Source organism: Acanthopagrus latus, chromosome 17 (assembly GCF_904848185.1).
Source record: "Acanthopagrus latus isolate v.2019 chromosome 17, fAcaLat1.1, whole genome shotgun sequence".
Classification (NCBI taxonomy): Eukaryota; Metazoa; Chordata; class Actinopteri; order Spariformes; family Sparidae; genus Acanthopagrus; species Acanthopagrus latus.
The window spans coordinates 9,259,094-9,331,182 of NC_051055.1; the positions used below are offsets into that span (position 1 = coordinate 9,259,094).

Consider the following 72,089-nt stretch of genomic DNA (forward strand, 5'->3'; position numbering starts at 1 on the left):
CATTTACTTATACAAAACCTTGAGGAAATCCCTACCAATCCTCAGGGCTCACGTTCAGCAGCGCCCAAAACACAAAGGCTATGCAAATCTGCCCAGCCTGCGTTTATCTACCCTCGGTTTCCGTTTGCACCACGGGAACCAGCATTGTGCCGTGCGTGGCGATTATCGCATGTAATTTACATAGAATACGCACAGGAAACAGTGCACTGATCTCTAACAAAGCAGGAAAGAGTCTCTATCGGCTCAGCAGCTATCTGACGGCACAGCAAAATTACAGGTTTAGCTGTGGGGTATTAAACCTACAAGGTGTTTTTTATTTCTGGTGTGCAGGGAACACTATCTCCTCCAAATGTTGCTTGTTTATCTGCCTTGTTTGTTTTATAACCCAACTCTAGCAGCCCCTATTCCGAGGGAAGCTGCATCTTCAGCCGGGCTAATCTGCCCTCTGCCTGTGTTTCCTTTGTCACTGAATCCGTGTATCAACACAGCGAGGTGCAGCCAGATCGAGGAGGTGTGTAATTGCACAAAGACACTCATGCTAATATAGCCGGGAGAGTGAGTGTGTGTGACTGACTCAGCCGACATGAGACATGTTGTGAGTGTGAGGAATGGAATTCATAACACTGCAGCATGGCGTCATCCATACAAAGGCTGGTACTGTAAGTACTCTATCGGAAACTTGAGACATGAGGGCGAGATGAGAGATCAGATTCCTGACGCAGACGCTTCTACCTGCAGGGCTGCCTAAAGAAAGACCCGCAACTTGCCCCTTACCTCTGACTCCGGGTCAGCGAGGGGGCATTAGAGACAATGACTCACTCTCAGCTCTCAGTAAAACTAAATGTTAAGGCTGCAGTGTGCACTAATTGAAGTCAGACCTGAAATAGCAGCACACAAAGCACGGAAATTGACAAAGCGAAACATGGTGTGCAACAAAAGAGACTGAAGGACTAAGATGATGGAGATGCTGCTTGGCTTGTGAAAAAGGTGCAGAGATCGTCTGTCGGGCTCTTCACAAACATTTATTTTGTGTTTTGTTTTTTGTTTTTTTGCACTAAACAGCATCGTTTTTCAATGACCTCAGAAAATCACACCAAGAAATGTTCAGGCAACAAACCTGTTGACACCGATGAAGCTGAAGTGACACTCCATAATGCAAAGACATTAAAATGCCAATTTGTATGTTGAAAACACAGCATTTAAAGCCCACATGCATCAGATTTCTGCTCTGGTGACGGATGAAAATGACACTGAAGTCGTAGTTCATTTTTATTTATAGACTCTGCATTTTCAAGATTCACCGTCACGTCCCCATCACAAACATCAGTGTCATTTCTTTTAAATGCACAGAGCAGAACAGGCGCAGTATTCTCTTGTCGGCAGATCTGAGAAAAAGGACAGCTTGCCGTTTGTGCATCATCTGAATGGTTGTTTTAATTATTGGTGGGTTCAGTGTGGCCAGTCAGGAGGCTATATCAAGAAGAACAGACACCCATCTGATTTTATTCCAAGAAGACAGGCAAAAGTACACGGCCGTCGTTAATATAACACTGATTCTTTCAGAACGGGCCCTCCGAAGGCCAGTCACAAGCCTAGCATGGGTTCCTTTCAATACAATAGGCACCCTTACAGGCTTATCCTCGCCGTCATCTTCATCAATATAACAATCTCCAGCAGTATGATGCGGCTCAGTCATCAGTTTTAAGTATGACACCAGTGACTTTTCTTTTGCTCTTAACATTTTTTTGTAAACATGAAAGCAGGCCAGTTGCACAACCCCAAAATATGTACCCAAAGTGAGCCAAGAATTATGTAAATGTCACTCCTAAGTTTAACCAACAAAAAGAAATCCTCTTACACTGTGTTAGGAGTTGATACGGGAGTGATTGCTTTAATTCGCCGCAAAGCAAACGCTACAGACTTAAGTTTAATACATGTTGAGTTCGGTGCACCACCATGACAAATGAACACACAACCACAAATGTATGACTGTTAACAACTGCTTTGGGGTTTATTTTACAATTGAGAAATAAATGAAACAAACTAATCGGTGCTAAAAACTTTTTGTTTTTTTTTTTACAATATTGTCGATAAAACATTGAAATGTATAGTCATTGTGCATCGCTTATTTATTTTCCACACCATGTCATGCATCAAATTGGATGCAAGTATAATTAAAATCATTTCTGTAAACCAAGCCAAAGAAGCTAAATTTGTATTTTCTTTAAAAAAGGACATTTTGTAGCTCTACAGCATATATCTATATACACCATCTGTTTTTATTTTTTATCATTTTTGTATATAAAATGACAATATAAAAGTTAGAGAATGCACACACCTTAAGATACAAAGAATGTTGAGCCGTTTCAAATGGTAAGATATGTCTTATGGAGTACTGACATTTCACTGTAATCATTTACATGTAACGGACTGTTCTCTTTACAGTTGAATAAAGCGACACAATTTATAAAGAGAAAGTTGTAACAAACCATACAACTGGAAAAATTGCTATAAGGTGATACTTCACAACAAGGAAAAGTTTTTTGAGCAAACTTGCATACTGACGGCCATTCATTTTTCACTGATTGACTCGTAACCAGAAGCAGCATTTCAGTTTTTCCAAATGTTCACGTGATCTTTTTTCTAATACACTGACAGTTTTATGAGCAGGCCATTCATCATCAAAAACATTGCAGTGACAGGAACCCAAAAAGGAGCGAGGGGGGGAGGGGGAATGATAATCCTTGATCTTTTAAAAATCAATCTGGTTTTGACAAATGCAAGATATTTCAAAACATGTTCTCTTTACAAATTCAAAAATCAACCGTCTAAGGTGCTACTTCAGTCTTTCAGGGTATTCTTTCATTCTTTTGGTGTATACATTTAATTTTCATCTTCTTCATATCAAGTATTATACAGTTGTCTCTTCCACCAATTCTCTTTCCACTCACCACTTTAACCATTGAAGCAGTAGTTGTATTTTTGCCATGAAAAGATTAAAATCTTGTGTTTAACCTTGATTCACTAAAATACATGCACAGATCAGACAAATAGCATATAAATATATTACAAAATAAGTGTAAAAAAGCTTGGCAAAACAAAAACAAATCAACATGAAAAGACATGGTCCAGTCAGGCAGTTATCACAACAAAAAAAAAAAAAAATTATAAGACCGATTTTTTTCTGGCGGCTCAGTTCGGCCCAGTGCAGTAACTGTGAACAATGTCATTTTAGTGCAATGAAATTCTAATCAGTTCCACAGCTGTCAGTCTCTACCCTCAGCTCGAGACCCCGCTTACACCTTCTCTATCTTGTCTAGCTTCTCCAGTTTCTCCAAAGCAGTGACAAACACCAGGTGGTCCTCTGGAGACTTGCCATGGGTCTTGCTGAGGTGCAGTTTGACTGCGTGTTTGCTGACGAATGTCCGATTGCAAAGTCTGCACTGGTACACAGAGCCTGTGTCGTCCTCTGGCGTGGTCAAGGCTGACAGGGGGCTGCCGAATGTCATTTTGTCTGTGATCACCTTTGAGGCAGCCTGCTGCTCCCGTAGGTGCTCAGCTGACAGTTTGGACAGGTCCTTCAAGCTGAAGCCCAGGTGAGACTCCAGGTGGCCGATGTAGGAGGAGGGAGTCCTGAACTGGGAGGCACAGTCACCACAGAGGAACACGGGCTGGCACGAGTCCATGTTCTTGAGAAACTTGGTGCCCCCAGTCCGTCTCAGCTGGTACTTGACATTTGCCAGCCAGTGGGATATGGTGGTCATAGAGAGGCCTGTGAACTTACAGATGTGGACCCTTTCCTGGGGGCCCAGGTCAGTCATGGCGTAGCGGCCCTCTGAAGTCTCCCTCAGACTGGAGGCGAACTGTGCCTGGAGGATGAGGAGGTGCTGGGGATTCCAGTTGGATTGCCTCCCTTTCCTCTTCTGCACGGGTGAGAGGTCCTCTAGGGCGTCCTCGAATGCACTGCCGTCGGCGTCCGACTTTTCTGAGATGGAGGATGGAGTTGAAGATTTGGGCGTCAGTCTTCCGGTAAGGTTCTTTACCATATCTGAAATGTCCATCAGAGCATTCTCTCTCAGAGGAGAGGAGACTGAGTCAGGGAGGGAAATGAGGGGTTTGTTACCATTTACACTATTGTTGTTCAAGAGCACTCTGCTGCTGCTGTTGTTGTTGTTATTGTTGCTGTTAGTAGTGGACTTGTGTTTGCTCAGGTCTATGGGCTGGTCACTGTTTTCATATAACGGATAGTGGTTGATGGGCTCAGCTGGCTTGCCCTGAGGAGTTGGGTTGAAAGCTGGCTTATCCATCATGCTGTTGCTGATTTTGTAAAGCATAGATAGTGGGTCTGCAGCTGGGCTAACTGGTTTGGAGGCCTTACCCAGGTGAGTGTTCATGATTGACTGGAGTGCACTGAGAGGGTTGATGAAAGGACTTTCCGGTGAGTGATCGGTGATGATACCGAGACTGTTGCCATTAGTTACCGGGGATTGGCAAGCCTCAGAGCCGTTCTTTGAATGGTTGTTGTGGCCATCTACTAGGCTCTCTTTGGGCTCCTTCTTGCAGATGAGCTCTGAGTCTACACTGCCTGGACTGCTACTTCTCATACCCGAGGGTTTACCTACAGAAAGGTCATTCGGAGATGCTAACTGCTCTCGCTGCTCTCTCAGTGCAGGAGAGGGGGATTTGACTAATGACTGGGCCCGGCATCGGTCCAGGCTCACCATCTTCTCCTCTTTCTCTTTCTTCACTGTGGCAGCTTTCCCCGTCACTTTCTCCACAAGCTCCTCCATGGCAGTGACATTGCTCCTGAGTGGGGTTGGGGAGGAAGGGCTGCGTGGCGAGTGGATGACTGAGTTGGGGTCATTAACCAGGCCTCTTAGCCCACTGTTAAACATTGGCTGCATGTGGACACTCTGGACCATTGGGGGTATAACAGTAGTGGAGCTCTTCATGGCACCCTGCAGCTGGTAGGCTGCATGAATGCTAGGGTAGCCACCCCATGTGGGTGTGCCTGTCTGGGCCTTGCTGATGGCACTTGATACCGTGTTCTCAAGGGATTTAAGAATATCCAAACCCTCTTTCGGAGCCTCCTCCAGATCTTCTTCTCTAAGGTATTTATATGATGTGGTGTCAGTCTCAGATTTCTCACCTGAGTCATCTTTCTCCTCCTTGATTTTTCTCTCCAGTGGCTCACTGCCCTCAATCTTTTCATCCTCACCTCCTTCCCTCTTCTCCTCTGAGCCAGAGGACAGGGCTGGGGACACTGGCTGGGACTTAATGCTAGTGGGAACAGGGAGTCTGGTGGTGGTCGGTGGCAGTGGGATCGACTGAATCTTCTCTTCCACCACTGGGTCAAAAACCAGCTGCTTGCCCTTCTTGGAGGCAGAATTTGTAACCTTCAAAAAGTGACCTGTGACCATCATGTGGGCAGTCAGCTGTTGCAGTGTATCATGTGAGCTTCCACACTCCATGCATTTGAGGATCTGGGCTTTACGAGCTTCAAACTGCCATGTGTAGCTGGCACCGTTCTGGTAGCCATAACGGTTGTTTGGCGTAACATAAGGGTTAGCTGCAGATTTTGTATCTTTGCCAACATCCCCGAGGGATACACTGCCCCCACCACTCCCAGCATGGATAGAGTCTGGGGAGCACGGGGAGACTATAGCATCTTGGATAGCTCGCTTTTTAGCTGAACTGGGCAGCAGTTTAGTGGCCAGGGCTGGCACTGGTTCTTTGAGAGGCACTTTCTGGTAATGCTTGGTCTTGATCATATGAACGCTGAGATCTTGCAGAGACTCAAATGAGTGGCCACAGTACATGCACTTCAGTACCTTCTGGGCATCCTCCTTCCCCTCCATCTCCATCAGGGAACGCTTGCGTGGTTTGGACCAGCGCTTTCCATGCTCCTCCTCTTTGTCTTTGTTGTCATCTCGATAGTGGCCCGTCTCATTCATGTGGACTGTCAAACCTACCAGTGTGTCATAAGCAGCGCTGCAGTCTTTGCAGCGAAACTTGCTTGCACCAGTGAAAACAGAGCCATACAGCTTGTTGTTCTGCCGGTAGAGCTGCACTGTGCTGAAGAGGCTGGGCTCTGGTAAAAGGTGGTAGGGTGTCTGCTGAAGAGTTTTGGCAAGCGCTGCCTGGTGCCAGTCATAGGCCACACCACCACCGTTACTAGCAGCACCACCGCTGTTCCCACCACTGCTGGTTGCACTGTGGCTGCTAACAGAGCAAGCTGCTGTGCCATTAGTATTGCCACTCCCGCTGCCTGTGTGGTTGACAGTGGTGGTGGAGCTCCTGCCATTATGGTGGCTGCTAGCCATGTTGACCACACTGCTCTTGTTTGTGGTTGTAGTTGTGGAGACAGAAGCAGTGGAGGTGGGCTCCGGAGTGGTGAGGGCACTGCTGACACTGCCAGCTGCAGCAGGCTTGGATTTCATGATGTCCATTGTGATACTGGACCAAGAGGCATCTGAGATGAGGTTTGCATAGACGGCTTTCATCTGTGCCAGGCTATCCTGGAAATTGAGGCCGTTGTTGGGGCGGAAGGGCAAAGTTGTGCCGTCCCTCTCCTGACCGTCCCTGGAAGAGGTGCTCTTGAAGTCCGGAAGTCGGTCGCTGGCATCGCTGAGTGGAGACCCATATCCAGCGTCAGGGTTAGTGCCATTGCTGAGTGGTGAGTCTCTGTAACTAGGTGGCTGGCCTCCATCTGCGTCTTCCTCTTCCTCGTTGCACAGGAACTCAGTGTCCTGGCCGTCTAATGAGAGGCCGTCATCCTGCAGGTGCTCTTCCTCATCTTGAGCGCCTGCCTTAAGCTCGTCCTCGGGCATATATGCTGGAGAGAAAGAGAGCAAGAGAGAAAGACAAAACAGAGAAGGGAAGAAGAGAGGAAAAAGAGGTCAGCTCAGTGAAATTAAAGATTTACAGCACACTAACAGGACCACTGTCAAAATAACATGGAATGAATACTCGATGATGGGAAATGTAGGCTTTTATTCTCATCCAATGTGAATGTGTGTATGTGTCTGTATGCATGCATGCATGAGTTGGTGTGTATTTTACACACATGTGGCTCTGAAAGCCAGTGGTGAAAAAAGCCTCCAAGGGAAAAATAAATCACTGAGCTTCTGACAGTTGTCCTTTTCCTTCCCAACTCCCTATTCCTCCACACATGCCTCATGTTCCCCAGGAAATGACTGGCTGTTTGGCCTTGTTAGCCAGCTGCACGCTTGCATGTTCAATTCCCCCCTTTCTCTTTCAGTCTGTCTTCCCCAAGCTTAACTGCCTCTCACTCATCCAGTCGGTGAAGTTCAGCTCCTCACATGTTCAGGTTATGCAAGCGATCAGATAGGGAAGGAAACAAAACACTAATCTGGGGATATCGCAGCTTTTCCTAACACACTGTGATGAGCCGAAGTTCATTTTCATTTGAGCTAATTAGCACGAGCTTGATTGAGAATGCCTCAACGATTGTTGAGGGAAAGGGCCTGGGGAAGAGAGTTGAAGGCTTTGCAAAATGCACGACTGTTGTTTGATCTAAAATGGCATGGACAATGCTCAACACAAAAGACAGTTTGTTTTTTCTTTTTTAAGAAAAGCTAACACTAGATCAAAGATCGAGGTGTGGGGAAAGAGAAAAAAAACGAGGAGATGTAACAGGTTTACCAGTAAAATGTATAAATGCAAATGAGATAGAGGGCTAGACTGTGTGTGTATGTGTGTGTGTGTGTGTGTGTGTGTGTGTGTGTGTGTGTCTGTGGATGGGGCTTGCTAGGGAAGACACAGCGTGCATCAGTAAGTAGGAGAGACAGGAGGTGGTTAGAGGGAGAAGAAGTGAATGATGTGGGGGAGAAAGAAAAAGTGAGCAGGAGGTGGTGGGTTTTGGTGGGCGGGGAGACGGGTCGAAAGAGAAGAGAGAGACAGAGAGAGACAGAGAGAGGGTGAGGGAGGCAGGGAGACAGGAAAGACGGCCCCCTAGCTCCTTCCTTTATCTCCTTCCTGCATGGTGAGATGTGTGTCCTAGATGCCAGTATCAGTCTCTCCTGATGAAACAGATGTGCTGTCAGCTTCAAACGGCACGCTAACCTGTCATATCATAATCTAAGTGGACATAATACCTGATATATATACACTGGCACCATTTACTGCTGCCTGAGAGGAGATGGGTGGAGGAGGTGGGGGAGGTGAGCAGCTGCACCGTCGACTGTGACTGTGCGATGATGTGCATGTGTGTGCGTGAGAGCGCCTCGGTAAGTGCCTGCATGCTCGCGGATGCGCGTTTGTCCGCATGCTCACCTTGCCCGCGCCCGTGCGTGTACGGTACGCACTCTGCGGCTCATGCATGTTTGCTCTTACAGTGCAAACCTGAACCCACCGACCATAATATTGCCTATAAGTCTGAGTTTGCCGTGCGTGTACTGATACACCCTTCTCCAAATGAGCAACATACTCCCCTAACGCTTGACAGGATTTCAGTGAAATGAGAGCACTACAGGAGAACCTGGCTGCGCTTCAATCCCACTGACAGACTGAGACCGAGACAGTTTCTAAAACTCCTGAAAATCCCTAACACAGCAGATTAGCATTATGTGCTGTACTCTCTACAACACATCTGCAGAGTGTCTTCTGTTACAGTGCCTTCCCCCTCGCTAACCTGCTTCCAGAACAGGAGGCTATCAATACATATCCGCCACTTAATATACAAAGCTTCCTGCAGAACGGCTATCCATTCTTTGCAAGCCCACACCAACTGTGCAAACATACAGTAGGAATTACCTATGTGCGTCCCTCTCAGTAGCTGCAGCAAAAAAAATAGCTAAACCCCAATAATTGGCAGTGCTTAATACACACACACACACACACACACACACACACAGGCAGACAGCAGGAATGAGAAGCAGCAGATCAGAAATATCCCTGGGTGAGTGACAAAACACAGACTGCAGCAGGGAGGGGCTTCGAACAATGAGCAGGTCGCCAGGGAACCCTTTGACGATCCCTGTCAATCAATGCCTGTCCTGCCATGTTGTCATGGAAACAACAAAGAGGGAGATATCAAAAGCACACAGACAAAAGACTGGCAGAGACAGACATCTGTAAAAATCACAGGCAGCAAGTGGACGGTTTTCGCAAACCATAAATGTACAATACCAGTGATGAAACGTGGCACACGGCAGTCTGAAATAAATGATCTCTCCATCTGTTTTGAGACGGCGCATCTATTCTGACAGGATGCTAAAAATCTGAGGCATGAGAGGAAGGAAGAATATTAAGAGCTACACATCAACTCTATCTGTCCAATCACAGCAACTTGAATATGTGTGATTTTGACTAGCGACTAGATTAAGCTCCTTCCCTTGTCCTGGACGCACATATGCCGCGCAACACCAGCAGCAAGGGGCGGGCTGGGGAAGGGGCAGGGCTGGCGTGCCGTCCCTGGCGGTTTGGTTTGCCGAGCGGGTGATGGCTGTGAGCAGGGCCATCTGCACGGGCGCCAAAGCGCCTGTCACTTTTGCTCGGGGACGTGCCGCCATCAAGGAGACAGGCGGCAGCGTGGCCAGGATAGCACTGCAGACTCACTGTCAGAAGCTGCAGCGATCAAGCCCACCACCAGCCACGCCAGATCACCAACAACACCCAGCGAGGAAGCAGGAATTAGCATCTTAGTGCATCTCCCAATACCTACACATATGCTTATCACACAGTTAATAAAAAGGGATATGAAATATGTTAAGCACCAGAAAGGGTTTGTAGTAGCCCCTTTGGATGTTATAATGGCCTTTTTAAAAATGCATGACGCACAAATGGATTGACAGACACACTTTGCGGTGCTGTAAAGTAGCTGTTATCAAAGGTTCCATGTCTCAGGCTACCAGATATACTTTGGGCAAGAGACCCATTTACTCTTGAACTCTCATCTCCCTGTGATTAGAGATAAGAGCCCAAGAGTGTGTGTTTTGCTCTCATCGGCCTTATTTATTATTATTCTTATTTAAATGAGAGAGTTCCTGAAGGACTGCGCAAACTAAAGTACCCATGAAGCACCCTCGCTTGTGATTTGTGCCCGGAAGTAAAAAGATTAAAGAATGCAATGCGTCATTACAGACTTGCACCCTGTGATCTGCTTTGTGCAGGTTTAACACCAGCTCTCAGAGCTCTCAGAGTGTGCGCCGAGTCCTGTTTTGCAGAACACACACAGTCGGTTTGATGTGATGTTTTCCTGATGAAAAGACTGTGGTGAACGCCCTGCGTCCTGCCTCGACACAACACTGGGCCTCACAACGGGACACCGCGATCGACCTAAGCGCCGATCATCTCAAAAACATCCCCCCCCCCCCACACACACACACGCGGCTCCACTTTTTTTGTATGACTTGATTTTTGCACAAGATACAAAATGAAATATGACCAACAGACACGTCAGCGTTCTGGCACGGAGCAGAGCAGAAACATATCACTCCTTTTCAAAACTTTGCTATCTTTCTCCGCCCTGCCCATTCTTTTTTTTTTTTTTTTCTTTTTTTTTTTGCCTTCTCCCTTTTCTTTGCTGAGAGTCTGCTGGTTGTTAAATCAATAAAACTCTCTGTCAGGCTCGCGGAGCTTCACCATTTGGCCGCTGTCAAAGCCAAACAAACCAGATAAGAAAGGCAGAAAGGCGATGAAACGAAAGAGAGAGGGAGAGAGGAAAAAGAAGGGGATGAAACCAGTCAGCTTCCCCCCCGCCCCCCCCCCCTCGCCACCACCTCCACCACCAGCCCCATTTCTCCAACACCCCTCTTTCTATTTATTTACACACATTTCTTTATTTATTTGATGTGAGTTTGGGAAGAGGGGGCAATCACGGCAGTCATTTGCGGCACTAATGTCCAATCACGGGCCCCTTCACTCATGTGATTTAGGCAGTGCTGGAGTGGGTTCGCAGCCGAGAATGCTGGGGAGGGTAGACGGTGGGTGCGGAGGGGGGGCAGAGGCCGTTTAGGCCGGCCCCTAATAGGAAACTGGCAGTCTTATTCCTTCCCCAGATTCTGTTTGTCACCCCGCTCTCCATTACGTGCCTCTCAACCCTGATGGCTTTGGACAGGAGCTGATCAAAAAGCCATCGCTTGACCTACACGCCGTGGCAGAACGAGACTTGCGCCCTGCACAGGGAGAAGGGGGAGAAAGGGAGATGAGATGGAAGAGAAGGGGGGAGGGGGGGGGGTGTATGTTCTGAGAGGAGAAAGAGTGCGGCGGCGAGGAGGGAGGATGGAGGAGGGATGAGGAGGGGAGGAGTGGGTGATAGCTCTCGGACCGGGACAAGAGGGCTGTAAATAAAATGACATTATTATTTCCTCTGTCCCGTCATGTAGAAAAGCCAATTATGGTAATGCTGCTGCCGGCGTGTCAGAGGGAATGCTGGGATGTGCTTCCCGTGAAGCGGCTAACATGAGAGCAATGCCCTGATCAGGAACACAGGCCTCAGTTTGACAAGAGACTGTACAGATAGGGGGGAAGAAAAGAGAGGGAGGAACAAGAGATATGAAGCTAACAACAAAGCTGCATCTGGGCCTTGTTTTCTTAACAGATAAATATTGAGCTATCTGCTGGAGGAAAGATCTCTTTTGAAAAATCAACCCATTACAGCTGACAAAATGAAGTTTTGCGGATCTGGAGTCTGAATGGGGCGCAGTTTACTCTCACAATTTACTCTTTATTATCCTGATCGTATTTCACTCTCTCTGCCACAGTCCTATATTCATAAGCTGCGCTGAGTTGCGGAGATCCCTCTCTATTTTGTGGAAAAATCAACAAAGCAACAGAAGAGAGCGCCCGCGAGGAGGCGTGTCGCGCCGATCCTTAATAAGTGCGGCTCCCTGATATGAGAATGATTGAGAAGCCCGAACCTGAGAGACGCTATCAGCCTGAAAAGTTCAGGAGTTCGTGAATTATACTCTGTCACACCTCAAAATTTGACGAGATGAATTATGCAAAGATGGCGGTGAAAGAGCCGGATATTGAGGGTGAAGGCGATCATTTACTTTAGGAGCTAATTCGTTCCCGTCTCATCTCAGGCTTCTCCCGGTATCCCGTTCTTAAAATTCCTCCTACGCCTGATAGGGGGGCTCTCCTTAAAATAATTCCTCAGCTACCTTTTCTCTTTTCACTCCCCCTCTTTCTCTTTGCCTCCCACCCTCCTCCTCCTCCTCCTCCCTCCTCCTCCTCTCTCCAGCCTTGCTCACATGCCCACATGGGCCCCTCCCAAGCGGAATAATGGGAGCATATGGCCTAGGCAGCACCTACAGGGCCTTAAATAACTGCTGCAGCATTCCAGCTCGCTGTACCAATTTATCTCTCACCCCCACCTCCACCCCGTTTCAAAAACACTTGGAGCCTGAGTTGAGCTCAGCAGACAGCAGCGGATGGGACGTGTTGTTCTTCAGACACACAGCAACATAATGGACTGACGCAGAAAGTGGTGTGAATGTGAATAAGTGCTGTGCAAACAGGATTAGCGGTGAAATTCTGTATTATTGGCAGATATTCAGCGAGTCAAGCGGCAGCCGTTGCGGTGATCGTTTGCGCTGGTGGCTCCGTGCAAACACTTCACGTCATGTTGATTTACAGTAGGCCGGTAGCATTATGTAAAGTCGACGCGCTGATCTGTCGAAGAGCAGTTTGTTAGTGTGTTTTGCACTGCAAGCAGGACGGCAATGTCGGATTACCTGCCAGTCTGTCCCTCTAAAACTTTGGTCCATGCTGTATGTGCACAGCTGCTGGCCAGAGGAAGAGGGGAGGAACTCTTCCCGGGCTTTGAGAGACCGGTCTGTTCCCAAAGGGGTTCAAGATCTCTGTCTTAACAGCAAACATTTTGAGGGAGATCGGGACCACGACAAAATACTGACTCTGCAATTTATCACATCACTTCACATTCAGAATGCCAGATTCCCTGATAATGTTACATTCAGATGTCACTCAAACATTAAACCCTTTCCCAACGTGGAAGTGCTCCCGTCGCTCATTTCGTTTTGTTGTTTTTCCTTTTCCGGCTCTGATAATTAAACTATTAATTTAATCATTAACTTCCTGTAATTGGGCCAAAAGTATCGAACCTTCCCAAATTTTGTTAATCGAGCTGAACCCTGGGCCGAGACCACCCCTTTCGGTTGAACCGAGGTGACTTCATACTGATTTTCAGGCGTAGTCTGGCCTTTTGTTTGCCAGTTTGGAGCTAGTTTACACTGGAAGGATGACAATGGACACGCTCAAGCTGCAGTCAGTGTGTTAGTGATAGGACACTTAGCTAAGTCTCTGCACTTTTTTGTTTATCCCGACTGATGCCTTGCATTGTATCAAGTATCACAGAATTGCTGCATTGTGACACCATCTTTGTCTTGGGCACCCTATCGCCACAGAAGACCTACAAGCTCACGCTACAAGCTCCCTTGAATAACAGCATCAGCTAAATAGCAGCGCACTATGGATTGATGCGAACAGGATTACTGTTCTGTAAAGTGAGGTGGGGTCAGAGGTCAGACAGGTAGGCAGTGCTAAGCTGGTCCAGGTCATGTTCTCATGTAAATATGTCAATATGCCCCACAGACATCCTTCTATCTGACCTCCACAGGATGATGCATGGATTGATGGTAGGTCCATGTATTTGTGCATATGATTGGGCAGGTGTGAGATCCGAAAATGCGTGTGGGTAGGTTTCGAAAGTGTGTGTGTGTGCGTGTGTGTGTGTGTGGTTAAGTGCGAGAGAGAGCGAGTGTGAAAGGTGCTGCTGTTTTATTTATAGAGCAAGCGCTATTTATACCCAACTCAAAGATCAGTTCAGAGAAGCAGCTTGTGGGCCACAGCCAAGATCACTCTCCATTACTGTGCATGCACAAAACTCTCTCTCTCACACACACACACACACACACACACACACACCAAAGCCCGGGCTGCAAGTGCTTACCATCTCCGCTTTTTACACATGCACGCAGCTACAACACAGGGAGACATTTACAGTATATCCAGCCGTGTGTTAGTTGGTGAAGGGGCAGAAGGAGGGTGGGGTGGTGGTGGTATGGGGGGTGGTACACTGACTGACTGAGTGTTCTTCATGGAGTACAGCAGGCTTTAACATGCTGGGGGATCAATACAGTGAACCAGCGCCAATCGATTGCAATTCATCTGGCTTTTTTTTTCCTGTTTTTTTTTTTTTTTTTTTATTTTCAATTTCATTCTCACCCACTCGCACTCCACACTGAGCTGCTGCCTCGCGAGGCAATACATAAATAAACATACACACATATGCATACATGTGAACGCATCAACACAATAACACACACACACACACACACACACACACACACACACCTGAGTGGCTGGAACGATTGCGCCCTCCGCACAAACGCGGGGTTCAATAAACCCGTATGGAATTTATTTATTTTTATTGAGCATATCAGCCCATCCTGGTCTTCTCTGCATAACAAGGCCTGTATAATTAAACCATAAATTTCAGTGGGCTCCTTTAATTACCACAGACAATGTCAGGAGGCAGCAGAGTAAACAAATGGCTTTGAAGTGAGCGAGGGGGGAAAAAAAAGTGCTTCGACACAGCGATGGAGAAACTGTTCATTTTGGTGGGGATGTTGTTGCACTTGAAAAGGATAAAATGTTCAAAAGAGTGTATGTGAGCGGGGAGTACAGTATGTTGTTTTTTTTTTGTTTATCCCCCCCTCCCGCCGTTTCTAAGAATGCTTTTGAGGGATGCAGGTTAGCTGTGGAGTGAAGGGAAGAATAATCAGTGTATCGCTGCGAGCATGACGATGTGCAAATATGTATATTTGGATGAGCGTGACACGTCTGCGACAACTAATAAAGTATGTCAGGAAGTGTGTGAGTGTGTGTGTGTGTGTGTGTGTGTGTGTGTGCTTAAGCATTTGTTTTTCCTGAACAAACAGACGGCGCAGGAGGTGCCTTTGTGTCTGTACGTAATTTATTGGGAGCCAGAGGTTCTTGTCCCACTTGACCATGACTGGAAACGTCTGCACGGTCTTATATTGTATATGTGTGTGTGTGTGTGGTTGCGCGTACGCTTTAGGTCAATGTCAACACACAGACCTGTTTCCCAGCAGCTTAGCTAATTACACAAGAGCCCTGAAGGCCACTTAGAACAGGTTAGCTAATTAACAAACAGGCTGATTGCAGATTAATTGAGAGGTGTTCCTAATCTTCACCCCTAAACGCAATGACAAATGCTAACTGGCGCTAATTAGGCCGGTATGGAGAGCCGGGAGTGGAGGTTGTATTTACAGTTAGCGCGGCTCGTATGGACGTGTGGCTTATATCCAGCTGCCTCTCACAGACCTGCCGACAGGTTAGGGAAATAAAACTTAAGGGAAACTACGAGTACAGTTTCTCCAGCTGGCTTTTTCCACAGTCTAAACAGTGCAAGTGTGTGTTTCATACTTGTTCTTTTAATTAGGTTTGTGAGTTAGCTCTTTAGTAAGTGTTTGAATTTTTATCATTATTATCCATTCTGTTAGCAAACGGCAGCGAATACTTTTCTATTTATCGCCTGCAATTTTAGCTGTCATATTTGTTTGCTTTTACCTTAATTTACACTACTTGTTATGTTAACATAATAATTATTGCGCTTGCTTGTGCACTGTAATTACTATTATGTTTTTTCTTCACAGTCTTGGCTCTGGGCTCTACATCCCATCGGCAGCAAACACTTCTCCCCCGTCTGAGCTCCGAGTTACCTGTGATTAAAATGTTCCCCCCTTCCTTTGAAAGCGGCCTCTCATATGTTCACGTTAAGACTATAATGCTTTGCAGTTGACCTTTCCATGGTGTGTGTGTGTGTGTGTGTGTGTGTGTATAGGATCTGGGTGCATTCATGTGTGCTCCAACATGAATGGCGTGCGTAGGTCATGAAACCTGAAACGGTCGCGACACAATGGGCCACGGTGGATTACAGCGCCAAAGTGAAGAGAAATAGGCCCCTCAGCAGGGATCTGAACCAGCACCCATCTGTGGGACCGTCACCTGCCAACAGAAAATGGTCCCCCCCTCCCCCTCCCAACCCTCAAATCCCCCTCCACGCACACACACAAACTGAATCTCGCAATTTTCACTAAAAGTACTCCCCAAGGCCCGACTTCTTCCAACTTCCATCTGCCTGGATAAATTTATCATACAGCTCCCCTGTCTATCACACACACACCTGTGCCTTTTAAGCTGCCCAGTCCACCCCCCCCAACTCCCAAACACACACACTCAAATTCCACCTGGCCTCCTTCAACCTCTGACCCCACCCTCACCCTATAGACTCCCTCCCTCCTATAATCCTTCCCTCCAATCCATCGACTCCTTCGCTTCCTTCGGTCTTCTGCACCACCTGCGCTTTTAAATCCCCACATCAGGATGGACCACTTCACCTGAACACACGCCACCAATAAACACAAACACACACACGTGCACGCACACACACACAAATCCTCACCCGAATCCCAGGGAACACACACGCACACAAATATACACAAGTATGTACAAACACACACACACACACACACACACACACACACTGTCCCTGACAAGACAACAGCCAGCAGCAGCTGCTTCCATCTCCTAGCAACGGCCAGCCTGATAGATGACCCAACGATGGATAATTACCGTAAATCACCGCGGCTCACACACTGAAGGAGAGAGAGGGGCGAGAGAGCTTGAGAAGCAGCGGGGGAAAGAAAGAGAGCGAGAGAGTAGGGACTGAAAGGGATCAGAAATAGAGGGCTGGGACTGGTCATGTGTGCACTAATGCACCTTGATGAGCTCGAATTCATCGGCCTCTTACGGCACACACACACACACACACACACACAAAATGCATCGCTCACACTCCGGCACTCCCGTACGTATGCTTGAATGTGTCATAAAAGTACACATCTGCATACGTGCACATGTGTCTGCATGTATTCTCAGGAGGTATACACTCTCTGCGCTGTCGAGACTGTAATTTGAAACCACAGGCCCCGCCTTCCTACAGGGGAGCTTGTCCGTCACAGGTTAACCTCTTTTACACACACAGACACGAATCAAAGGCCAAACAAGGCCGTGGGGTGGGTCCCAACACTCCCGTGTAAAGAGGGCGAATGGCACACTGAACACGAAACCCGACGCCTGACAGAACAGAGTTCTGGTCAGTGTGATCAATCTTTAGATGTAGCTGCACCTGAACGTTCCCCCCGATATTACTTCCTTTCCAGTTTTCAAAAAACGATTTTAATAACTAGCCTGTAATCTCTGAACCCTCCGGTGGCGATGATGAAACACATTTGCATAAAGTCACGCCGGCCTGGCCCGCGCGCACAACCCCTCCGTTTCTACGCATTCTAAATTTAGCGAGATGACAAACTACCTCCAGAAGTTTCAAATAATTGCACTCTGGACAAAGTTTACTCCAAATTATCAACAGATCGCCGATATGCACACGCAGCTGCTCCGTTTACTTCCCCTTCATTTTCTGCTCTCCCAGACATGCAATCTGTCCCTCTCTTTCTTTCCTCGCTCACCCCCCTCCCTCGCTCCCTCCCTCCCTCCCTGCGCGAGTCCTGGCTGCTGCAGACATTTGATCTGGCTGCCTTGTGATAGATTGACAGGTAATGAGGAGGTTGAAGGGGCGTTGGAGACGGGAGCAGGTGTTCAGCACAGTCTTTTTGGCCAGCACTAAGCTGCCATGTCCTTCACTGCTGCACCGCACCACTCCGCTTCCTCCCCTCTCTCGCTCATTCTTTCCCTCCGTCTTTCCTTCCTCCTTTTCCACCATCCCCCCTTTCTCTCTTCCTGAGAGGAGAGGACTGTGCAATCCATCACGCGGTGACACGGTCGGACATAGACTGTCTTTATATGGGGAAAAACGCACGGGCCGTGGAAATAAATAGAGAAACGAACATCGAGTCCCATGCTGGCGGCAGCAAACTAGGCCTCGGACTGATCAGTCAAACTGCGTCGGGGAGAGGATGAGACTGATTTGGAGCATCCTGCGTAGAAGAGACCGATATCGCTTTTTTAAGATGCTGATACTTGTACTGATATGACTTCTAAACATGTTTCCCCCTCAACCTGCACTCGTATGAAAGCCTCTGAAGCAACATTTCATCCATCATATAATTCCAAAAGTCTCTCTGAAGCCAAACTAATGACGTTCTTTTAGATTTAGCAGCTCTACGAGGCAGGGAGTGCTGGTTTCCTTGCAGGATTTACACACTTAAGGTGGTGAGTAAATCCTCCCACACCACACTGAGGAGCATTTTCCGGTCAGCCACCTGAAACAGAAACGCTACTAACGTTTTCACATTCACCTGCTGCAGGCGAGGCAGCATTCCTCACTACATCACATCAGAGGCGGGCAGCCTTCTCTGGCCAAACTCCAACGAGGAGCCGATAACAGGAAACGTACTGTACAGTATATATATCAGTCTGACGCTATCTGAGTCACTCTACACTTTGACCTGCTTCAATCCTGCTGACATAGCGGAGCACCGCCGCGCATCATACCTCACAAACTAAGGAGGAGGAGAGAGCAGAGAGGAGGATGATGAGTGGGAAGACGGAGCGAGAAATCTGAGGACGAGGAGAAATAAGGACGAGCTGAATCAACGAGGTGCTGCCGGTGGACCTGAATGTTTTCAAATGTGCAGCAAAGATCATTCGGTTCGGTTCTGAGTGAGAGCGAGTCGTCACTCTGCTGCATTTAGGTTTTTCGTTTTCGGTGGCGAATCACAGCGCAGACAATGGAGCGAAATATCTTTTTAAACTGTAATTCATGACAGGTTTGACCCTGAATGGCTGGGGTTAGGGGTCGAGCTCGCTGCAGTCGGCGTGGATCTGAGTTTACATCCAAACTAATTTCCATCGTACTGGGAAACTTCCTCACTGCAGAATATACATCTACTACTAATATACTAGCTTTCCAGCGAGGGTGGAGCTCGTGTTTTCGTCACAAGAGCCAGCGGACAGAGACAGTGGTGGTACGGGGGGGAGGTGGGGGAACAAGGCCCCGAGCCTATAAATCCACCCCTCCAGTTTATTGCCCAACATTAAAGGACATGTCACCCTCCTAAATCAGCGGGCCGCGAGGAGACAGCAGGGCTAAAACAGGGAGCATTTACATGTTCTCAACATTCCTGAGAGGTGAACAAACCGCTCGACCGGCTTCCTCCCGTTCTATCAACATCACGGCTCTAACTACGTGAGATTACACACTGCGTGATGGATGCCATCGGCCTGCTGTCACGACGGACCTCTCCAGAGCAAAGCGAGAGTTCGGATGCGAAAGAGAAATGTACGTGTGCCGTTATCTCGGTTCTGTTTCTAATGGGTTTAAACGCTGAAACCCAGCACCTGGTCAGGCGTCCGACCGCCTTTCTTACTTATTCATAGCTACAAAAAAAAAACAGCCTCACCTGGACAGCCTCGCAGACAGTTTAATTATTTAAAATAACACTAGATAAGAGTGTGTAGAATTAAAGAGGAAGCCACCGAGCTTAAAATTAGCCTTTCCCAATTGTCACCCTACTCAAAGAGAACCTGTTTTCTGAAAAAAAAAAAAAGTGAAAAAAAAAAAAAAAAAAAAACGTCATTGACGCGCAATCACATTCAAACACACTCGCCTGTCAGTTTATAACTCTCCTACTCTCGCACACACGCGATGACACACTCGCGCACACACACCGTCCAAAACGTCGTCCGACACACAAATAGACACCCACACAGACACACTTTTTAAGCCCTCGCCTGGCATCAGCTGTCACACAACCTGTCTCGGAGAACTAAGCAGAGACAGACGCTGTCAACTTAGAGTGCCTCAAATGCCCACATCCAGCCAGGCAGAGGAGAAATCAAGCCTGTCTCCCAGTATAATTTGCGCTAATCCTTCATGGGAGATAGTAAAGTCTATGGCATATCTGCCTAATAGCATCAGTCACCGGCAGGTTCTAATCTCATATTTAGACCCATTTCCATCACGGACTGACGACAAAAGCACCAGCACAAAGTGTGATTACCTTCTTATTTTTTTACATTTCTGCATGACTTGACTCCTGATAATGGCGGTGAGGGTGGCGGCGGGGAGGTGGAGGAGGGGTTCGGTGGTGGTGGATGTGGGTGGGAGGGGGGATTTTAAAAACACGAGAGGCAAAAAAACTTTGAGGTTCTTTTTCTTCGTGGAGGGAAGAAGAAAGTCATTTCAGGCGACTACAGACGACAGGTGAGACAGAGAGAAAAAGGGGGAGTGAAGTAAGTGGCGAACTGTATCAGGAGAGGGAAAAGTGTGGTGGTAAAGAGAGTGAAAACCTTTCAGTCAAGAGCCGGCGCACACACACACACACACACACACACACACACACTCTCGCCCCGCATTCGACGCGTCCTCACGCATGCACACCCTAATACGCTCTCGCACACACACACACACACACACACACACACACACACACACTCGCCTTTTCAAAGCGTTTTACAACCTGTGGTGTTTGTCCTGCTCTGCTGGCTGCTTTACCACGTGCATTTGAATGCCGACTGGAGTGCATCCCTCTCTTTCAGGCAGCGCCATAAAAGACGACACACACAATGAGGGCTCTTTTCAGCCGAGCGGGGCTGCCTGGGGGTAGGGAAGCACCTCCAAAACCGCCACAGCACTTCAACTCTCGGGGGCACAATGAGGTGCTGAGCCTTGATGAATAATAAGAGATTATTCATAAAGATGACAAACAGAACAGAAACAAACTATACAAAGTGTGCGCGTGAAGAAAAAAAAAAGAGTCCCTTTTTAGTCGCAGCTTTTCGCGGCTGCGAGAGTGTGTGTTGTCTGTCTTTTGCGTGTGTGAGTGTGTCTCCAAGAGTGACCTGGTGAGAGGAGGGAGACAAAAAGAAGGGGAGGCAGTGCAAGGATCCTAATGAAGCCGTAAATCAGAGTCCGATGAGAACAGACTCTGAAGGAGGATCACATCACTGGAGATCAATGCAGACAGCCACACACACACACACACTCACACACACAGAATAAAGACGAGAAACACTCAGACGCAAACACATGCCAGAATTCCCAAGCGGGGCCGACTTACGAAGGTACGGGCGAGCACACACACAAAGTGACACACACTTTCATCTACGATCTATTAAACTCTCCTCCGCGCTGCCCCCGCACCCCCCCCCCTCCACTCCGAACCCACCCATGGGCTCGGGAGTCCCACCTCCTTGTTCAATCCCGCTCGTCTGAATAATATCGGCTGTGATGAATGGCGCCATAACTCTGATATCCACAATCAATCTCTGCTTTAAAGACACATCCATCTGTAATGCTGATGTTGGGGTGGGGGGGGCACATGGGGAGGGGCGGGTGCACGCCTGACCCCCCAGTGGGCCATGGGGAGGCCGGCTTGGGCGGAAGGGGGGGCCCAAGGGCACCGATTGAAGGGAGAAGGTGGAGTTGCGGGGCCACTGAGTGATGTCTGTCAGCTCACATCTGGCTGCAGAAATAAATGAGGCTTATGAAGAGGAGTGAAAAGGAGGCCGCACTGACGGTCACACACAGGCCGACAGAACGCACCGAGAGGAGAAAGGAAGGAGGTAAAGAAGAGAACGAGTTGATAGAGAAGATTGTTGTCAAATACACACGTACGTTTAGCTTCAACATGAGCCGAGGAGTCCGCAGGTGCCAAAACGCGTCTCAGAAGTGTGCAAATACGATTGTTGAATCGTGCTTTAGCAGAGGTCGTCTCGCAATCACTCACGAAAAAGAGAAAACAAAGATCCCGAAACGGACAAATCGACTGACACCCTCAGCCCTGAACTCCTACCTATGGCTGCGTGTACAAGAGAGTGGGGGGAACTATGAGGGCCGAGGAGGGAAGGTGGGGGAGGGTGCCGTGAACTATCCATGACCTTTTCCAAGGGTCACCCCTCAGTGACACCACCACTGAATATTCCTCTTAATGATGTACCACGTCTTTTAACCCCCGCAGACAAAGCAGAGAAACATTATACTGTCAGGAGGTCTCCCCCACAACTTTTTTTCTCTCTCTCTCTCTCTCTTTTTTCCTCTCACTCTCTCACTCACTCACTCTGTCTCCCTCTCTGTCTCTGTCTGCTCGCCACCTCGTGCTGCCCCCGAGTCGGCCTTCTCAATAATTAAACAGAACCCGAAAGTTTTTCAGCTGTTCTTCGGGCGATCTGATCTGCCAGAGACCTGGCTGCCTGGCTGGTTTCTAGGAGCAGAAATATATATAGTTCTGTTTAGTCTGACGTTGGAAAGCGAAAGTATGGGAGCAGCTGTTTTCAAAAGATGGAAGTGGAAATGTCTGTGCATCAATTGGTAGTTGGGTTTGTGTAAACTTCATTTTAAAAGACATCACATTTTCATTCATTCAGTGTGATAAAATACGGTTATTAAATGGTAAAACTGGTTAAGAATTGTGCAGTTTCTTTTAGTATGCAGATTCAGATTTAAGATTTTAAACCGATCTCTTCTCATTAACGTTTGGACAAAAACATATAGCTTATTTGCTCGCACTTGCTCGAAAGTTAAGTAGGATGTAGTGGAGAAACATGGAGAAAAGGACAACGCGGCCTCATTTATTGCAACCAAACAATTGAGGCAGATTATTGCATTAAAGGGCCACTATGCAGTTAACCTCACCTCAATGATTTTTACAGTATTAATGAGGTAATAATACAAAATCAGAAAAATACATTTTTTCCATAACTGAATAAACAACCTGCTCGCAGGGGATATCAGTTCCCCAGAACACAGTTTGAAGCTGGGAATGTGGCAGAGTCCACTAAATATATGCTAAGTCAAACAGTATCTTCTGCCCTAAAACTACATAGTGCACCTTTAAATGGTAAAACTGATTCAGAATTATGTAGTTTCATAACATATGGTATCCACATAAATTTCACATTTTAGATTCTTGATCTCTTTTCATTGATGTTTCAACAAACACTATAACAAAGACGCTTATTTGCTTGCACTTGCTCAAAAGTACAACAGAATAATCCGTCGTTCAACAACATGGCCTCCTTTACCGCACCTACACACAAGTAAAGAGGCAGATTGTTGTGTTTCAAGCTCTGGCCTTTCTTAAAAAGTCTAATCTGGCCTCGGTGGAGGAAGGGGTCGGACGCCCAGGTGAGATAGTTTATTGATTCTGGAAGTGGCCGGGATGGAGTTAACCCTCGCAGGGCCCGATGATGGGGGGTGGACGAAGGGGCTCGGGATGAAAGGTGAGCCGATGATGGATGAGAGGAAGCTGGGAATGGAGTGCGCGCGGCGAGGTAAGACGTTAACACAGAGAGTCGTGGATAGGCATGCCATGACTGGACCGACGCAGCTTGCTATTGTAACTGACACGTCGGCAGCGTGTTGTGGCGTTCCTGTGTACAAGCTGCTCTGCAACGTAATGCGTTCTTAAACGGGCCCTGAGCGCTCAGCGGCGTGACCCCGCAGACCTCCGACTGGGGCCCGGCCGGCCGGGGAAGCTGTAATCTCTCTGTCAAACAAGTCGTCAGCGGCAGGTATGGAGAGTGTGTGTGTGTGTGTGTGTGTGTGTGTAAATGTTTCCAGACCAAGAGGAGATAAAATGGATAAAAAGAGAGAGAGAGTGCTAACAGCTATGTTCTAATAAGGCTACAATAATAACAATCACAGAGGTAACGACCATCTTTAACCGGAGCAGCATAACACACACACACACACACACACACTAATCTACGCAGGCATTAAATATCTTTCCGCACGAAAACTTTAGGACCAAAGTATTATTAATACCATCGTCTTGTGATCATTTTATGAATGACTATAAACAAATTCTGTGTAGGCTGTCGAAGCGCTGGCTCCAAGGCTTTTGAACGCTCTCCTAATGTGATTTATTCTTTCAGATTTTCTTCAAAGTTGCACTGACTTTGGCTTTAAGGTATGGCAAGTGCCTGTTCTCAGCGGGGCGGCCGTGCGTACACAGACGTGCATGTGTACACACACACACACACACACACGCTCACGCATCGGCGGCTGTGTGTGAGTACAGGGGAAGACAGAAAACATTACAGGGCCCTTTTTTTGGCACCAGGCGAAGTGAGCGGGGAGGGCGGTGGAGGTGGTCGGAGGAGGGCGGGTGGGGGGGCAGAGAGGAGAGAAAACGAGGAGGAGAGTGAACGGCGGGGGCGGGCTGAGGGGAGTAGAGATGAGGGAGGGAGGGAGGGAAGGAGGGAGGGTTGAGCGTTGGAATGAACTCTCTCAGGCTTTGTGGTGCACGTTTCCCAAGGCCCCCGCCTGGCCCCTTTGATAAATGACACATGTCATTCTGTCAGCTTGTGACACTGCAGCTGGGAGGCCCTGTGATGTATGGCTCTGCTGAAAAAGGAAATCAACTTTTTTCCCCTTCTCCCCCCCCCTCTGTTTCTGTCTCCCTCTCTCTTGCCTTCTTCCTCCCTCCCTCCTTGCCTCGGCCTGAGTGCATGGCCTTTTTATATGAGGATTTAGGTTTCCTCTGGTCCAGTAAGTCCCCTTGTTGCCCCCCCCCACAGCGATAGACAGGCATGCATGCAGCCAGGTTGCGGCTGGGTTGTTCTCCCTTGTGCACACACACACACACACACACACACACATACACTCGCAGTGACGCAGCTATTATGATCGCGTACAAAGCCGTAACCCGAGGAAAAGGGGGCAACGCCACATCGGAGGTGGATCCAGGATTTATGGCCGAGAGCCGAGGAAGTAAACAAAGTATGCACTTTTTGGTAAGGAGGGAAGGGGGGCAGGTGGAGGAGAAGGGGTGGGGGGGTGCACGATTCCGGTTGGGCAGGATGGCTGGTGTCTCCCACTGGGTCATCTGTCATCCATGTGTCTGACTGGAGGACGAGCACACACACACAGCTCTGGAAACATTGCGCATACACACACACACACACACACACACACACACACACACACACACACACACACACACACACACTCCCACAGGAACTGGGATGAACCAAGAAAAAGTATGCCCCACACACACACACACACACACACTTTAGACGTACAGTATAGATGCAAGCAGATAAATATTCACACTCGAGAAAGAGATTTCAGAGCAAATACCCGCACTATCAATCTTCAAACGGTGAGGAAAAAAAAAATGAAAACAAAGACGCGATGAGATTTTATTTCACAGGGCAAATGAGTCTAGCCAATGAGCTGCTCCCGTAAGGCCTGCCCTAACCCTCCCTTCCTGGCAGATTAGCCTATCACGGCATCCCATTGACCTCTCCACTCCATGCGCCGCCCACGCAATGGGTGAGCCAGCATAAAGAAGACCAATCTCTCCCTCTCTCTCCCTTTTTTTTTTCCCTCTGCGTACACACTTTCTTACTCTCTCTCTAATCATATCCTGGTTCTTTCACTTCCTCACTCTACCCCCCCCCCCCTTTCTCTCTCTCTCTCTCTCTCTCTCTCTCTCTCTCTCTCTCTCTCTCTCTTTACACCCCCTCCTCCCCCTCGTTTCTCTCTCAACGGCTGACCTGTTATCAGCGCTCTGGAGATTTAACAGCCAAAATAGAAAAAAAAGAAAAAGAAAAGAAAAAACGGAGAGCGTGAGTCAGGCGTGATGGAGGGACGTTTCCCAGTGTCGCCTCTCAATCTTCATGTGATGACACACACACAGACACACACACACACACACACACACTTCCAAGGCAAACACACCCATTTGGAATCAACCGAATATCCAAATATCGCCATCAGCGGCGGTTCACTCGGCCCGGTCGGGTGAAATCATGACGAGGTGACTGATGTGTGGGTATGAAATCACAGGAATGAGGAACAGGATTCAGGCCATTCAGCCGGGGCTGCACACACACTAATGAGTAAGAGTTCACTATGTGTTGCTATGGGGACCAGGGCTACTTTGACTAAAGGAGAGCAAAAGAGCGAGAGACACAGAAAGACACAGGGAGAGGAGGGGGGGAGAAAAAAAAAGGGAATAGACCGAGGAGGGGAAGGAGAAGTTGGTGACGATCCAGGAGACAAAGGAGGAGAAGAGAGAGCAGGGTCAGACATGTTAATGCCATTGTTTACTCGTTTATTTAAAGATTACTGATGGATCTGATATGTCAGACATACGGCATCATGTTTACAGTGTCTAAGGTGAGCTCTTTTAACTGCATTTAACAGTAATGCAGTGTTTTGACTGGAGTAAATTATAGTTTCAGTGTTATTATTAACATTGCTGTTGTTATTATCATTATGATTATTATTATGATTATTACTGTCATTATTAGCTAATTGGTTTACAGTGTTTCAGCATCACGTAATTCCTGAAATTTTTTGGTGGAGTGAAAAATTATACAGATTAACACGCCGCAGGATTATAAATATAAAGCATGCACGCCTTTCAGCGTTCTGTAAAAGTCAGCTGAGGGGAACGGACAGAAGCGCGTGAAAGAAGACCAGCGACCGTCCGGACTGCGGGCCGCCAGGGGGTCACGACCTGGCCGCGACCCCTTCAGATGTGCGCCCTGGCCGAGGTGGGGGTGTGTGTGGAAAACAAGGCATCATTAGGGCTGAGTGATGAGTGGTGGCCACGTCTGATGACTGCAGGGTAGAGCCCCACCAGAGCACCGACACCGCATTTATAAATGCCAGAAGGCCGTCACAATGCCGTCAACAGCGCCAGTGCAACAACTGTGTTTATGTGTGTGTGTGTGTGTGTGTGGTTGGGGGGGGGGGTTGCACGGCCGCTGCTGGTATGAGCCCTCCTGTTAACAAGCTGCCTCTGTGACCCACAGGATATTGCCATACACACGCAGACAACAAACACATTGAAAACACGCCGCACCGCTCGCCACTGGAGGAGCATTCCTGCCGCTAACGTCCAGCTACGCGAATAGTGTGGCCACTGTAGCCATTTTGTTTTTGTTTAGTCTCCTTTTAGCCCAAAGTTTGGTTTGAGCGGTTTTGAATTTTCTCTTTTAATCACAGCTGGAGGAGAGGAAGAGGGAGGAACGAGGAAATGAAGGAAGTGATATGACAAGAGAGGCAGTGTGTGGAGGCAGGATCCCGGGAGTGTGTTGTCAAACGTGTGTGTGTGTGTGTGTGTGTGTGCATGTGCAGCGGTGTTGGGACTCCAAGGTCAGCCGATAAACACAACATTCACCAAGTGGAGAGAGGAGGAAGGTGGAGAAGCTGCAACCTCCTCCAATCCCAGCCGAGCGCCCGCCTCAATTAATCACAGGGATTGTTACACCATGGTAATACCAAAAACAATCTCCATGATCACACGCACAAACAAAATTTCAAATTGCTATCATCCATCTCACCTGCCCCCTGTTAAAAGCGAGGGGAGGAGGATGTGGTGGTGGTGGTGGTGGGGGCCAGTGGTGGCTGGGCGAGCTGTTCATTGGCCTCCCTCTCCGTTCTAAAGGCCTGGCCGGCGAGACGATGGTGAAAAATTAACGGCAGGCAGCCAAACAAGTGAAGGCGCCAGGGTGAGGGGATCAATGCACGGCATCCGCGGCGGGAGCAGCTATGTAAAACACTCGCCTTAAGTCAGCCGCATCCGGTTAATATTTAATCCCTCCATCCATCTCCACAAAGAGCATTTCCCTTTTAGCTTTAGCTGCCGTTTACTTTGATTACACACAACCGTTTGGGGTGGTTGGGCCGGGGAGGGTGGGGCGAAAGCAGGAACGATAAGAGAGCATGGCGGGTGATTTGCATGGGGATGGAAAAAAATATTCTCAGGTTTGATAATCGCTCAGAGCGGTCTGGTGCCAGTGTGAGACGGGAGAGAAGGAGGTATGGGCCTGGAGAAAGAATTAAATAAAAAAAGAGATAGAGGCAAAGAGGTTGAGGCATTAAAATAAAAAAAAAAATAAATAAAAAAAAAGGTGATGCAGACTGAAGCTCCGCAAGAAAGGAAAAAAATAAAAATAAAAACGAATTTCACTCCGAGGGGTTGCCTTATTTAAAACAAGAGATATGCAAATAAAGCAGGAGTAGCGAAATAACACTGATATTATCTTCCCTCGGTTATTTTCTGTGGCAAATGATTTCGAGGGAGAAAATCCAAAACTGCAACTCCCAAGTGAACATGCAAATCCATCTGTGTATTCCTGGGGAGCCTTCTGCGCTCGCTCTCATGTTGCCTTTGCACGTTGCTGTTTTTGCTTCCTCCTTCTTTTTTACCGATTGAAGCCTCTCATGTTTATTCTGCGCCGGCACGGAGAAAACTGCATTTATTACAGAAGGGGCTGGTAATAACTGCACCGCGTCAACAGCATGGCACACGGGCAGATAATAACTTTAAAAATTCCAAGGCACATATGTGCATGCAAGGGTGAATTATATGGTGCGCAGTTAGAAATAAAAGGTATGTAACACTAAACTCCATGTCACCACGTCGCGTACACGTAATGCTTTTCTGTTTCTTGCGCAATTAAGGGGAAATTAAACCGCGCGCCGCCGCGTTGATTTAAACCCTTCAAAATTGAGAAAATATGGCAAATGGAGAACACATATGTTTAAATTCCCCCCCCTCCTTTTTTTTTTTTTTTTTAATACTCGCTGTGAAGCCGGAGGGCCTGCCGACCCAAAAAAAAATCTGGTCGTCAGCCAGCGGGTTTACTGGAAGGGGAAGCCTTCGAGATGGGCAATGGCAACTGTTCATTTTCTCACTCATTGACCTCAACTCCCCACTTTACAATGTGGAATAAAAGCGGCCCTGTATCAGCCAAACAGGGTTGAGCAGCAGCAGAGGATCAAGGGAAGCAGGATCTAGGTTAGTCTGCAGCCGCTGCTTTGCAAAAGGTGAGCACACCGCACACTGTGCACAAACGCACACAGACTACACACGCGCATACACACACACACGCACACACACACACACACACACACACACACAGACCTGGGATGTAATGAAGGGGCTGTTTAACCTGTAGAGTGGAGTTAAACACCACATTGCAGCCCAATGTAAATCCTCATAACTGACGGTTATTCGAAAGGTGGTAATAATCTGATGGAGGGGTCTCACCGCCATTCTCAGGTAGTGCTTAGTCACCTGGTTTCAGGGCAGAGTGGACTGCAGTTTGAACTGCCACAAAATGGACCGAGCTGGATGGCGTCCACCTGTCCGTGGCCATACATCGTGATCAGTAATACGCAGAGCGACTGACCAGCGAGCATCTGCCGCTGGCTGCCATCTCAACCGGGGTGGGGTGGGAGGGAGAACCGGGGCCTCTGACAACACTGACAAGGGTAAAGTGTTATTTTGCTCGCACGCCGACAGCTGGACAAGGGGGTGTGTGGGTGGGTCGGAGGGGGGTTGTTGTAGTGGATGGAGGGACGTGTGTGCGCTCGAGAGAGAGTCGGGAGGGGCGTTCGGCCGGCCGGGCAGTAATTCTTAATTGACACCTGTCAGGATAATGGCGGCAGTCACAGCTGTTGCGGGAGAATTTGTCCACCGTCCCGTTCATCTGTCAGCTCTAATACCCGTCCTAAAAGCCAGCCCCCCCCCGCCTTCCCCTTCGACACCATCGCACCACCCCTCACCTTGCAATCCGTCCGCCCATGTAGCCCCCTGCCCCACCGCCTCCGATGGTGCCGTTGGACTATCGTCAACCACTCTTCTCAGCTCTCTAGATTCTGATCAATTATCTGAGTGATGGCATAAATAAAGCCAGAAGAATGCCGTACACATTAAAACCGCGTCGTTAAACTCTTTCACTCCTTCCCTCACTTGTTTCCCCTTCAGTTTTTCCTTTCCTTTTCCCCCCGACAATCCCCACCTAACTTTGTCTGATGAGCTACAACCGACAGACAGAGAGAGAAGACGAAGAAAGAAAAAAAAAAAAAACCCCGGCGAAAAAAAACCACGCTTTTTTTCATCTCCGTTTTTCACTCACCCCATCCTCGCACCCCCCCCTCCCATCCTTCCTCTACCACCAGCACTCCTCTCCCCTTTTCTCTTTTTCGCTTTTTGAGTGGCGAAGAACGAGTGTTTATCCAGAAGAGGGGGGGGGGGGATGCGAGATGAGAAAACGAGCTGGAGAGGGGGAAAAAAAAAGAGCGAGAAATAAAGGGAGAGAGGGGAGTGCCGAGAGAACGAGGGGAGAGATGAGAGGTGCGTGGAGGAGACGGCGAGGGGAGAGGTAGAGAGACGTAGGGGAAGGGGAGAGGGAGGAGAGCGCAGGGGCTGGGTGTCCCTGGATAGGGCTTTTTGCTCCTCTGTAGTGGGCCCATCTCGTTTGTCTTGTTTGTTTGTTGGCATCAAAGAGCTGCCTCTCACTCCCCCTTGCTAACTGATGTAATGAGTGGGTAAGCTACATGTTTTTTTTTTGTGTGTGTGTGTGTTTTTTTTTTTTTTTTTTTCCCCAGCGCTGAGGAATTCAAATACTTATTAGACAAAATATTCTGTAATTGCTCATCTTTTATTGATAGAAGTAACATGTTAAATTTGGCTCCAGCAGACTTTTCCCATAGCCTCTCGAGGAGGCGCTGCACTGATCAAGAGAGCAAATTTACCCTCGGCAAATGTAATACTTTACTTAAGAAAATTTGGAGATGTCAATTTTTTGCGCCCTAAATGTTGCACGACTGCTCCTCTTGAACGCTTCCCCTCTCATCTTCCTCACGTCTCGCATTACATGCCGGAAAAATAAAAAAAACAAAACACAAAACAACAACCAAAAAAAACACCCAAACTGAACAACACACAAATTTTTTTTTTTTTTTTTTTTTCATTAATGAGCTCAAAAGGCCCCCCGCCCCCCACTGTGGATCCTTAAAAAAATATAATTACTCAGCACAACACAAATATTACATAGTAATTAAGCACACTTAACAAAGAGCTGATAGCGGCAGCGCGATGCTCGTCAAAGCTCAGAGTCCGAGCTGAGAGTGAAGTTAAAAAAGCCAGTTTGTTATGCTGCCGCAACGTTGAAAAATGAGAACAAATATTCTTTATTTGGGGGGAAATTGTTTTTCTATGGCAGTCAGGAGTAAGACTGCTTGTCAGCCCAGTCCCAGAGGGCTGCTTTCTATCTGTTTCAGACTTGATTTTCTCAGACTAGGATTTTTTTTTTTTTTTTCTTTTTTGGATCCCATGACTTGCTGCTGTTTTTATGTGCTGCGAGGCAGGCAACAAAGCACATCTGGCTGCTTTAATGATATGATTTCCCATCATACTAAGCCACCTCCATTATGACCTCCCACAGAGACATGCTGGCTGCACTTAAGCATTAGGTGTAGGTGTGTGTGTGTGCGTGTGTGTGTGTGCCTGTCTGTCTGTCTGTCTGTCTGTCTGTCTGTCAGTGTTTATGGTTGACGGTGTGTGTATGTCTAAAGTGCAGCGAGGGCAACACACTGTTAGTGATGGCAGCAGCGTGCCCTGAGGGCAGCTTTTGTTGAGAATGCCCCGGAAAGACTCGGAGAGAGAGAAAGAGAAAGAGAAAGGGACGAGGAGGGGAATTATCGCTATGGTGGGGAAATATATCCTTATCTATGTGAACAGGAAAAGCTTAACACATGCAGCTTAAACCTTCACTAATACTTTCCATTTGGTTATATTAGTTATTCACTGATAATCAATACTAAAAATAACCTCTCGCGTGGATCTCAGAGACGGGAGTGTAAGAATTTTTCTGTGCGCTTTCGCAAGGATAATAAACGGAACTAATGCATATGGCTAAGAAACTAATACCACTCACACACACACACAGAGTAACACAGGGGCACTTGTGGTGACTGGAGGCATTAGAAGAGCGAGCTGAGCATGTTTGACCTTTGACTGCCTCAAATCCCCGATGTAAATTTAACTAATAGTTTCGGAGGGTGGCGCAGGAGCAAAAGTGGCTATCGACGAGGTCGATCGATGCCACCTGCTAACGACACCACCGCTCCAATTAGCGTAACCTCTAGCCGAGCCCGACCGCCAAACACACACACGTACACACACACAAGCTAAAGGGAATGCCCAGGAAATGTGCAGCACAACTGAAGGTGGTGGTGGGGGGGAATAAAACGGCTGCTGTGGATCAATATGTGTTCCTGCTCTGTTTGATATCCCTCGTTTTTGATTGGGAATAGTGAGCAGATATGACAGTCAGCAGCGAGAAATATGTGGAGCTGCTGCTGGAGGTTGTTTTTCGTGCTCCTGTGGGGGAAACGGAGAGGAGATCTGAAGGCAGGCCCTGCTAAAGAGGATGACTAACGTGGCGTGGTTAGCGCTGCGCTCGTTCAAGTTATTCATTCCAGGAAAACTAACACCGGTCAGCGCTAAGCTACAAACACACACTCCCCCCCGTCTCACACACACACACACACACACACACACACACACACACACCAAACACACTTTTCACTAAATTCTAACATAAACTTCTCATTTCTCACAAGCTGCGGAGCCTTTAAGGCATCTTAAGTTATAAGCCGCTCCAACTTTCAGGCCTGAGACACTAGTTCCTTTGCTCAAAATCAACTTTTTCAACAAAACAAGACTGTTCTAATTCTCTGGGAGGAGGGTGCTATTTAAAATCTGGCAACATTAAAAGAGAGAAACACACACACATGCTCTCAACCTAGAGGCAGTACACTCCTCAGGACGCTGGTGCAGACAGAAGGGTAGGGGGGCACATAAATCTCAGCACGCTGATTATTTCGAGGGGAGAATATCACATAACAGCATCGTCAAGTAAGAGCACAAAGGTCGCTGTGTAATCTTAGCTACCCCGGGCATGCAAAATCATTAATCCCTGGGCACTGTGATTCTCCTGCTCCGAATAAACTGCAGGCCTTCAGCGAGACGGCTGCTCCAGCACGGAGTTGGGAGGACATGGAGCCAAAGTACATGAAGACCGTCTCGTGATGCGGTGCTGATTTACTAGCAGGGCTGCAAACACATGCAAAAGTGTAGAAAAAAAAAACTTTCAAAAGGGTTCCTGGGATTACTTCGGAGTGCTGATATATCAAGTGGCGAGAACAGGCCTGAGCCGTGTCATTAATACAAAAATAAATAAATCGCCCGCAACAGTTTGGAGAATTTCCACCCCTTGCATTCCAGCCGAGGAGGAGGAGGAGGACTTTTTTTTTTTACGATAACGCACCGTTACAATCGGCACAGAAATTAAATCACCCTGTGATTGAAATGAAAACAAAGGAGCGAGAGGAGGAAAATGCAAAAAAGAGAACGGAGGGAAAGGTTGCCGATCTGGACGGCTTATTACAAGGTTATAAGGGTGGTGGAGGTGGTGGGGGCGGCGGGGGGCTCACCGAGGTCATTAACTGGCATTGTCTCCTGGCGTGATTAGTCAGGTAGCAAAGTCCATTTGTCACCTGCGCCGGCAAATTGAGTTGGTGCTGCACTAGGGGCTATGGGGACTGTATAATATCAACTTGATTACATCAAGGCAGCTGCGGACTTGACACCTTACTGAATTTGTCAGCATTAATCGTTAGGGCCTGTCACAAATCCATCAGCTCTGCAGATAATTAGGGCTCTCTCTAATGAAGCCAACGGGAAGCAACCTTACCCCCACCGCACCACACACACACACACACACACACACACACACACCACAACCCCCCCACACACGCACGCACGCACGCAGTCTTTCTTATAATTAACCATCGTGCTTCACGAGAAATAAGAGCGACTACCCTTATCAGCTCTTCCTCCTCGTCTTCCTCCTCTAAGACTATCTAAGCCTGCCTCGGATGAGAGACGGCATCACTCCGTCCCGACTTTTAATTGTTCCTGTCCTCCTCACCTTTATTTTAAAAAAAAAACAAAAAAACGAGTGGTTGCATTAACACACACGCGCAGGAAGATGCAGCTGTGCACAGTGAAGTGGACACAGGAGAGAGGAGGATGTAGCGTTTTTTTTTTTTTTGTTTGTTTGGTTTTTTTTTTACACACTTTGTCATTTTTTTTAAAGCAAAACAGATTCTGAAAACTGCTTCTTTTTAAATGATCTCTCAAAAGTGTCATGGGAGTTGCAAATGTTTTATCTCTAAAAGAAACAAAGCCTTTCCTGTGGATCTTAACATCACACACACACACACACACACACACACACACACACACACACACACACACACGTCGAAATATTACTTGAGAGAATCATCTTAGAGAATTAGCGTTTGAGGGGGGAAAAAAATCTGACGTGCTTTTATGTAAATTTCCTGAAAATTACGACACAAACACAGCCATTTTTAAAAATCTAAGGGAAAATAAGGATGATAAAAATGCATCTTTTGCCTCGACCGTGTAGAGCATTTAATCGCGAGCTGGGTCAAATTTGTACAGCTGATTTTTGGAAAACTCCACAATTACAACTTCCACCGTCGCTGGGAATTTTTGCAGGCTGCTTTCTGCAGGATTCGGCCCCAGGACGCTAAGAATAAACACTGCATTAAAAGAAAAAAAATAAGGTCCTCCGACAAAAAGGTAAAGCTGTCGAGACAAGCCTGCTATTGTCGTTTTAATCGTCTGAGCTCTGATTTCCATGCTCGGTCCCACCACGAGCAATTTCCTCTCTGAGCAGCAGCACAGAGAGGAAGCCACAGGTCAGTACCAGCTCCCAGTGGAGCATCAGGCTAGCCTAGTGTATGTGTGTGTGTGTGTGTGTGTTTATGTGTGTGCGTTGGTTTATTTGCTGCTGCTGGGAGAGCGTGGAGTGGAGGGCGTTATCTCTGACCGACTGTCATGTTCATGGAAGAATGGAAAGCATCCCGTCTGCCAAGCTGTGATTGACCATTACAACCCATGATGCGCATGGCACTCAGTGGACAGTGTAATGGATCAATGGTGTGTGTGTGTGTGTGTGTGTGTGAGTGTGAGAGTGTGTGTGGTGGGAGAGACAGGCGGGGAGGGGAGGGAGGGGTCACAGCGATGTCATGTTTTCATGCCTGCATCTACATGCGGGGACTAAACGGGAGTCATTCTTCCACCACCATGGTCGACCTTTTTCCAGCAGGTTATTTCGCCGAAACAACAACTGAAACTCTCTCTCTCCCCCCCCGCTCTCTCTCTCTCTCTCTCTCACACACACACACACACACACACACACACACACACACACACACACACTCAAAAAAGTCAAGTGAGGCTCTTAATCTGAATCCTGTCTTTGTAGAAATTATGCGAAAAGCACTTTGCTGGAAAGGCGAGAAAGAAAGACAGAAGTGAGCAGCGAGCACCGGTTGAATGTTCTCCATCCTACACTCCTTCTCATCCTCCTCCTCCTCATCCTCACCACCACCACCACCATCATCACCAGCAGCTCCCCTGGCTTTAAACGATAAAACCTGCTGAGTTCAAAGTCTTCGTCGGCTGGCCCTCCTGTTCGACCCGCTTTGCACCTCATATTTCAAAATCTCTTTAAAATTCTGTAACTGTCTTTTGTTCACTCCAGTTGTTAATGCCTAACTTCAAAGGCCCGGCCTCATTAGCACAGAGGTAGAAACCCCTGTCACTCATTTACATTTGTTTAAAGGCTGCAGGGAGACGAGAGGAGAAGAAAAAAAAAAAAGGAGGGGGGGAGTCCAAATCCAAACCACTAGAAGTCAACCTTGTCGGTCCTCTGCCAAGACCCGGTTTTATCAGTTGGTCACATTGCAAAATATAATAACTCCCCCCCCTCCTCCAGCGGTGGATATTGATTTCATTACTGGACCGATTCTTTGGAGTGAATGTGGGGTGAATTCGGATTGGGAGGGAATAAAAACAAACTCAACGTTTATCTCTGGGAAGGAAAAAAATAAGGCATCAAACACAGCTGATTAAAACAGGGAGTGTTTGGGTTGATTCTCCCTCTGATCTGCTCAACATACACACCAGGCTTTCATCTGCTGTTAGTCGCTTCCCTTATAAAAAATTACAATAATAATAAAACCAGGTGATTTTTGAGCATTATTCACAACTTTTTTCTTTTTTTATCGCTTTGCTTTTTTTTTTTTTTTTTTTTGCATTTCCCTTCCTGCTTGGAACAACAGGAGGGTTTGTGTCTTGAGTGTGCGTGTGTGCGTGGCTAAAACCTTACCAGAGGCATGCTTGTCTTGTCTTCGTGGAAAAGGATTTATTGATGTTTATCAGGGATGAATAGATCAAAGACTGCCACGTGACAGGCGATCAATCACGCATCAAATCAAGGATGGCAATCCTCTAATAAAACAGAGAGAAAAAGGGGGAGAAAAACCGGCTCTCACCAGTTTTTTTTTTCTCTCTCCCCCTTCTTTCCCAGTCAATTATTCATCATTACTCACTCTTGAACCTCAAAAGCTCCCTTTTATCCCCCATAACATGCCATTTAGTTTATCTCACCATTCTTAAGAGAACTTTTTTTTTTTCCTGGCAGAGCGAGGATGTTTAGAGAGATCGGCTCTCAAAAGTGCCACTTGCGCGTACGTGTGCGTCATTTTTCGCGCAATTGGGGGGGGGACGCGTTTTTAAAAAAAACACACACACACATACGAGTTGCGGGTCAGGGGGGGTCGAGCTGCGCGCCGCGTTCATAACGCAACCAAAAAAAAAACAATTTTTTAAATGACACAGAGTTGCGTTCAAATGAATCTCAGCATGCAGCACGAGGAGAGAGAGAGAGAGAGAGAGTGTGTGTGTGTGTGTGTGTGTGTGTGTGTGTGTGTGTGTGTGTGTGTGTGTGTGAGGGTGGAATATTTTCATGTGGGTGCCTGTAAATGAAAAATAAAAATCTAAACTAGTTGGCTGCTGAGGTGGGAAATGGTGGGCATGGGAAGGGGAGGGAAGGGTTTATACCTGCTGATCGCCGCGGCTCTTGCTGCTTTCTCCTCGGCATAGTGACCGTCACTCTCCACGGTGCTTCTCATGCAGGAATTACAAACAAATCAAAGTCAGTCAGTTCTGAAGAATCATCCCGGTTCGTTCGGGGGTGGGGGGTGGTCGTGGGGAGCGTGTTGGGGTCTCTCTGAAGCCTTGTCTTCTCCTCTCTCAAACCGGCTGCTCTCCTCTGGACTTGGTGGCTGGATCGGCTTCGACAACGAGCGGGGAGATTACGAAGGGATTCGGCCAGCTCCTGACACCTTCCTGCCCATCAAAGATCATCTTCCTTCATGTCTCTCGTGGCGCGGGGTAGAAATAAAAGCGAGGAAGCACCTTGAAAGCCAAGTTTTTTTTTAGTTCACTCCTCCTCCCCAAGGAAGCAAAAAAAAAAAAAAAAAAAAAAAATAGAGAGAGAAAAAGAGAAAGAGATCCCCCCTTAGTCTCCAGTGGTGTTTGGAGGGGGGACGATAGTTTGCTGCGTCTTTTACGCACAAACCTACGACGAAAATAAATAAACTCTGGCGGCGAGCGAAACAAATAAGTCCCGTGTGAGCGCGCCGCACAGCTCTGACAAGTAGTGTATCCTTAGGTTTCCTGCTCTTCTGGTGCCAGAGACCTGAAACAGACAGAGGGGAGAGGGGGGGAACAGACAGACAGGCATTAGATGGGTTAACGTCAGTCCCGTCACCACCACGCCACCTCAGCCCGGATCCAGCCTCACCAGTCCGGCGGAGACTTTCTCCTCCCTCCCTTCCTCCCCTCCTTCTCTCCCATTGAAGACAAATACACAGAAATAAACGGGACGAGCAGCCCCGCTTCTTTTTTCCCCTCTTACTTACGTTTTACGAGTCGTGGAAATAATTCCCACCGCTCGTCTCATCGCATCATGGACAGGAGTCGGGTTTTCTTTTTTTTTCAGTTTTTTTTTTTTTTTTTTTTTTCAAGGAAGGGGTGGTTGATGCGGTGGAGAAGAGGATATCACTTCAGCGAGAGAGAGAGAGAGAGAGAGCGAGAGAGAGAGAGCAGGGGAAACAAACAAGACGCAGGCGCATCCAGGCTTCGCCAACCAAACAGATCAGGTCGACATGGACTAAAATGTTTGTCTGCTGGAAGAAAGGCGAAAAAAGAAAAAGGGAAGGCGGAAAAAAATAAAAACTCCAGGGGGACTGATCCGAGGTCTCCCGAAAAGAGAAAAAATGGAAACGCGGTGGATCCAGAAGCTGTTTCAGACAGTCTCAACTGATAGACAGACGCATCGAGTGGCTTTTCCTGCTACATTTTTACTCCTCCCCTCTCCACAAGCGTCACCCCTGACAGAGGAGCCTACCTGTCAATCTTTTTAATTGTCTTGTTTTCCCCCCTCTCTCTCTCCCTCTCTCTCTCTCTCTCTCTCTCCCTCCCTCCCTCCGTCTCCCTTTGCTCTAAAAAATCCCAAACCTCCGACAAAGGAAAGGAAACATGTTCAGGAATCACTGAATGGGGGGGATCAACTTTGAAAAAAAGAAAAGAAAAGAAAAGAAACTTACACGAACATTTTATGGCAAAGCACAACTTCAGCTTTGAGATGGTTACAACTTAGATGTCACCTTCTGGCTCGTGGAAAAAAAAGAAAGAAAGAAAAAAAAAAAAGCTCTGACACAAGCACGAGTGGAGAGGTCCGTCTCCCACTGAAGGGGAGGGGAGGGAGGTCTGTTGTAGCAACACTGTTACACGCTTACTCCGAAAAGCAGCGATGTTTCCAGAACGTGACGGGCAGATGACAATAGGTAACGCACGGTAACGCACCGCCGCGCGCAACGTGCGCGAAGGCAAAGGCGGCACACTTTGACAAATCGCTGATGCGGGCTCTGGTTACAGGTGTAACATGTGGCCACGGACATGTTTCTGTGGTGGCGGCGGGGGGGGAAGAGAGAGCAACCTTCAAAATAAAGACTAACATAAAAGGCGATTCTCAGATAAAAACGCGGAGGAAGGCGCTCGGCGGTTGTTTTTTTTTGTGTTTCTGTGTTTTGTCGCTGTTTATAAATGGAGATCTGGCGGTTGTGATCGTGGGAGGAAAACGCGGTGGAGGATACGTTAGGAGACGAGGATTGATTTGTTTCACCTTACTAGGAAGTGAGCGCTGTGTCCGGGAAGGGGAGGGACTCCGACGACAAGTCTGGGGCGCTGCTGTGCTGCTCACAGGGCTGCACCACAGCAACCTTCTAATCCCTAATACTCGATCCGGTGCTTGTTTGTTTTGATATTTTTTTTGCATAAGTAGCCGAGAGTCCCGCTGCGAAGCATCGCAGCTTTTGTTTTGGTCTATCTGCTCGTTGGTCCCGGCCCGGCCCGGCCCGGCCCGGCCTGCACGCTGTGCATGTGCAGAGAGAGAGGGGGGGGGAGCCTCTAGCGCAGGCTAACGGCAGACGGGCTTATTACTGCCATAAACGCACGCCAAGTTGTCGGTGAACTTTGTCACATTTCGGAGGCATGTCCAGCCGGCTGCTGCTGCCGAGGCGCGGCGGGAGAGCGCTGTCGGTGATCGCGGGGCGCAGAGGCACCGACGCACTTTCAGGAGTTCATTCGGCTGCGCGGCGCTTCATCGTAGATATGTCCTACTCGGCGCACTTCATGGATTTCAAGGGATCCTCCATACCGAGCAGCATGAGGAAGCTGGTCGTAAACAAGCTTAGTCCGAATTTCCGAGAGGCCGTCTCTGTGCAGACCGTCGCGGTCCCGACGCCCGGGGACGCGGACTTGCTCGTCAGAAATCGGTAAGTTGTTGGGGTTTTTTTTTTTTTTGGAGGGGGGAGAAGGTGGCCACAAACGCGCCGTGCCACCGCCGCTTCCCCTGCGCGCTCGGAATAGCAGGAAGAGAAAAAAAAAAGGTGACCCAAAGCGTGTTTACGAGTCTATTTGTGGCTCATTATGGGATGTCGATCTATCACGGCAATGTTGAGAAGTTGTATAAAGGTCTCCGCTTACCTCGATTTACCCATGTCCAGCACCTGCGATCATCATCATCATCACAAGATGGCAAAATACGTGAGGAATAAGCGCTGTACTGTAATTCCAAGTTCCGCCCTCTCTGCATTTGTCTATCAATCCATCTCGGCATCTCTCTCTCTCTCTCTCTCTCTCCCCCCCCACCTCTCTCTCTCCTCTCTCTCTCTCCCTCTCTCTCTCTGTCCTCCTGTCTCTCTACGTCACCAAACTGCAAACAGAGAGTCATGGAGGGGGGGCTCAGACTGGCATCAAGAGATGGAGATGATGGAGAAGGAGATGCGGTGTTAGATGGCGCGGGAATTGCAGGATCATTTTCTCAGCAGCGTGTTCTCTCTGTTAGGGATGAGCACCTGCAAGCCTGCCACAGTCACCCCACTGATTATTATATGTTGATAGACAGAATTAAAGCACGTTTTGCTGGTGTAAGGTGGGAGAGCAGCTATTTGAATGCGCTTTTTAAAAAAAAAAAAAAAAAAAAAAAAGATAGTAAGATTCCCGGCTTCTATTTCTGATTCCAGCCGGAGGTAACGTCTTACCCTAATTTTGATTTACTACCACATCACAGACTGTATGTGCGCCTGATCTGATTTTAAATGTTAAGTCAGCATCACACAAGTGCACCTCGAGGGTTCATCGTGCCACTCGGTGCCAATAAAACAAACGTTTCTCCGTCAGATGGAGTGTAAACGTGGAACACTAGTGTCTAATCGGTGACGGTGGTCACTTGCTCGAGACCTTTGACCGTCACCAGAAGATAAAGGGAGGATGTTTCAGCTGACAGAGGAAAATAAACATTTCTGCTCTGTGGCGCAAGTCGAGGAAGCGCTCGTCCCATGTTGCAAGAGAGTCAGTGAAACATCTTCCATGGAAGTGTTGAATGAGGGATCTCAGAGTGAGAAAATTGATAACCGAGAAGCTCGTGACTGCGGTGAAAGAGGAGGATTAATTTGCAAGGAAGAAATGAAACTGTCCTTTCTTTATTTAAGATTCCACCGAAGCAGATCTCCTCCTCACGGTGAAAAATCCTCAAGAATCTAGATCACAGAGCACCCCACACCCTCGCGTCTGATCCGTGCGCACACTTCGGAGTGAAAATCAAGCGCAGTCGCTCAGATGACCTGCACAGGAGAGACAGAGGTCGCAACTAACCGCGGGGTCGTGCTTTTTGTGATGTTTTTCTGAGCTAGATTCTCAGTCCAAAATGACACAGCCTCCGTTACTATGTTTGGTTTTGTGTAAGGATGCCCTCCGAAACAAACCATTAGCAGAAATGTAATTTTCCATCTCCCTCGAAGGCCTTAAAACCTTAAAGGGGCGCTGTGTAGTTTTGGAGAAGATGTTCGAGCTCAGAATTTTAGGATTCACAATATTAATGAGGTAATAACATGAACTCAGGAATATTCATTTTTCCATAAATGAATAAACAAGCTACTCTCAGCGGAAAATAAGGTCCCCAGAACACTGTTTGAAGCTGGAAAGGTGGCAGGGTCCGCCACATGTAAACGAAGATAAACAATATGAAACTGTGTTGTCTTTTGAAGGTGCATTATGTTTTAATGGGGAAGATGAAAGATCTTCATTGACCAATGCTTTTATGTCAGAACAAACTAAATAAACAAGCTCTCTTTGTTTTCACGACTGAATAAACTGAATAAACAAACTGACCTTAAAGGACAACACAATTTCACACTGTTTTACTTGTTTATATGTGGCGGACCCTGCCACCTGTCTGGCCTCGGACAGTGTTCTGGGGAACAGGCTTTTTTCAGCTTGTTTATTCAGATATGGAAAAAACGATTTTTTCAGATTTTGTATCATTATCTCATGAATATTGTAAATCTTAAAATTCTCAGTTTGCATTTTTTTCTCTGAAGCTTCATTGCTCCGTTTATAGGAACGTTAAATTTAGCTTGTTAAGGCATAAAAAAAAAAATCATCCAATGAAGATCCCTTCCTGCTGATAAAAATGTCTTCTCTATAACTACACTTTAAAATTTAATTTAGCTTTTATCATCTCACACACACAAACACACACACTGCTGATAGTTGTGTTTATATCTCAGTGCTTGTTGTGGTTTTAAATGAACTCATTGTCGTCTTGGTGAGATGATCGTTGCATTCAGAAGGTTTTTGTTTGAACACACACCGACTTCATTGCCACGTCTCGGCTCATTTTGTTTAAACTCGAGTGTTTCGGTGTTTTCAGCGATGCGCAAAACTGATTCCAGTGATGTAAAGTAGTCCAATCAAGGTGTTTGGTTACATCATCCTGACCCATCTGCAAACCACAGAGGCATTATCTACGGGCTCAAAGTACACGTGTGACATGCACAGTAATGAGGCGCAGCATGCGCGCCGCTCTAAAAGACAGTAAATGATTTATTTATACATTCCTTTCTCACATATTTGTTTCCAACATGTTACCAAAGTAAGATGAAAACAGCCGTCTTCGTGTCGAGGCAAGAAGCAGCTATCTGGGATTTTGTTTTGTTTTTTTTTTTCTTTTTTAAAAGTGCAGTTTGTTGTGGGTGTCTCTGAAGACAATGAATCATGACATCATGCAATGTGTTTTGTGATACAAACCTTTCCCTGTCAGTGCAGGACTGTTCTCTCCCAGAAAGAAAGGGAATCATTGCCAAAACAAACCAGAGTGTTTGTGCCCCGTGCAGACATGTCTGCAGAAGGAAGCTGAAGTCTTGACCTTCAGACAGGAATTCAGATGACCACATAGCAGCTTCTGAACGTTGTGTATGCATTTTATTTGTTAACAACTCACACGTTTAATCCATCTTTATTGTTTTTCTTTGTATTTCAGTTTTGTGGGGATCAACGCTTCTGATATTAATTACTCAGCAGGCCGGTACGATCCCTCTGTGAAGCCCCCCTTCGATGCTGGTTTCGAGGGTATCGGTGAGGTCGTCGGCCTCGGCCTCAGCGCCAGCTCCCGTTACACCGTCGGGGACACTGTGGCCTACTTCGGCAGCGGTGCGTTCGCTGAGTACACAGTGGTGCCGGCCAAGGAAAGCGTGCCTGTACCTGCGGTGAAGCCAGAGTTCCTCACCCTGCTGGTCAGCGGTGCCACGGCCTACATCGCCCTGAAACGTCTGGGCGACCTGGCCAAAGGTGAGACGGTCCTGGTCACGGCGGCCGCTGGTGGAACGGGACAGTTCGCGGTGCAGTTTGCCAAACAGGCCGGCTGTCACGTGATCGGCACCTGTTCATCCGACGAGAAAGCCGGCTTCCTCAAATCCATCGGCTGCGACAGGCCGATCAACTACAAGACAGAAGACCTGGCCAAGACGCTGAGAAAAGAGTACCCCAAAGGTGTCGATGTGGTGTACGAGTCGGTCGGAGGCAGCATCTTCGAGCTCGCAGTAAACAGTTTGGCCAATAAGGGCCGGCTGATCGTGATTGGCTTCATCTCGGGGTACCAGAGCGCGTCGGGGATCCCGCCCCTCAAAGGGGGAACACTGCCGGTGAAGCTGCTCCAGAGGTCGGCCAGCGTTCGGGGTTTCTTCCTGCCCCACTTCATCAGTGACTACAGGGAGGCTCTGGGTAGCATGATGCAGATGTTTGCCAAGGGGAAGCTGGTGTGTGAGGTGGATGGAGGGGATTTGTCACAGGAGGGGAGGTTCACAGGGTTGGAGTCAGTGTTCCGGGCTGTGGACTACATGTATGATGGGAAAAACCTGGGCAAGGTGGTGGTGGATGTGGCACCACCCTCTGTTAGCAGCAGTAAGCTGTGATTTAACTGATTGTTAATGCACTAAAAAAAAAAAAAAATCATACTTGAAACTAAATGATTGTCAAGTTTAAGAAGGAAATGTCTTCAATCATTTCAAATACAGATTATGTTCTTTATTTTTGTATGATTGATATAAAACTATAAGTAAAGCTATACAGTGATTTCAATAAACATAATAAGTAACTTTATTTTCTTCTATCCTGGTTTTGGAAGCTATACGCAAGACAAAATGAAAAACAACTATGCAAAATAATGTTGCACAAATAGTCCTCTAAAAATCAAAATCTGTAGCCACCCAGAAACTGTTATTTTTGTTTTGTTTTTTACAGGTTTTCTTAATCTTGTGTTCCACCCCTGAAATTATTCTCGACCCGCGGCCATAGCACGCCAGCTTCACGCACTCACACGCACTTTATCTACCATAAATGTTTTATGATAGACTTCATTGTTTTTCTAATGGAGGGGGGCTTACATCGGTATGTGCTTGTCAAAAGTGAACGCTGCTCCAGGTGTGCTTGGTATTTCATTGCCTGTTTGTGGCTGACAGAAATGGCATTCACACAATCAATCTTTTCATTCACATGCCCAGAAGCTGCACATAATAAAAAAAAAAAATTAGTCCAGCTAACCAGGAGCTGGACTATAAAATGCCATTACTTTCCCCCACTGAACGTACGAGAAATCACTTATAGTGAATGTATTGTGGAATGCCCTTTGACATTGTTTTTTTCATTTCTGTGTGTGTGTGTGTGTGTGTGTGTGTGTGTGTGTGTGTGTGTGTGTGTGTGTGTGTGTGTGTGTGTGTGTGTGTGTGTGTGTGTGTGTGTGTGTGTGTGTGTGTGTGTGTGTGTTTAATTTAGTTTTGGAAAACAGGAAACACAACAGCAGAACATACGTTGGGAAGTTAAGTCACTTCGCAGCATATTTCTACACAACACATATCATTATCATGCATGAGACAAAAAGAAATACATAGGCCTTAATAGATGAATAATGTCCAAGATCTGATAGGATTTAACATTTAATTTCCCCTATTTTTTAAAAAGGCAAGAATCAGAAATGAGGTCCTGCGTGCGTTGAGGCCGTCCATGTCGTATTAATGTACCGTGTGTCGTCTAAAAACAAACACCTGTTCCTACCTGGCAGGGAGGGCTGTAGTGTTCATGCACTGTGAACATGTTATTTCCTCATCCAGGTGGCCACTCAAAATATAACGCAGTGTGAAATACGTTACAGGTGTGACCCCAGCATGCAAAGCTGCTACCTTCAGCAGACGGCGCAGGAAATCAGGAACACACCAGGCCATGGCCGCTTTCAATCCAGAGTGTAAGGAAGTCAGAGGAAAAGTGATGGTCTTTGGCACGGGCGGCGGACACTTTCAGATTTAGTTCTGTTTGCTCATGGACGACCTGTAATATCTTTTATCTTATGTTTTCACAAGACATAGTTAACCAAATACAGACTGCTGTGAAGAGTAAGATGTGTATTCACAAATATTACACTAGCGCGTTAAATTATTACTTAAACACAGGAACAAAATGATTTGGAAAATTAACCCCTTAACTACCCTTTTCTCTCTCTCTCTCCCGTTTCGTCCATATCGCTCAAGCCTGCTTATATTCACTGAACTTCATTTTATAAAGCTGCGAAGTGGTTTTTTCAGTAATGACATATCATTATTGTCTATCACCAGAAAGTTTTCTTTACTTTGTCTTTCTTGAAATGTAATATATACAATTTTGACTGACTTGGGTAACATACACACATTCCCATGACATTTAGCCACTTGTACTGTTTACATGAGATTTAAAATTCAAGTGATTTGGCTTGAATTAAGTTAATATCAAAATAGATAAATAAGATTAAAATGACATTAAAAAAAATGTCTGGCCAACATAACAAACAGTCGTTATGTAAATAAGTATTACCTTTACTTCTGTTTTGTCAGGCGTTTTTGATGATGCTCGAGATTCATTTACAAAATGAAATCTTTCTCACTTTACAATATATATTTGATCACCTTTTCCCTGTGTATCCCTCCAAATCTTTCAATCCTGCCTACATCCACTAAACTCACAATTAAAAAGTTGCATCTTTTCTTCAGCCAGGCTTCATTTTCTTTGCTTTGTCTGGATTTAAATCTACAAAATGTAAAATAAAAAAAAAAAAAATACGTATATAAAATTTTGACTCACTCATAACCATCATACGCCAGTTAGAATTATAAACATGCAATCTGAAAGATCCAAGTGCCTTTGCTTAAATTAAAATTATATAATTAAAGAGGACACCAAATGAACGCTGTAAAAATGCTTTAAGATGGTCTGACCAACAGAACAAACAGTAATCGTTTAATTATTGCCATCACATCTGTGTTTTCAGCCGTGATGCTGCAAAAAAAAAAAAAAAAGCGCAATGATGCACATGGCTGCTCGAGTGCTGTGTGCATCCACATTGCACGGCGAGGAGTAGGCCAGGTTTAGCATCTCTTCAATTACCAGGAGAGGCCTCGTCTCGGCGTCCTCCAGGGCCTACCTGTACCTCCGCTGATTAGTGAGCAGTCACAGCCCCAATTAGAGAACACAGGAACCTGGAGAGACAACACTCTTTATTTAATTGGATTGTGTTGCAGCCGGAGCCCGCTAACTGGCAATGTATTGAAGCAACCTAGAACCGTGGAGCGTAAACAAGACATTAAAGATAGAGAGGGTTCTTCAGAAGCGTTGGCAGACTTCCGTGTGATGGTAAAAGTTCAGGAACATTTCTTCGTTTGAGGAGTTAATCCGAGTGTCTCTCTCATTTTAGTCGAGGGTGAGTGTGGTCGTTCTCCTCAGAAAGGGTCATTCACACAGCAGGTGCATGTAGATAGTTCTGTATATGTAGGTAAGCTGAATTTACCCTTTTTAACCTGATGGAAAACTTTAATTACAATTAAAGCACAATTTTAATGGCCTTGTTATTGGTTGTTTTATTGTTAATATAACTTCTATAATTAGAAATGAGTCAGTGTTCTTCAGAAAGGCCCCAAAATAGACGTATTTCTGAGATTTGCTGATATTGGTGGCGCTTTACCTAAAAGTGAGACTTTTGACAGAAGAAATAACATGTCCCCCTCATGCAAATCAAAAGCTGAACTCATAAGAATGAAACACGCATGTTTATTTTGACACACGCAGGGCTGTACAGCTACAGCCTCACGTTGTGTGCTTTAGCAACACTCTGAAGGAGCGCCTGCTGTATCACTGACTGATTGTTTGTCGTAGCAGTTCTATTTTCAGTCATCAAATATAATACACACAATCGGTTATTAATTAATTCAAGCCACCCTGCAGAAAACAACCAAAAAGCATATGCTGACACTTGTAATCCTCAAAAGTAGCTTTACAAACAATTACTTTATTTTATCTGAAACTTCAACAGTGGATGTGCCGCTCCTTTAATACTTTTCTCAGCTTTATAAACTGTAGACTTACAAACACCTCTCAGGTCATCTCTGCTGTCCTGAACTGAAAACAACAGTCTGGGAGTGACTTTGATTTTCCTCCGAACATTATTACTAATTGTACAATTAAACAAATCATTAAATTTCATAACTTGGGGATTCAGAAACAGTGGATTTTTTGTGAGCATAGCAATCAGTCTTGTTAATGACAATATGTATGGCTTGTTTTTTGCAGTGTTGAATTTTATAGACGTTGTAAACACTGACCCACGCAGTTCCACACAGTAAGACGTGTGAGGAAAACTAAGTTAGCAATGGATTATATTGATGTATTCAGAGATTTTCACAAGATTGCTGCTGACTTTGACATTTTTCCTTCAATAAAGTCAACATGTCAGTCTTTATTTATGTTACTCTTTCAGGATGTAACAGTTACTATTAGGATGAAATTAGTGTTGGAGAATAACAGATAACATGTAAGGGTGCCTGTGATTAAAACACAACATGAATATAATTACCATCCATTACAGTTACTAAGAAAAAGAAATGTAATCAAACCACAGAAACTTAATCTATATGTTGGTGATAACAAAGGGGTCACAGATGAATATATTATTTTAGATCAGCAGCTTGCTTGTAGAATATAACATTTATTCTGCTGCTTTACATCTTTTATCAACGTGCTTTCTTTTGTCATATTTTCAGACGACACGGGTCAGAACAGTTGCTGGGACGAATTTGAGTGCAGCACCAACAAGGGGTAGGATGACTTGTGAGGATCTGCACATGTCTAGACGGGCTGAATTTGTCGGGTATTATGATTGTGATCTTTACAGTTACTAAGAAAGATAATGCAATCACATTGCAGATAGTCATCAGCGTGTTGGTCACAACAAAGGGGCTACATTCAGATATATTTGCCCAAAAGCTTATATAGAATATGACATTTATTCTGTGGCTTCACATCTTTTCGGTGCACATGAACGCTTTCCTTTTTTTAAAATATTTTTTGGACAATGTGGGAGCGAAAAAGCTGCTGGAACAACTTTGAGTGGGGCACCGTTAAGGACAGGGTGGCTTCACAGGAAGCTGTACGTGTCTGGACAGGCTCTGTTCACTGGTTCTTGTCAGAAAAGTAATCAAATCTAACAGTTTACATTAGTTTGATACTTGTTACATGTGTTATCTGTAACGTATTTAATTTCAAAAGTAACCTTACCAGCAAGGGACGTAATGGCCCCTTATGGCCACACTGGCAGCTGCTGAGGAAAGGTTGTATATGTATGAGAATTTCAATACTTTTTTTTTTTCATTTCTGATTCATAATTGACTTATATAACATGTAAGCTTAGGTTGTACGAGTGCATATGAAGCATTTAAAGATAATAAACTAAAATAACAATGGATACACTGAGAGCATTGAAATCTCACTTACAATGAACGTGTTTTAATGTATATTACTGGTCTATGAGAGAAAGAAAAAAAGTCACAACTCTTGAAATCCAATTTCTTGAAATCACAACTCTTTCTACCCTTCCAGTCCATTTTAATTTCCAATCCAACACCATAGCACGGAGGTGGTTTTCATTGTTGCACTTCAACATCTTTTTCCGGGAGTGAAAATTCTCAAAAGGTCTCTCTCTGTCTCTGTCTTTCCTTTTTTTTTCCCACTAAACACTCTTTCTCCACAGTTTCCCCCTCGCCGGAACATGTGGCACATAACAAAGACATCACCCTCATCGTGTGGGATGGTTAGTCTACCTCCAGGCGCCTGAGGGACACTGGCTGGCTGCTTGGTGCTGCCAGGATCCAGACAGTCCAGTTTCTTTTCTCTGCAAGTCAGTCAGACCCCCTCAACTCCCCAACTCCCCGAGCCCCCGTCACTCCTACCTCCGCCTAATTACCAAACCTAAAACCCCACTCGACTAATTAGCCACAGCAGACCCAGGAACTGTGAGTAAAGGTAAAGAGATGGCTTCATTCAGGAGTGTGTGTGTGTGTGTGTGTGTGTGTGTGTGTGTGTGTGTGTGTGTGTGTGTGTGTTAAAGAGAGGGAGAGTGAAGGAAAGAGACAAGAAGAAAGGGAAATGGAATATTCAAGCCTCCTTTAGTGGGCACATCTCTACAGCCAATTAAAGTCATTTATTAAACTGTTTGCGAAACCTGAGTTGTGCATGACAGAATGATAGGGGGGAATGTGTTTGTTTGTGGCCGTGCATGTGTTTTCTGGATATGTAGATGTGCGTGGGGGCCGCTCACACACACGCACACACACACGCTCACACACACACACACACACACACACACACACACACACACACACACACACACACACACACCCATTCATTCCCCTCCTCTCACACACACGTCCACATGTGTCTCAGTATGGCTGGCAATCTGTCGGCTTTTCTGTCGATCAGCGGCGCGAGAGCTCAGTGGGACATAAATTACAATATGCAGCAGAACCACTTGTGTAAGTCTCAATGAAGGGGAGGAATAACTTTCTTAATCAAGTTCCCCTGATTAATTGTAATAAAGGTGTCATCCGTAAATGTGTCCTCCTGATTGAGTAATTCGGGGCCAGAGACAGTAAGCACATCCCTGGTGATTGGGGGGGTTGGACAGGGTAGTGGGGGGGGGGTGGAGGGAGGAGGGAGGAGGGTGAGGTGTGTGGAGGACAAACTGAGACACAAATAGCTCCTGGGCACACTGGCAGCCTTCGCGCAACTGACAGTTATGAAATACAATTATCAGTGTGATCTGTTTAAGAATTCATCAGCGGCTTCACCGGCCAGTAAAGACGTTCACGGAGAGAGTCGGGGAGGGACGGAGAAATGGGAGAGGGAGGGAGGGGTGACACGAGAGGAGAGGAGAGGAGGCCCCGCTGATTAAATGAGATTTTTTTATTTTTCCAGCAGATTGTTCACATTACGTTACTGTACTGTGAGCGGATTATCCTCTCTGTTGTTTTGCCCCTGTTAAGATCAGCTGCGACAAACCCTGACGACCTAAAATGGTCGATGTTTATGATACATAGCAGTGGCTCTGAGCGTCGATTTGGTGATTTGCGTGTCAAAAGTTGTCATGAGGTGACGGTGAAAAGGGGGAAACATTTGGGGAAACATCCCACCTTTTTGACTTGGGGCCCTTTAAAAAGCGAACCAATGTCTTCTAGTGAACCCTCATCAGGCTGTTTGATATAAAGAATCTTTATGTGCCTGTAGAGTCTAAATCACCAGTTGTTTTACAGTGAAGAGCAAAGATGAGAGAAAAGTAAGAATAAACTAGATTGGCACTGGGTAGAGCACACACCTCCTCGGAGGCCCAACAGTCCCCTTTAATTTAAAGCCCTTTAACGCCCTGGATTTAGTACCACGGGTCTAGTTTGCAGATAAGAGTGGTTCAAACATCAAAACAATGGTTATGTGTTCTGCAGGGCAGGGCCATATGTTTATACTGTATTGTAATTGTGATATGAGAACACATATCATCTCAGATGTTAGATGCTATATTGTGATATGGCATGATGCATCTTATCCTGATTTTAATAGCTGCAGTACAGTAATGTCCATTTTTGAACTTAGCAGACTGTTCTTCTTGTACTACTATTCATCTTCCAATCACTCATTATATCCACATAGCTGATTATTATTTATCGAAAGTCTGAGTTTACATTTTGTGAAAGTGCCACTGGTCATCCACAAAATTACCTACAAAATTCAATATTGACATTGAGCTATGTCGTGAACAAAATATTGGCATGTTTTATTTTTGTTCGCCCAGCCCTCATGAAGTGCTTCTCAGATCGTGATATAACCTAGAAATATAGCAACATATCATTTAAGGCCATGTCACCCTGCCCCTAGGTATGGAACCTCAGCATCTGTGACTGAATAACCATATTCAGCCCACTTTGACCTTCACATCTAACACCTTTCGTTCTGCAGTAGGAGACATCAGGCATGTAGATCAAACCATTGTTACCCAGCCAATATCTGACAGGGTATAAATTTGCGGGTCGACGAGCCAAGTTCTCAAGTAACCCAAATAAGCGCGCTATTTTAAAAATTTTACAGCATGATAAAAAAAATGTTATTAGACCAGCCTATATGTACCTCTATCAACACACGATGATAAAACTTTATTCCAGTTCGCTGCACTACAAACGTATTGAATAAAACATCCGAACAAGCACTAACATTTCTATTTGACAGATAAAATCACACTCAGCTACATTCATCATCTCTTCCTACCTACATTAACCCTTTGGGGCACCTTCCGTGGCCTCTGGAGGGGAGCGAGGGTCCCTCACTGTGTCTGTTAAGATGTAGATATATATTCAGGTGAAAGGCAAGGGCGCTATTCACCACCTCAGGATTAATGACAACATCATCGCCATCGCCAGCGCTGACCAGCCCCATATTTCCATTGGCTGGATGAAGAGGAGAAGGGGAGGGGAGGGGGTACGAGCATCCTGTCGGCGGGATGACGGACAGGTCCTCAGTCCAGCTCCCCCAGGTCCCCCCTGTCCTCATTCTTTACTGGCCTGAGCTGGCTAGCGAGGCAGCGTCTCTGCGGCCAAGGACACAGGGGTGTCAGCAATGCGTCTGGGTAACATCGTTCATCAGGCCGCATCGGTAATGGGTAGCTCTCTGTGACAGTGGTCATCAGGACACAAAAGCAAAAGGGCCCATAAACATCACATGACAGATGGCTGGGAGGACAGCTTCGGACAAGGGAGGGAGGGATGGAGAGCGAGAGATAAAGTGAGATAGAGGGAGAGAGAGGGAGAAGGATAGAGGTGGAAGAGAGATCTCAGGCGGGATTGTTAAGTCTCATGAAAAGTCGGGATGGTTTATGAATGCTCATGTTCAATGTCAGCTGTGAAGGGAAACTAGGAAGGAAACTAGAGATCACAGGGGGAATAGTCTGCCACTGATGTCCATCAAAAGGACATATTTGAGTGCGGTTAGCATAAGTACTTGATCTGACTATAAAGATACAAACATACATGACCCTTCTCTGGAAAATAATAATAAATAAACTATGTTCAACATTTAGAATCATAGAACTAAGGTCATAGGCAGAGATTTCAAGGGGCCCTTGATGAAGATCGACATTCCTCCCAGTGTTGTAAAAAAATTACCCAAAATCATAGCCAGTATTAATTCCATAAAAGTGAAAGTTGCCATACAAAAAATACTCATTTAGAATTATTTTGATAATAGACCCTCACCCCCCTCTGTCTGGGACACTCCGCTTTAGCTCCTGTGTCTTTAAGACCCGCTTCCCAAGTACCCAGTCCGCTCTGATTTGTCAGACCACACAGGCCCGAGCCAGCAATAATCACAATGTCTCCGCATCAGCTCTGTCGTGTTTTCAGCTTCCAGTTAGCGTTATTTCTACCGTGAACGTAGGCATAAATTATGCAAATGCGTGACACGGTGATGTAGTGTGATGTCAAGAAGTCACAGAATTAAAGGTGGGACTACTCATGAGGCGTTTCAGGGGCAGTGTTTTCAGTGGGAGAGAGGAGCTCCCATTGTCGTAGATTTTTGACTTTTTAACTTTCAAGACCTTTTACACGTATAACACACTGAAGGGAAGGGATAAACAAAAAAGCGTGTGTGTCTCCTTTAAGTAGCAGAAAAGGGAAATACTCAAGCTAAGCACCAGTACCTCAACATTGTACACTACCTGAGTAAATGTACTCAGTGACATTCCATCACTGATCTTCCTGAGTCAGTTTGACGGACTTCCTCCACTCGTCAGTGACGACTTTGACCAATTAGTGGGGTGAAACCATTTAACCTCCAGCGTGGCGCAAAGGGTTAAGCAGAGGGGTCGATGTGAAAGAGGTGTTTGCTTAAGAGCACTACATAAGAGGGAAGAAAGTTGTGCTTGAAAAGACAGGATGAGAGATTGTTGAGGAAACGTCTTCAGAGATTCAAGCCCGCAGCGCCGATACGTCAGAAGATTTCATCAAAAGGATGTTTGGCACAACTCCGACTTTGAAGAGTTTGACAGATAAGCGCGGCGCGTTGGAGGAGTTGGCCTGAGGAGGGTGATGTTTTTAAAATAAACCACGGTCTAAGCAGTCTGAGGTGGGGTGAAAGTTAAAGGAATAATTACGGAGGTGATAGCAATGACAGAATGTGAGAAACAGGTTGCGCGAAAATGAGGCGAGGTGAGGGTGTCAAGGGCTGTCAGAGTAGTGACTGCAGGACCTGCTGTAGGTCCCTGTGGAGGCGAGACAATTGTTGTGTTAGCAACACCTTTGTCACCTCAGGATGTATACCGCGTCTTCGCGTGTTTACAGGGAAATCAAGTCCCAAATGTGAGGTATCATCTTCAAAACACGGGGAAATGCAGCTCCCCGGCCTCCAAAGTGAACGCCGCGGGCCGCTCTGCGTCTGTCTTTGTTTTCTGGGAACAGCCTTGCCCGTCCATTAATCGTCATCCATCCATCCTGTGCACCTGTATATAAAAGGGAAATTAGAATATCCATCACTCGAGCACAACGTCAGCGTGATTGATGGGTTAGTCACAGGATCCCCTCCGTTTCCTACCCCAAGTCTGTGTTTCAGGAGTGAGAAGTGAACATTATCTAGCGCCATGATCAGATTTAGTCTGCACATTTCCATCTAGGAGAGCGTTTTGAGTGGATGATACACAATCCCAACGAGGAGGCAGCCAGCAGAAGGTTTATGGAAATCTAATATCATAAGGCTTTTTGGTTTGTTAGACTTGTTATTCACGGAGTGGGCTGGTGACACTTTTGATGTAACAGTATGAGACAATGTAACGAGGCAGAATCTCATTCTGTTGAAGTGTTTCTGTCAAACGACGGTCTGAAGGATGATTGGAAAAATCTGTGCAAACAGGTTTTGAGTGGGGTGTGCTAAGACTAAAATACCAACTGTTCTCAGAGAAAAGCCTTCGGTAAATAACAGGAAATGTCCTCCGAGAAGGCGACGTGAATGCCAGGGAGCGCAGGATGCACATTTGCCTTTTGAGTTGAGCAGACAGTATTTAAACAAAAAGGCATAAATAGAGTCGGCGCAAGCAGATGACGAGAATTAAACAGACTTTTATTAATAAATCTCCAGGCTTTAGTGTGAAGCGCTGGTTAAGTTCAGGTGGGGGAAAGCCACGTTTTTGCATTTGTTCTGGTATAATCGACTGAAAGCGCCCTACAGCCTCTGTCAATCCTGAAATATTGGTGTTTATAAACCTGTATCGGTCAACTTTCTGTCTCTCCTTCTCTGTCTGTCTCTCCCCCTCCCCTGTGTGTGTGTGTGTGTGAGTGTGAGTGTGTGCGTGCATGTGTGTGCGCTTTGACGAGGTGGAGACAGGAGCCCTAACGCTGCAGGATGGAGAAAGGTGAACAGGAAACAGAAGGTGCCCATGGAGGAGGTATATGACATCTGTCAGGATCCAGGGTGGGTGGAGGATTCAGCGCCCCCCCTCCGCCGGCCGAGGGTCACCCATCGCACCGCAGTCGCTGAAGTTGTCACGACACCCTGACACTTCCTTGGCAATGGTGGCCGAGAGCCGGACAGCCTCGGACGTTCAAGACACACACATATTTTTGAGTAAATTTGTCTGAGGGGAGTGGAGGGTGAGGGGGGTGGGGGGCGGCGTTTTGTATGTGCTGTTTGTTCTTTCTCTGTGCAGAAATGTCAGCGTCCTGCTCATTGTTGTTTTTTTTTTCCCTCCCCCCCCTCTCTTCAGGGTCCTGGATGGAGGAAGGTCAGCTGACATGGCAAGGTCGACAAACAAACAAACAAACAGAAGGAATTAAAATAGAGAAAAACAGAGCAGATGAAACGTGGCGCTGGTGTGTTTTTATCGCTGCGAGGCTGATGGCATGTAGCAGCCATTACTCTCCGTTGTGTCCTCTGCCCCCCATTGGCTGCAACAACACCGCCTGGCAGGGCTGCCAGTGTCACGTCATCTCATGCTTCTGCTTAACTACGCGGACGACAAGGGCCGTTTCACACCAGGACGGGGTTTTTCTGCCTCTTGCTCCTCAGGTAGCTGTGTTTCCTCGAGGCGGCAAAGGTCGTTCACACTCGATTTGATAAAAGATGATCTTTGCGAAGCCAGCGTGAGTTCAAATTAGATCTTGTTGTTTAAAGCGTCTATATGGAGGGAAAAAGTAAAAGAAAAATCCAAATATAAAGTTTTCACTATGGCCAAGACTGACTTTTTAGTGTGAATGTCATCCCCAATGTTCTCTCTGGTGACCAAATATTAACCTAATGAAATTATAAAAAAAATTGAATTATTTTGATCAGGAACCATTTTAGATACAGGAGATTTTACACATATGGAGAAATTAAGAGAGGTAATAAAATAATATATAATATTTTCTTATTAACATTTTTTATTAATATCTTTTTATTAAAATCCATGCATCATTCCCTGAGAAATTAACAATATAATGTTGGAAAAACTGCCTACCTTGCAATGTTAAAGAAAATCCACACCAAAAGTTACTGCGTTTTCTTCTGGGCTGAGACCCGTCCTCTGTCCAATTGCTGTGGAAATCTGTTCAGTAGATTTTGTGTAATTCTGGTAACAAACCAACAAACCAACCAGCGAACAAGGGTGAATACATAACCTCCTTAGTGGTAATACCACAGTGTAGCAATAAAATACAAAAGTATGAGCATTTAAACATCCTTATGGTGAAAAAAGTACTAAGATATAACTGGATTTAAATTAGTAATGCATTAATGCATTTATCTCTTTTACTGGTGGAGATCATTTCAGCTACATTGTAAGCGGCTTTGTAGAAGAATCTATGATAATACATCATGTTATTAAGTATATTTATATTTTGTATTAAGAATCTGAGTCAGCAAAGTAACCAGTGATGGAATGAAGCTAAGTACATTTACTCAATTACTGTACTTAAGTAACATTTTGCAGTGCTTGTAGTTTACATTTTACATCTTTATCCACTACATTTTGTGGTCAAATATCATACTACATTTATTTGCTAGCTTTAGTTACTAGTTACTTTGCAGATTACATGCTGCATCAGAAGAAGTGTAGTGTATTTTTATTGTCATCGGCCAAGCTGATAATCATAATAATATGCACCATAGTACAGTATATACATACCTGTCACACAAAACAGTATATTTTTTAGTTTACGTTTACTTGTACTTCTGATGCTTAAATGACTTCTGTGTACTTTTTATAACACTGAAAGCAGCTAGTAACTAAAGCTAACAAATAAATCTAGTGCAGTTATAAGTTTAATATTGACTCTCAAAACATTGTAGCAGAAATGAGTAGTGAACAGCATTCAAAAGAAATACTCAAGTACAGTACTTGAGTAAATGTATTTGTAAGTATTTGTAAGTTCTTTTCCATCACTTGAAAATAAGGTTCTGCACACTTAATATGTACGGTGAATAGCCACTTCACTGTCCTCAAGGTGAAAAACTATATCTTTTATGATATTTCATTGAATATTTGCATTGAACCTGAATTAGCAGGGCTTCATTTTTTACATATTAGATTTTATCGAAGTCCTGAACATTGTATTGTAAGTGTGCTGATCATCTAAGAAGATGCAGGACATCGATCAAGATTAGAAAATGACAGTCTTGCTTAGAACTGCATCATTTTTTTAATGCTCTTTCAGTTATATATACGCCCTTTTAGTTTACATTTTTTCCCAATTATTATTGTTTTTAATATAAAAACATACGTGCGGCAAAATCAGAGTCAAATCTCGGGTGACCCGGGTGTAAAGATATATATATAATTGTTGAGGCTGAATGACTTGATAACCTCTTGTAGCTGTGTAAGGATAATATAGCTGCTTATTATTTAGACTTCAACCTTAACAGCCAGCAGAGCCCCGTTTGTCATGACTTTGAGTGTGTTTGGCTCAGGCTGCTGCAGGTGAAGCCCGGGCCTCACCCTCACAGATCTGTATGCAGAGTGTGCCTTTAAAAAAAGCATGTTTCTTTTGTTTATTCTTTGCGTTGTCTTTTCCTTTCTGTGAGTTTTGACATTGGAGATGACAGGTGTCTGTGGGGTGGAGGAGAAGGAGGAGGAGGAGGAGGAGGAGGAGGAGGAGGAGGAGATGCTGGTAAGAAAACAATCTTTGACTGCCTGTGGGTGAAGGCAGACTCCTCTAGGCAAGGCGGCCTTCAGCGTTTAGCTGGGGGCGCAGTATCAAAATCACAGCCACTGCTGTACCCCTAAGGCGCTAATCTCAACCAGTTACCGTCAAGTGCTGCTTCTTCTTTATATAATCCTTCATACAACCCCCCCCTTCCCTCTGCTCTCTCCATCGCCGCCATTCCTCCACTGATCCAGACCCAATCCACAGAGGTGAGAGGATAAATGACAGTTTGAGAAGGTGCAGGGGAAGCCAGGCATCTTGAATCCAGCATTGTTTCTTTCCTTACCCGGGTTAAAAGCAAATCCAAACTGCAGTGCTTCCAGACACCACTTTACTGGAATGGTAATATCATAATTAGCAGGGCTTCTGTGCTCATCTGCACCAAGCCAGGCATCTCACCAGATGCTGAGGAGACCTCTGCCGTCTTTCAGCCGGCTCGATGGAGAAGGGTTGTTGTTTGATCACTGGATGACTGCTAATTTAATAAGTGTTAACTATGGTGCAGCCGAGCGAGGGAAAAGAGGGAAAAATGAGGGAGAATGTAGGAGTAAAAAAGCATTAAGATTAACTGATGACATGTTCAACTGTGCGCATAATATGAGGCTTAGTTAAGTACGCACATGCTGTTTGTCAATTATTTAAAACCCCAGGAAATTAAGTCCAGGTAATCTCATACGGTGTAAATAACATTCTTTTTCATGGCAGCTTAATTGAATTCATTTGACGCTATTTAGAAATAACTGAATTAGATTTGCTTTCACACGTGCAAGCAAAGACTGTCGGGAGGCGTTCTTTGTAAAGGTGAAAGCGAGAGGAATTAAAGTTAGTTAATTCAACCAGATGTGAGGGGATCGGATATGGGAATGATTGAAAACATCCTCGTGTCTTTCTGCAGAGCTCTTACCCACTCTCTCTGCACAAAGACTGTGCTCGGGTCTGTGATTTAACCGTGATACGGCACTTCAGGCTCACTTTGCTGAAAGTACTAAATGCAGAATGCAGAAAAATAATCATACTGTTTTACTTTGTTTATATTTGGCAGACCCCGCCACTTTTCTAACCTCAAACAGTGTTCTGGGGACCTTATTTTCCTCTAAGAACAGCTTGTTTATTCACCTATCAAAAATAATTCTGAGATTATATTATTCCTCCTAATTTTGTAAATATCAAAATTCTGAATTTGAATTTCTTCTAGAAAACTACATATTGCCACTTAAAAACTGCAGAAGGCTGGTTTGGAGATGAAATTCAAACTCATAATTTTAATATTTACAATATTAATGAGGTATTAATACAAACTCTGGCATGAAAATATGGTCCCCAGAACCCCGTTTGAGGCTAGAAAGGTGGCAGGGTCTGCCACATATAAACAAAGTAAAACAATATATAATCGTATTGTCCTTTAAAGTCAGTTTGTTTATTCATTCATGAAAACAAAGAGAGTTTCTTTATTTAGTTTGTTCAGGCATAAAAAACCAGTGCACCTTTAATTGGATATAATGACTTAAACATATGAAGTGTTATATGTAAAGCGGTGAAATAAAGATCCCTCTCACATCATTTCATAATAAATGCATGCTGGGAATACTCATAATTACTGCTTATTGTACTTCTGCACTCGCTGGAAGTTCCACTATATTAAAGCAACCGAATAGAACCTGAGCACCAGTAAATGTGCAGCCACTGTAGACTGAAGCAAAGATGTTTGACAGCGGGTTGTAAAGACCAGGCCAACCATACAGACACAGAGACAGCGGCCTCAGGCATTTTTGAATTGGCCTTACTAGTGGGATGGCATGGCTTGATGCTATTTACACACACACACGGACAGACACACACCCACAAAGAGTCTTGATGCAGACTCTAGGTGAAGGCCGGTATATGTCTGTCTTGTCTCGTGAGTGAGCGGGCCGGAGACGGAGGTGGAGGAGACAGATTGGAGGGACGGAGGGGAAGAGGGGAAATGGAGGGATTAGATGAAACCTTTCAGTGCGTGTCATCATCCCTGACATTCTGTAGGGCTTGACCTTAACAGAGCAGCATCGTGTCAGAGACAGGGTCTCATCACCGCCAGGGAACACACACACACAGACAACCCATCAGAGATCGCCCACAACACCCAACATACATTCTCACATAAACACACACGTACGCTGGGAGAATTTAGAGATAAGTTGCCGAAACTCAAGTGTCAAGCAGCCAAATGACATCCTCCTCTGATGCAGTCTGAATGATTTCATATTCACCGATCAGCTGATTATTCCGGGAGAAAAGTAGTTAAACAATTTTGCTGACGTGCTGCCTTGTCAAGGCCTCAAACAGTAAGAAGACTCATTAACATACCGAACAGAATGTGATTTACCTTTCCAACTGATGTTTGATTCATTTGGTTCTGAGCAAGGAAATAAATCCACTGTTAGTGTGCATGTGCATTGTTGAATGTTGGTTCTGGTCAAAGTGGTGTTCACACAGGCCATGAACCAAGAGACTGATGGGTAACACATTCATCAGACACTTTAGGTGACTCTGGTCAGTCTGCATCAGCACTCTGACATTGGAACATCAAGTGAAATCATATTCCAGAGATGTGTGTTTATTTATGTCCTCTACTGGGTTAATAAGTGTTTGGCCATGTGTTTGCTGGAATAACTGCGTCTTGGTGGCCTGAAAATGCAAGCTTTTGAAACTGTGTTCCAGAGTGTGCTCACCCTAAACTTTTCCACTTTTAGCAAGGCTGTTTTCATGTAAACAACGACTTGGATGCCACATTAATCAAGGGATGATGACCAAGTTGGGTGATTTAGGTAAAAGGTAGGGGAAAGTAACAGATTTAATTCAAAATGTAAAGATCACAGGCTGAAACATCCTGACTTTTAGCATTTTTTAACTTTTTAGCAACCATTTCCATAACGCAACTCAGTAGGATTTTTCATTAGACCCTCTGTACTTCAGATATTACAGGTGCTGGATCAGTAGATGATTAAAATATACTCAACTGAATGTAAAATGGAGCTACAGTGAGCAGACATTTTTCAAGTTGAGCATAGTTCTAAATAACCGCCACACTGCCACCTTATAATGCAGGCTCTCTGTCATAAAACCATACAGGTTTTATGGCTTACTTCAGCTTTAAAAGTATTATTTTAGTGAGTGCCCCTTTAAGAATAAAATGCGGCGCTGCTCTCATGTTTCATCATCATCATTCATTTAGGCTGTTCACGGGTAATTATAGGATCAATTAAAAGTAATGTTCATCCAAACACACCTGAGAACTACAGTGACAACTTCACCTGACACTGACCTGAGGTGGACTGAAGTCCATAGCTGAGACACTGTTCAGGGGGACTTGTGTTCTGCAAAAAAAAGAAAAGAAAAAAAAAAGGTTTCCAATGATAAGCTGTAGCTTTAAAGTGAGACTATGTAACTGTTGAGAGAAGACAATCTTTCGCTTTAATACTTCAGAAGCATTAAAATCCATCTTTAGTCAATCTCACACACTCACACCCACCACAGGTTTTCTGGATCTCTGCTACAGTCTGACTTGATCTGCACTGACCTTATGCAGCTAATGAAAGCAAACCTTACTGCTGTGTTACAGACACCACAGATTATTTTTGTTGACTTTATAACTTTTCTCCACTTTTGCAACTGTTCCAATAGCTTAACATTTCAGCTAAATTCAAAAAAATGTAGTTGTAGTTGTAGTTTTACATTAAACAGTCTCCCAAACCTGCTCAGCAAAAGTTCCATAGCCTGACATTGATGCATAATAATACACTCAACGGCCACTTCGGTTGCAGTTCAGAGACGATCTCCTGCGAACCGTTCCATCAGCAGATCATCTTCACCACCTTCCTTTATGCCTGAATGCAGTGAGTTGATGCAATTCGATCGGCTGATTAGATATTTGCATTACTGAGCATTTGAACAGGCGTACCTAATAAAGAGGCTGCTGAGTCTATATCAGCCTGTAAAATATGTATCAGTCAAGTCCTGGAGGCTAAGGCTACGAAACACTGCTGCTTCCGCACAGAAATGTACTTAAAGCCAGCACATAAAACCTGAAGTGTATCGTCACGTACCCCATCTTTCTGTCCCGCTCACCTATAAAGACGGTGTCGTAACGACGCCTCGCGCAAGGAATTAGACTTTATCTGCCACACCTTCTCATTGGGCGGCCTCCATATTCTGACGACAGATTTAGATTTGGCCATAGGGCTGCTATTATAAAAATATGGTTGACCTTTGAGGTCCAGGGACGGTTTCAGAGCGGGATTGTTCCTCGCCGACGCTGTTTAGACAGCCCGCTCCTCTCAGTCTTATTAACATATGCCAGTCTCCCTAAATGTTCTCAGTCAGTTTATTAAAAAATTTAAGTACAACAGTATAATTTTTATGATGCCCATAAAGGAAGCGCTAGCTCACATTAATTTTTTCATGAACAGTGAACTTTCGGAGAGAACTGCAATGGGTTACATAATTAATTTCTGCGTTCCGTTCACCCATCATCATATTTTGTAAAGTCCTACTCCATTGGTGTCTTTTGGTTTTTATCTTAACTTTGTTTTCTATCTATCTATCTATCTATCTATCTATCTATCTATCTATCTATCTATCTATCTATCTATCTATCTATCTATCTATCTATCTATCTGTCTGTCTGTCTGTCTGTTTGTCTGTCTGTCTGTCTGTTTTTTTTGTGTATGTCATTCCCACCGCTTTTTCTATATTTCTGCCATAGGCAAGTTCAAAAATATGTTTGTGATATTTTTTTTTCCTATTTTGATTCATCATAAGTCACACAGAAAATAGTTGGGTGGAAACACATTTTGCTGTCTGTGTTTGTCAGTGAGAGTGCTGTTAGGAGTTTGCAGAAGCGGTACAGTGGTAGCAGTGTGTTCCTGACCCCATCATGCTATCTGTTCTAATGATGCTCAGGCCTCCATCAAAGTAGGGACCCCCCACGGCTCCTGGGGGCCCCTGGGCTCAAGCACAGTTGCTCTGGTTCGTTTTTTTTTCTCCCCTCACTGCTTGAGGCTCGGCACAGTAATGAGAAACAGAATTTAAAGAAAAGCAAAAACAAAACAACAAAAACCCCTCCATCTTCGACTGACACCCAGTCCGTGTTCAGTCAGCTCGCTCTTTTTCTCCTCCTCGGTATCAAAAACAAAGATTGTTTTAATGGAGCAGTTCAAACAAGCCGGGCTGCTTTTGTTCAATGCAACATTTTTCTCTCCCCTCGCACGCGCGCCCGCACACATACACACACGCAGGGAGGATTAGTGTTGACTGCGCGCACGTATGGATTGATATGTTACAGCTTACTGGACCGATGCAAGACAGAGGGAAAAAGTATTGATTTTGTGCCAATATGACTGCGTGTTGATCCCGGGGCCACATTCATTTTCATCACTCACATACGGAAGGGAGGGGGAAGCAGAGAAGTGTCACACTTGTTTTGCCAGTCGCCATGACAACAAGGATCATCCGAGTCAGAGGAGGTCAGGCCGCTGATGAGAGGCGAATATGTGTTCACTGAAATCATTCACGAAATGCCCTCCACCCTCTGCCTCTCCCCGCGCCCGTCCATCACCCCTGCTCGCGGTGCACTCTCTCCTCGTCCACAGGCATCAGCGCTTCTTTTACCTCCGCGAACCATTTTCTGCTGCGGTCTGGTTCAAATTCCCACATCAGCGAGGAAAACCTTTGATAGCACTTTTGAATGAGGCACTGAACCCCCAGCTGCTCCCATGGAACTACCCAGCATCCACCAGTAAATCACTGCAGACTTTCCGCGGATGAATGAAGTTTAAACACATCACTCTTTTCTCTCATGTCCCTCCACTCTTTGCTCGCTGTGCTGCAGGTCTCTTGACCAGCCCCAATCCTTCATCCCTCATTCCTCCTGATAGATTAGAGTTTATTACCACGATCCCCGATTTGTTGTCACCGTGTATTTGGGTGGTAATATGTTTGCTGGCTCCCATCCATTTTGTTGGTGCTGATGGGCAGCTGATTTCAGGGGGAGCCGGAGAAGAGAGAAGGCTGGCTGCTAACCGACAGAGGCCGCACCAACTCTCCTAAGGTGATAATTGGCTGCTGATGCAACATCCAACCCCTCGTAATTAATCTCTGTGGTTTTTCGTGTATGGCAAACAACACGTGTTCACCTCTTTATGTGTCATTTATACACAATGTTCACAGTATAAATCAAGGAAGGCTCAAGAGTGAGTCGCATAAAAAGTTAAAAGAAAGGTCACCATGTGGCAGGGGTGCAATGTTGGAAAACAAGCAAAGAGAATGCCACAATGTCAACTTGTTACCTCCACCAAGGAGGCTGTGTTTGTTGTTACTTGGTTGGTCTGTCAGCAGGATTACATAAAAACTACCAAACAGATTTCTAAATATGTTTCATTTGATAAGGCATTAGGCATGAGTGAATTAAAGGGGACTGTTGGGCCTTGGCGGAGGTATGCACTCTATTGAGTGCCATACTTATTCATTTTGCTTGTGCATTATTGCTTAAGTCAGTCAATCAGTGTTTTCCACTCCTGATGTAATGAGATGCAGCTTGTTTGACTGATCACTCACAGAGAAATATATCAGCACTTACACTTTCAACCAACAGGCCTTTCCTTAGGAATTAAGCCCGTATTCAACACAATGATCCCTGTTATGCTATCAGTCAGTATACCTTTGCTGTAAAACTGGCCTCTGTTGGCCATCTGATCTAGCTGATCAGCTAATTACAGCCCAGAATTGTAATTCATTTGAACATGTCAACCTATATCCCAGATAATAAACATTTTCCACCTGTTTTACTAACATTCCTATCTGACGTGTGCCTTTGTTGATGGATCATTAGCTGCACAGCTAACTGAGCTAACTAGCTAACATTAGCTATAGTTAGAAGCAGAAAGTGGTTATTTTGGTGATATGCTGCCCCCTGTTTGATGGAGTATGATCTCTCACCATTGTGCCAGTACACCATGATACCTATCAGACCTTAACCATGACATTATTGTCATATGCTGATATTGAATTAACGTTTTGAATGTAACTTGTGACTGAGACACAATTTGTAATGTTGGCATTTACCATTTTCATTGGTATCATCAAAATAAACAAAAAAACATGAATACATTTTTATTAAATTTTATCTTGAATGGTAATTAGTCATGATAAGCATAGCTATCTATATTGGTTCAATGGACAGAAGTATGAAGCGATTCGCTGTTTCTATCAAACCAATTGATCAGGCGGAATGTCTTGCATTTCAGTTGCCAGTCCACCAGTCAGATATTTCCATGTGTTGACTGATGCACTGGACATCAGGGCCTGGAATCCTCCTGAAGAAAGCTAAATGATTAGATGATATAAATAACATCAAAAAAATGCCAGCAAAGTTAATGAGAACCCAGTTTTGGAAAACAATATAACATTTCACATAATACTCATCAGCCAGTCCATGTTAATACACTGCAGCTTTCGATAAGATATGAAAATAACCTGACAGAGTACAAGACTGAGATAACAGGCAGATAGAACGAGCATCTATCTCACTGTGTTAATTAAAGATAATCGGTCCTAAAAGACATCCAACTCTTTGTATTAACACATCGACGGTGAGTCCTGCACCTCAGAGGGAAACAGACAGATTTAAACACAGACTGTGCTGTGTCCGTCCAACTGTCAGGCACATTTTAGGCAAACTTCCAAACTGTCACCAAAAATATGATGGTAATTATGTGTGTTTCTACTGAAGAGGCTCTACACACTTACAGCAGAGCTGTAACACAAACACAATACAACTGATGAACATTTGCACAAGACGTTAATTCCGGTCTTATGTTGGTCATTTTTCACGTCGACTGGGGGAAATCTACTGGGAAATTTACCTGATAATCTACTAATTATGTTTCCGCCAATATCAAGTCCAGAGTCTGTTAAGTATCACAGCAGATATTTTTGGCCTGAAGTCAGGGGTTGTTGTCTCTGTCGTCAATTATTTGGTTGCCACAAAAATCTGCCACATTCCCCAAATGTTATTCTTGTTCAAGAAAAATTATGAAATTGAGTTTTGAATGGCGAGGTAACTGGTGACCTTTTGACCTGTTCAGTGGAACCTCTATAAAACTGTCCTTTCTTTATACTAAAGGTGCAGCATATAAGGTTTGATCATCTGTTAAACATACACCCCAATAGCATCACCATTTCAATTCATATAATAATTACAGCCCTGCTACACAGTTGAAAGAGAAACTTTGGTGAAATATTTTGCAGTGTTGGCAAGTACAATTCACACAAGTAGAGCAAAAAGAACCAACATTTTTTTTCATTCCCATAAAATATATGATTATCATGAGAAGCAATAGACAGACAAACTGACAAAAAAGAGCTTGTCAGCGCGTTTGTGTCTTCAGATAAACCACAACAGTTAACCAAAGCCCCGTCCGGGTGTCTTTGCTTTTTTTTTTCCCAGTGATTCCGGTGGCGGGTTTCCTCACCAGGCTTTGTTCTCTGCAACTCCCCTACGGTAGCTTTCATTTGACTCCCAGTGTGAGTCCCGTGTTAATTAGGTAAATGAATATGTGTGTACAGACGGGGCCGCCCTGCGCTAATAGCGACACCAGCACAATCGCAACAAAAGGGCCCCACCAGCTAAGGCTAAGTTTGTGATTAAAGGAAAGGCCTCTATGGCGAGGTGTAACAAAATGGCATACAGCGGGCTTTGAAGCTTATTTATGGCGCTTTATCTAATCCCTACCACCCGTGGCTATGGAGGAGATATGGATGTATTATTCATGATAATGTATGGTGGTGACTCTTATGCAGATTCAGAACAAAGGCAAACTTTCTTTTTGTGCCTCTAAACGGCCAATTATTTTTTTTTCTCTTAGACTGATGTGGAACAGATCAAATGATGAAAAAAAAAATAAAAGAAAACAGTGTTTCTGACGTTTGGTGGACCAGTTTACGGTACGTTCCTGTCTGTCTTGTTCGTCTCTGAGCCCTCCAGCTCTGGGCTTCCTTGGCAGAACTTCTGACTACAAATCACAGTTTTATTCTTCTCACCTAGGGGATGCCAGAGATCCTCTACAGTTCCTAGCAGTAAAATTTGAACTCAGTCCAAATCCACATCATGAACACACAGGTCACAAAATAAAGAGGGATCCTTAAAGAAAACAAATCTAGCTGAAAACATGAGAAAATAATTGGCAGTGTACCTTGCACTTCTGTGTGCTTTGCCTTGTTCCGTGTTGTTTGTTTTGTTATTTTCTGTCTTTAGCCTGTTATCCTCTCCATTTATAATGTGACACTGAAAATATGATATGAATATTTGGTTTACACTTGCTTTCATATCTTCTACCAGGAATATTTGTGTCACGTGTCAGGGGGAGGCTGGGGTCAATATTCTGGAAAAGTTTTTGCCAACAATTGACCACATTAGACCTGACAGAATGCATTATAATCTTTCTTATTCTAAAGTGAAACTGCTGGGTCACCCGCTCTGAAAATGCTTTCATACAGGAGGCTAGCATGTGATGTGGGCCTGATGAACAACCATTCAGCCAGCGAGCCATTAACATGAAACTGCTGCTAACTGTAACTGCTAAACCAGAGAATAACACGAAAGTAGATGAGCCCACCATCAGCACTAAATAATGTTGATATCACTGAATTAAGTTTAAAACCAATATGACAGCTGCTTGCTAAAACTAAGCAACGTCCAATCTGTGCTCAGTACAGGTCAGGATGATGGGAATCGTTTGATGCCAGTGAGGCCAATCAGATTTACAGACTGCTAAATGAGTCATGACATGTTTAACAGTCATTAAAAAACGTTGTTTTGGCGATACATTTCTACGCGGTCCACCATTTCTTTGTTCGGTAGGTAATTCTAGCCAAGCTGCCTCTTGTTAGCAACCACTGTATTACCATATGGGTGATAATGGGTTTGTTTTCGTAATACAACTAGACGTTTAAGACGTTTCTAAGCTCCTTTTGCTGAATAAAACAGCAATATGGGCTTTCGTTAGTCCAAACTACTGTTTTTTTATTAATACACCGGTCAGCTGTACTAGATCCCCCCAAACAGGCACCTGATCAGGTTTGCTGATGACAGCGCTCTAGGTGTGGATCAGATCCAAAGCATCGGTCAACAGTCAACAACTATCTTTCTCCAGAACTGCTGACGGCCAGAAACATCCCGAGCACAGCGAAAGAATAAAAAAATGCTGTGTGTTGACCACTGTTGGCTGGCCCAACCCCAACTGTCGTGATTTGACAACCTGTGAATGACACTCAGCAGTCAGCTATCTCTCTCCAGAATCGCTTCCTGTACATTTGAAGGCAAACTGGGCGGACATGACAGGTAGCTCATCATATGTTTCTGTTAAACTATGACAAAGACTTTTGTAGAAAAGGACAATGTGTTTATTATTGTGCAACAGAGGACATCGTTTTCGATATATCGTTGGACATTTCTGACACAAACCAACATTTTCTCTGAGCCTTTGTTACAGCCGTTCAGGTAAAGTTTGAAACAGTAGTGTTGGAATACCCAAACAATATGTAGTCTTACAGCATGACAGAATCCAAAAATATTTCCTCAAACATACATTTCAAAACCACCCTAATCAGAGGATGGAGTGGGATTGCTTCTGGACGGATAAGTCGATGCCAAACAACCACACCAGAGTTACGTGTGCAAAATAAAAGACTGTCATTAATTCAGAAGCAGTTAATAATGGATGAGGGAAGACATCACTGAAGCTATTTACAGTTTGAGGAGGCAGACATATGAATAGATGACCCTTCCGTCTCTCGCGGTGACAGTCGAGGGTTACTTTACAAAACTGTTGGCAGCAGAAGATCTTCCTGTAGCAGACAGACAGGGCTGCTGTCACTCAGCACTGAGCTGTCACCCGCTACTGAGATACCATGAGTGTGTGTGTGTGTGTGTGTGTGTGGGTGTGTGTGTGTGTGTGTGTGTGTGTGTGTGTGTGTGTGTGTAATTGTATGTGTCAACGTGACAGGTCTGAATTAATGAGAGGTATGTGTCAAGGGGAGGGAGCGAGAGAGAGAGACGTTGAGGAGTAAGAAGGGCAAAGATTGTGGCTGAGCAGTGGCGATTACAGCCCGTGTATGTATGGAGGAGTGGCACTTAAAAGCATAATTGTATTGTTTCCCGCCTGTTTATTTCAGGGGAAGTCGGAACCAGATCATCTTTTTAAAGTTACAATCTGTGACAGTTTCATATTAAAACATCTCATGTTACTCCATGTCGCCAGCATAAAGGCACCAGTAACTGGTATACAGAAGCTTTTATATCTGCTCTCGTAAGAAAGAAGGAAAAAAAAACAAACTCAGTGACTTGGAGTTTTTCTCCAGGACAAAGCGGTGTGGTGTACAGGAAGTGATGTCAGCTGATGTTAGCTGTGATGCTATGCTGGGATGTTAACATGTTCAAAACAACTATGTTTATTATGCTGATGTGAAAATCTTTACATTTTCACCACCTTAATTTAACATGTTAGCATGCTAATCCACTTGCTAAAAAGCACTAAAGACAAAGCACAGCTAATTAAGATGGGGATTTCATTAGTTTTGCTGCTATTATGGTAATAACCCAACATAATGGAATAATTATTAACTCAGCATGAATATCTATTTGACATTTTATGCCTATAAATCAAGTGTTTTTCTAGAAAATTCATCATAAACTAATAATGGTCACTTCATGCACGATACAATTTCAGGGGATCACCAAAGTAAAATAGACCTCATCCTCTGGGGACCATGAATGTCTGTACAGATTTAGTGACCCTTTACAATAGAACTTACCAATTCTAGCGTTAGCTTTGTACTTCTGCCAAATGAAATAATGCTGAAAACATCATAAAGGTGGTGTTCATTAGTGGAGATTAACTCACTGAAGAACAAAAAATCATAGGCTTTTTGATGAGGGAAGCAGGGTGATGCTAACTTCCAGGTGATGCTAGCCTACAGTAACACATCCTCCCCGCAGCACTCCGAGGTATGTGAGCTGTAGTATCGAGTTCTGCCCTGTTTAATCACACAATTTTGATTTTGAGATTCCTAACTATGAGCTATCTGCCACCATCCTCGTACATAAAGGTGAAGGGATTTGTGTGTGTGTGTGTGTGTGTGTGTGTGTGTATGTGTGAGCTCACAGAATCATATGGCTATCTGGGTGATTTAGTTCTGCACTTCTATAATGTTTGGGGACTCACTAGAGAGCAATTTTGTCAAAATCAAAACGGCCGAGGCTAAGACATCCTGACGTTCAGTCCCTAGCATAGATCAGGGAGTCTACAATTCCCATAATGCAACTGGACAGTGTCTTTAATTAGATAACATCATCAGGGTTATTTTTCAAAGTTTAGAAAAGATCCCTCCAGAGCCACAGAAGACGTTATACAACTGTTTTCACAGGCAGAGTGTGACTGCTCGCGATGAGTAAACCAAAGTCCAGGTGTAAAATCTGCAATGTTCCGCTTTTAAAACCTAAATTTAATCCATTAGTAATGTCTCTTTGAGGAGATTATACCCAGTTACTTACCAGTCATCATACTGGATGTTATAAAATTATTCTAAAGTAACAAACCACCGAATAATAATGACATTATAAAACACCTTTTTTTTCTATGAATACTTATGGTTTAGATTATGAATTTTACTGTAAATCACTCTCAAAGTGAATTTTAATTATTGCTCTGGGATCTGCACTGCTTTCTTTCCTAAATAGCATGTTTGGTCGAAAATGGCGCCGTGCAGTCGAACGGATGTGTTGCTCCACATAAAGAAAAAGATGCATGCTGGTGACTCAGATGGGTAAACCTCAGTTTGTGTGTGTGTGTGCATTACTCTGTGTGTGTGTGTGTGTGTGTGTGTGTGCCAGTTTCCCCTCCTGACTGAAGGAGAAAAACAGCCAGGGAGAGTCTATCAGCGTGGCACCCTGCTCCAGAACATTCTTGATGAAGCAAAGGTTGTCTTCATTAGGTGCATTAATATTCATGACGAATGGTAATTTTGACACAGAAAAGGTCTCAGTAACCTTTTCTCGTGCATTTTTTCACTTCTCAAGGAAATTACAGTCCGGCAATGACTTAATTAATGCTTGGTTTCCTCGCCAAGTCGTTTGAGGGCCTGTCACTTTGAGGTTGGGGTATCTGTCTCACACCGACAGCGATTGAGAGAGAGAGATAGAAACGGAGGGAGAGAGAGAGAGGGGAAGCGGGATTTCAGAGAGATAGGGAGGGACAGGATCAGTTGCTTCTACACAGGCTTATTTACCATTAAATCCTCCACTCTGTTTTCCTCCACTCGCTCCACCCCTCTCTCTCTCTCTCTCTCTCTCTCTCTCTCTCTCTCTCTTTCTCTCTCTCCCCCTCTCCCTCTCCCCTCTATACCATCCACCCCCTCCGTTTTTTCTCCACCTCCTCCGTTCACTGCGTAGTGGTGTGTTGGTATATGGAGGATGTCACCCTCAAGGCCCTGCAGGCCTCACATTTCAGCCGGGAGATCATGAGATGTGACAGGATGTGACTTTTCACTTTCCTCTCTTTATCATCTCAGGGATCGTTCTGCAACATGGCTTCAATGCCGCTGAGCAGCGAGACGCTGCAGTCCTCGATGCGTTTCCAGTCCAAGGGCTATTGCAGAAATGAAAACAACCCCTGTCACGCACTGCTGTCTATGAAGAGTGCATATTGAAGACAGAATAAATACAGTTTGAGCGCAGCTTTTGATATCTCGCGACAGCACAATATCTGTCTATCTATACTGATACTGATAGACAGCAACGAACATGTTCACGTATATTTAAGGGGCACTTTGTTGTTTGGATAAAAGAAATTCAGGAACTCAGAAAGGTAATATTTTCAAATAAGGTCCCCAGAACACTGTTTGAAGCCAGAAAGGGGGCAGGGTCCGCCAAATATCAACAGTATGAAATTGTGTTGTCCTTTAAGGTCACTTTGTACATTCAGTTTATTCAGTCATGAAAACTGAGACAGTTTTGTTTGTTTAAGTAAAAAAAAAAAAAAGATTATTCTCCACTAATTAAAATTCCTTCCCAAAAACTACGTAGTGCACCTTTACAAGGCCGACCAAATTGGTCAAAAATAAAATAAACAAAAACAAAACAAAAAATCAACAACCAGCCGGATTTATTCATGAAATATTCTGTAAATGTTTTCAACATTTTCCTGCTTTTGTTAAACACAATGTATGCAATTTAGTGTTTATGGTGTCAGTATGGAGTTATTACTTTATTCCATTTCAAAACTTTATTGCATTTTAACCCTTTAGAAGGGCATTTTTACAAGACCATACCTGACCACTGGATTATCCATCAGCTGCAACAGTACTGGCATCCATAAACACACACACACACACACACACACACACACACACACACACACACACACACACACACACAAACGCACGGCAATCTCAAACACTCAATCCTCTCCATTTCCTCTAAGACAGTAAAATATTTGAACATAAGGCAGCATTTCCTTTATCATGTCCCATAAAAATAGTAATTTGCCGGAGCCCCTTGTAGCACAATATGGTAGGCGGTGTGTTTTCCTGATAATGTAGAGATGACAGATAGGTCCATACTGGGAGGTTTCACTTCACTCTGGATACCAGTGTAATAAATTGTGTTGGGGGGGGGGAGGAAGGAGGAGAGGGAAAGATAGAAACAGGAAGAGAGAAAAAGATAGGGCAACAGATAGAGACGGCTCCGACGTCTCTCTTCTCCGGCCAGTGGAAGGCTGCACTGTGGGCAGTGATTATACGCTATGAAAATGTAGGATTAATTAGGCCGGCAAGGGAAGGCAACCCTGTCTCATTACTGGCACACTATCCCCCCTCAAAGATATCACCGCGAACACGGCCATCGCACTAATGCCAGCAGACAAAGTCC

The 72,089-nt window shown here is 45.2% G+C and overlaps 2 protein-coding genes across 3 annotated transcripts; one reads left to right on the forward strand and one right to left on the reverse strand.

Moving 5' to 3' along the window:
• Positions 1–1,986: 1,986 nt before the first annotated feature.
• LOC119005630 (teashirt homolog 1-like) lies at positions 1,987–41,223 on the reverse strand. 2 transcript variants are annotated; one of them, XM_037073414.1, is made up of 3 exons: positions 39,774–41,223; positions 36,783–37,422; positions 1,987–6,835 (listed from the first exon to the last, which is right to left on the reverse strand). In XM_037073414.1, the coding sequence occupies exons 2-3, from the start codon at positions 36,820–36,822 to the stop codon at positions 3,297–3,299; spliced, it is 3,579 nt and encodes a 1,192-aa protein (XP_036929309.1). In that variant the 5' UTR covers positions 36,823–37,422; positions 39,774–41,223; the 3' UTR covers positions 1,987–3,296. The 2 variants fall into 2 exon arrangements, with proteins under 2 accessions (XP_036929309.1, XP_036929308.1); XM_037073413.1 differs by lacking the exon at positions 39,774–41,223 and adding an exon at positions 37,646–38,572.
• On the forward strand, positions 38,660–43,727 carry LOC119005631 (prostaglandin reductase 3-like). Its single transcript, XM_037073415.1, has 2 exons — positions 38,660–39,562; positions 42,610–43,727. The coding sequence occupies exons 1-2, from the start codon at positions 39,279–39,281 to the stop codon at positions 43,538–43,540; spliced, it is 1,215 nt and encodes a 404-aa protein (XP_036929310.1). The 5' UTR covers positions 38,660–39,278; the 3' UTR covers positions 43,541–43,727.
• Positions 43,728–72,089: the final 28,362 nt, after the last annotated feature.

Coding starts and splice junctions, on each gene's coding strand:
- LOC119005630 (XM_037073414.1), bottom strand. CDS start 36,822: ATGCCGAGGAGAAAGCAGCAAGAGCCGCGGCGATCAGCAG. Junction 6,836..36,782: donor AGAGCCGCGGCGATCAGCAG/GTATAAACCCTT, acceptor CTTTCTCTCCAG/CATATATGCCCGAGGACGAG.
- LOC119005631 (XM_037073415.1), top strand. CDS start 39,279: ATGTCCAGCCGGCTGCTGCTGCCGAGGCGCGGCGGGAGAGCGCTGTCG. Junction 39,563..42,609: donor GACTTGCTCGTCAGAAATCG/GTAAGTTGTTGG, acceptor TTTGTATTTCAG/TTTTGTGGGGATCAACGCTT.